Source organism: Sander lucioperca, chromosome 11 (genome assembly GCF_008315115.2).
Source record: "Sander lucioperca isolate FBNREF2018 chromosome 11, SLUC_FBN_1.2, whole genome shotgun sequence".
NCBI classification, from domain to species: domain Eukaryota; kingdom Metazoa; phylum Chordata; class Actinopteri; order Perciformes; family Percidae; genus Sander; species Sander lucioperca.
This window is the reverse complement of record NC_050183.1, coordinates 28,475,793-28,547,881: the sequence shown is the minus strand read 5'-3', so window position 1 is coordinate 28,547,881 and position 72,089 is coordinate 28,475,793. Positions and strand designations below refer to the sequence as shown.

Sequence of the window (72,089 nt, the reverse complement as noted above, 5' to 3'; positions counted from 1 at the left end):
TAGCCATCCAGGTGAAAGATGTTAATAACAACTGCCCCGTCCTGACCGCTGACATCCACACTATGTGCACCACGGATGATTCGGTCATTGTGAACGCTGAAGATAAAGATTCCTACCCAAACGGACCTCCTTTTGACTTTGTCATTATCCCAGAGGGCACTCAGGGCAAATGGCAGGTGAAGCAATTAAATGGTGAGAGGAATACTGCCAATTACATAAAAGTTTTGTAAGGTAAAAGATAGATACAGATACAGAAATAAATTAATACATTAAAAATAGCTCTGTATCGACATTAATTGGTGTCTGCTACACATTTGTTTATTTTTTTTCTTAGACCAGTAGTACCAGAATGTCTGGAACCTTGTTTTGAAATTTCAATTTGTAGTCAACTGCAGAGTAAAGACGATTGACTAAGTACACTTTTCATGACGCAGACACTGCAGCTTCCCTGACTGCCCAGGAGTCCCTGTGGCCTGGATTCTATGAGGTGAAATTTATGGTGAGGAACAAGCAGGGAGAGGCCTGTCCAGACCCACAGAAAGTGACGGTCCAAGTCTGTACCTGTGGGGACGGGATGGTGTGTGGAAAACAAGGCACCAACAAAGGAAAAGAGTTCGGACCTGCAGGCATCGGACTGCTGTTCCTGGGTCTGCTGCTGTTACTACGTAAATATGATGTGCTCATTCTGATGAAGTGGGATCAGACAGGTCGAGTTTAGACGTAGTCCAGTTTAGGCCAAAGACAAGGCCAGAGTAAATGATTCAAAACTAAGACCAAAACTAGGTCGAAGACAGTGCGCACATCTTTTCAAGTGTGAAATAATACCGAAATGAAGACTGGAACCTTTAAACACACTGAACACATAGGATGTCATTGTTATGCCCCTGAAAAAGGGGAGAACTAATCACGAGAGTGAAATGATTATGTTTCCTCACTGAGAACTTTAGCGTAATCCATTTTACAACAGTACCGCATTTTAAAGAACAACAGATCTACAGGAAATAGGTAGTTTTGTAGGGTACAACCATAACTAAATGTATCAAAAATGTCAATAAAGTGCTTGAAACACATTATACAAATAACACCGCAAAATACTGCGTACATGTTAATTCACAATTGACATAAAATGGCGGCTACTCTCAGTACGAAGCTATTCTTCGCTGTAACCGAGCGGGGCTCTGCTCACACACGCACATATTACACTCTGCAAACTTCACTCTAACTTGCTCAAAATGTTACTAAAACACACCTTAAACACTCTTGACATGTTAGCAAGTTGTTAAATTAACTCTGTTTTATATCAATAACATACCTGAAAAAGGGCAATTTCCCCATAGACATATATAAAATGGACCAACAGATCCCGTTGCTCTGGACGGAGACCAGTGAAGGATATTAGAAGCACTTTTCCGGTGAGCGCTGAGCGTTACTGCGCAGCCTCCAACTGAGAGAGACGACGTAAATGTGACGTGAGCAACCTGTCTGAAAGTTGGAAGTCTTCTGGTAGCTGTGCCAAGAGAAATCTCAATCATTCCCAATCTTGCAGAGACGGAGAGCGTAGGTATATGTAAGCAGATAACATGGACACAGGCTAATTATTGCTAACTAAAATGCTAGTTAACATTAGTAATTACACTTAAACAGCTAATGTAAGTCGAAACTGCCTGCGAGCTTCTCCTGTACTATACGGTAATTCTTCTACTATGCGACAGTAAGTCGCAGGGTTATGACACAATCGTTAGCATATTTTTACAAAAAACGTCTGATACAAGGTAATGCCGCCTTTTATACATTGTCGTGTTTCTTTAGAAATAAACAGTGGTCATTATTATTATATAGAGTCTTTAAACGCTTCAGATGTAAAGTTATTTGCTGTCAAAGTGACGTCAAAGCGGCGGGTGAGTGTTTGGTAGCATCAAAATGGCGCCATAGGAGCTATGCGTAGCCGGGAGAGGCTTACCCCCTTGGATTTCCCTGGGAACTTTGTTCTCATAGATTAAGAGCATTTAGTAGATCACAGATTAACACTTTTATCCTTAAAGTAGGCACCACAAAATACAGTAATCAATATAACGTTTACACATTCCTCATACAATTTTCACCCTTTGTACGTGTGATGGATTTGAACTTTTTAACACACACTGTAAACCCGAATGTTCAAAGTAATTAAATAGATTAAGTGGGGTATACTCAAAATTTTAGAAAAAGTTATACTAACTTAATTTTGTCAAGTTGGTGTAACATGTTCTTCATTTTTGAGTATTGTTAACTAATAATTTTTGATTAAATGGAACTATTTTGTGTATAAGTAAGCATAACTTAAAAACATAACTTAAGTGCAACTTAATAGAATTAAGTAATTACATACTAAGAATGATAAAGTCCTGTTATTTCTATTGTTTCAAATAGGGGTGATTTAAAAAAAAAACTTAATTTATATAGCACATGTTAAAATACAATAAAATCTCAAAGTGCTTCACCAAATAAGTAAAATTGATCATAATAAATAAATTGTAATCAGCAAATGGTCTGAAATGCATTAGACATTAGTGGAAGACAACATGTATTTATTTTATTTATTTTTTGTATTTTTAAAACTTTTGATTGAGGCAAATGGTCTGAAATGCATTAGACATTAGTGGAGGACAAAATGTATTTATTTTTTGCATTTTTATTGTCATCAATTTAATGTTGCTTATATATTTTTTATTTTTATTTAAGTGTTGAGCAGCTGCAGGGATCATTTTTTATGCCGAGTTAATCTCTGATTCAACCTGCGAAGCAGAAGGTGGTGCTAATATGCATACTACCTTCCTTACCGCTCTTTGGAAAAAAACAGAAGAAGAAAAGTTTGAACAACGCAGCAAGGCGGGAAGCAACAGACAGTAGGCTTGCAGAAGTTACTACCTAAGCAGCAGCAATCAGCCTCACTGGACTTACTGTAAGTTTTGAATGTTAATATTCATTCACTTTTACTTCTTTTATACATTTTTACATGCGTTTGTCTCAGAGAGTGTAGAACTTCTCCAAGCCCCCGCCCTTCACTGGCTTATCACGGAAGTCTTGTAGGGATTGGCAACTTGTCAGATATAGGTTAGCTGCTAAAGAGCTAGCTAGCTAGCTAGCTAGCTAATTAGCGCGACCACTAACGTTACACACTCCAGCAGCACAGCTAGCGACCCACCACTACCAGACTCACTGAAGAATTTTACGACGGATGAATCTAGTAATCACATGCTCATTCCCCGCTTAAAGGTGGTGTTAGAAAATGAGTTGTTAGTAGAAGCACTAACAGACACCTCATATGCGATAGTTAGTTTTTTGTTGATGGAAACTTTCAATAGTGCACCGCTAAGGTCCAATATCATATTAAAAGAGCATAAACGAGCATAATGAGTCAAACTGAGTTCCTACACTGCAAGTCCGCGCTCCCTGTAGCTTCTAGGGACGCTCGTTTTAAATTCTGTGAGAGCAGACTGTCTGAGACACGGAGATTGCGGTTAACAGAACACGAGTCAACTGCCCGTGCTCGCCCACTTGTGTTGCGTCGGTTTTAAAACAAACGACCCTGCTGGAGGCAAGCTGCTTTTCATGACAAAGATGAATAAAGTAAAAACCCTTAACAGTAAAGCTTTGGTTTGTAGAAATGGCATTATTGTTGATTAAGCATGCAGTAAGGTTCAAGTGCTGCTGCTTTTCTTTACAGTAATGTTAATTTTGCTTGATGGCTTTAGTAACTTCACACTTTAGGGATCAAATGAAAAGATCATTAACAGGGAACATTTATAAGTATTTATAATTCGACACTCTTTGAATGCTTTTACTTGTTCAGTTTCAGATCAGTTTATGCCTTTGCATCTCTCTGTTCCAGTTTCAAAAAGTTAAGGAAGATAACTGGAGATGTGATAAAGATACCAGGTAATCCAATGAATCTCTCTCTCACACACACACACACACACACACACACACACACACACACACACACACACACACCTCTAAATACCAGTAACTTAAATTGTTTTTTTTTTCAGACAATGTTTTAGTGTGGTAACCCTAAATCATACACACTCCCACATACACATATCATTTGTTTATTCTACTTGCCTGTTTGATCAAAATAATGCTTTTTGCCGTATTCAAGTCAACAGTTCATGAATGTCTTCTGTTCACGAATATCATCTTCCTAATTGATATTTAACCTTTGGCACTGAACAGATCATATTTTACTTTGTATTTGCTTGCAAATATTGTTGAAGAAAGATGGTGGAGACCACATTCCCCCTATGCCGACAGACCATAGTGATATCCTGCCCACCAGTGAACGAGCTCATGGACCTCTGGCCTGGTCTCAAAATAGAGTCTGAGGTAATATGGATCAGCTCTCTCTTTTAAAGTGAAAATTGTGATTCTTACTCATTTGGCCGATATTTTTGCTTTATAAATGTGTGCTAGATTCTTCAAATTGGACTGTTTTTTTTAAGTGTTCTCCTCCTGCTGTTATTTCTATGCAGTTGTATGCAGAGTTCCAGCGGATTACAAATCAGAACCTGCCCAACACATGCTATCCTGAGCTTGACCGCCATCTTCCTCAACCGATGACCTTATTCAGACAGAAGGCATCAAAAACTGGGAAGACAGCAGATGCTCTGGCTAAAATTAAAAAAAAATCAATGATGAACAGGTAAATAGATTTTTACACATTTCATAGGTTGACCCAGTGGAACATTGAACAGGTTCAATGATTCAAATGAGCTTTGTGAATTTTGCAATTAGTCCACTTTATGTTTGCCATTTGTCTGATTGCATTAAAGATGTGAACAGGTTAGAAAGTGGTAAACTACCACCAAGGTTGCAGACCCTCAAGAATGGCTTAATGATGTAGAAACTCATCTGAAAAAAGGCTGCAGGGTAAAGCATTATAAAAGGCTAGTTCAAAGTTATCTCCTTTTGTCTAAATAATGCCTCAAAAAGTTACTGCACTACTTTGCAGGTGTTCAGCCAATAGGCCCAAACTACACAATATGCCTTTGTTCTCATTAATATAATGCAAAAGTAACGCTAATGTTTTGTATGTTTTAATGTTTTTCTTAACCATTGTGGGCTGCACAAGATGACCCACATTTCACTGTGCATTTGATACTGGTTATGTAAAACATTTACATTTTAGAGTTTTAAGTGAAAATGTTCTTAAACAGTCTATAGAATTTTTGAAATTTCACCCAAATTGCTGCCCTGTTGCCTTACTCAGGAATTAACCAGGAAGCCAAAAGCAGTGTTTTTTTTTCTTTTATAGCTGTAGCAAACAATAATTTCATTTTGGTATTATTTATTATTGTTTTTGATTACTCCGATTATTTTCCTGACTATCTGATTAGTTGTCTGGTCAATATCAGAAATTTGTGATACATATTTATTTCCTAGGGCCTTAAAGCAACACGCCTACTTATTGGGGCTTATTCCCCGTATCCCCCAGAGTTCGATAAGTCCATACATACCCTTCTCATCTCCTTGCGTGTCGTAACTCTGTCTGATGCACCCACGCCTAGCTTAGCACAGATCCTGGAGGTAACCAGCTCCATCTATGCTCCTAATAAGTGACAAAATAACGCCAACATTTTCCTATTTACATGTTGTGATTTGTATAGTCACAGCGTGTACGAATAACAAGGTCACATGAGACACAGCCATCTTCTAACCGTATACAAACTGGGAACTATATTCTCAGAAGGCAAAGCACTGCTACTTGGGTGGAGTGATTTGCTTGCAGAACTCCAGGCGAACTCTCTGCTCCTCACCACGGGGCTTCTCAGGTGCAAATCACTCTGCCCAAGTAGCAGAAGTATCAGTGCTTCACCCTTTCTGAGAATAGTTGTCAGTATGTATACGGTTAAAAGATGGCTGTTTCTCAGCAGCTAGCAGTGGGTGCGTCAGACACGCACGGAGATGAGAAGGGTATGTATGGACTTATCTAACTCTGGGGGATATGGGGAATAAGCTAAAGTCCCAATAAGTCGGTGTGTTCCTTAAGTGACCAGGAACACATTTGGAAGGCTAGAAGTTTTTCTTCTTAAAAATCTCTCAAATGTATTTATTTATTTATATACAATTTATTTAAGTATATTTTAAAATTATTTTTTTATTCTATTTATTTTAATTTATAAATGTTTATTTATTTTTGTATTTAATTTTAAATTTAACTGTTCAAAAGCGGACTTTCATGACTTTTAGATATATTAAGTTAGGTAAACTTAATGTAAGTGAGGCAATCAGTTGCCACAAAATTTTTAAGTTTTGAGTCACATGTTTTTAAGTAAACAAACTCAACATATTTGACTAATGTGTACTTAAAACAATGACAACACAAACTAATAAACATTGAGTTTGGTTAACATAAACTGGTGTGGTTGTGTACTTATTTTTTTAAAGTTCTGTGAACTTATTCCTGTGGTTTGTAAACTCAAAACTTTTAAGTCATAATAACTGAAAATAATTGAGCTGCCTTAACAGAAAACTGTAAGTCATATTAACTGCAAATATTTGAGTTGAGTTAAATGAGCACTTTTAATTTAACTGTTATCAAAAGGTATATGTAGCAATTCATCCAACCTTTTAAGTTCTGGAAAATTTTGACTTTTAAGTTAATCAACTTAAAAAAATTGTGGCAACTGATTGCCTCACATTTTTTGAGTTCTGGTAACTTATTCGGGTTTACAGTGCAATTATATGAATTTTATCAATCCCTAGAACTAGTACTGCATGATTTTTTTAACTTTAGATATTTAAGATCCTCACATACTATGAACTTACTAATACCTTTTAGTGTATAACAGGTTATGAGTATTTCCTTTAACCTGTCACATCATCAGTTGAAAACTACTACATCCTATACACAACCCCAAGACTAAGTTAGACTGTTGTTGTTGATTTTGCAGTACTTCTTCTGTTGCTGCTCTTCTGCCAATGTGGGGGGGCTGGGGGCTTGCCAGGGGGCTTTACTGAGATGCCTTTCGACACCAAATCACACCTCATTAACTGCCAGGGAGAGAACACGGTAAGATGAACATATTTGCCTTTTCAACACACCAGCCTCACTGATGAGGACAGGAATACTGTCATTCATACTGACCACTTGCTATTGAGATGATGTCTGCTTGAAAGCTGCATTAAGTGATTTAGGCAGCAGAATAACTGTTGACTCTGTACTAACATTGGATCACTGGCCTTTTATAGGAGGTGCCACTACTGAACATGCCAACACAAATGGATGGAAATATGGTCAACGTGAATATGGGCATGACTAACAATACTTCAGCAATGCCGCCCATGGCAGGTCTGGATTTCCAGAGATCCGTTACTTCCATGGATGAGATGAATGGGCCCGGCTGTCAAGAAGGTTTTGCAAGTGGCCCAAGAGAAGGGGCATGGGGGATGATGAACCAGCTGAACGGCAGTGGCTTCTACTCTGAGTTTGAGGGCAGAGAATCAGGAGTAGGTGGAGGAATGTATGACAGCATGGCTCAGCCAGACCCCTTCCTGGCACAGTACTACACTCAGGTGAGGAGTCATTACAGCCCCTGACTAGCGCCACCATGAAGTCAAAGTTTTCCCTTATCCTTTTAAATATTGCAACATCTAACAGATAAATTGGTACAAACATTTGTACAGACCAACAAGTTTAACCCTTGGCGGTGTCAGGGCAAGGGTTAGGTATGTTATTTCAGGTAAAGTGCCTCTGTGGTAATATAACAAAACATCCTCTGCCTATTTGTCCCTCCACCATCAGGGCAGTGTGATACTTAACTGAGATGCATTTCTTGTCCTACAGACAATTACAATTCAGAAATGGTTCAAATGTGTCACTGTACAGAAGATTGATTGATAACATGTTTTTTATACTCATTATGAAAGATCACTTAAAGAGGTTGTAATCAATTTAAAGTATTTTCAAATCACTAGTGTTCACTTGTAGGGCAAAAACTGACTTCTCGTCACTGATGAAACAATTGTGCCAGCTGTTCAGGTTTTTGAAATGTTTCTCTAACGTATAACACAAGCCGATACTACAGGACAACACCGCCTAAACAGCAGACCAACAACCAGAGTAGAAAGCCCAATGCAGCTGATCCACTACGTATTTTAAGAGTCTGGGTTGGAATGCATTGTTGTGATTACATGGGTGAAGATAACCCACTGGAACTGTTCCTAGTCAGCTGACCATGAATTACCTGCTTTCTTGCTCTATACACCTTCGGAGAGATAGATGTTTGCCTAGCTAAGGCTATTATATTTAATAATTCTGTTAAAGCAGAAGCACTTTTAAGCAATAAGATAAAAAAAGTGGGGGTGATCTTAACAAAAATGTGTTTCTGCTCATTTGCACTTGGTTTTCATGTGATCCAGCTTGATCTAAACAAGCTCAATCTGCCTTTACACAGCTCTTATGTTTATGCCATTGGATTGTTGCTCTTGAATGAACTACAGGAAATGTTTTTATGTTGGACAAAAGGTTTTTTTTAACTAGTCACCGTGTTAAGGTCATGGGTTTTGTGTTATGTCATTTTCAGTATAAAATGTAAAATGGCTGATTATGCTATGTTCACACTTTAAAACTCAAATAAATTGAGAATGTGAAATACACAATTGTTTGTGTTGAACTAAACTTTTTTTTTATTGTGTATACATGTTCATACCTATAAATGGTAAAAACTGGTTCATTTGTTACGATGCAGACGGATGCTAATGTAACCCTTATTACGAGATAGTAGTAATAATATACATAGGTTTAGTAGTCAGAAATTAGAGGTTATCCTTAATACGAATTTGGACCAGAATCAGAAAACGCTAAATTGTTAAGAGCCTGAGAATTGAATGCCAATAAAAATGAATACCACACCAAAATGACAGTTTACATAACCTGTATTAATTACACAGGACTGGAACATACATACAAAAAAAACACATTTCTGAAAAAAAAATAACAAACTAAAATAATAAAGTGCGCACGTAACAAAACCCTTTTTTTCCAGTTTCTTTGAGCTCAGGTCGTCCTCAGTCCGACTTGCCTTTGTTGACAAGAGTTCAGTTTTCACCGTTGGGGCCCTTTTTTTCAGTTTGTGTTAGTGTTTGTCCTACCACAATGAAGATGAAGTAGATGATCCGGGTAAGTCGTCTAAAGTCAGAGTCACAAACACGGTTGGCTCGCCACCCAGCCACCCGGACAGGGAAACTATGAATCTCTGGGGAAACGTCTGGAACGTGTGGATCTGTATCACTCCGTGGAAAGGATCTCTGCACGATGTTCCCAACTCTTTACCAAAACCTGACCTATAAATAAGGCCAAATCATTTCTCTCAATTACCATTCAGTGAATAAATGGACTGCTACAGGTTACTACAAAATAAAATGAGATAATATTTCAGTACACCTATAATGCAATACAAAAATCTCTCTCGTTGTACAACAGCTCTTATGTTTCTTCTTAGGTATCAAAACTATATGAATTTCCCTCTAGTATCAAAAGTAAATTTACATCAAAAATTTCATCCTTCATAAAAACACATTTTCCTAATTCAAGTTTTATGAAACCTAGTAACATTAACAATATAAAGAATAAAACTGCATGAATTGCATATAAACATTGATCAACTTGTAGCACTTTAAATTAGAGGCATTTAGGCGTTAGTGTGCTTATTTATCCCCCTCTGCACCGGTAACAGTGGGAAGAATGCACTAAAAATTCACATCTTTAGGCTCTAGTAACCACAATTAAATCCGCAATTTTTAACATCATTGTTTAACAACCTAACTATTTAGCAACAGTATGAAAGGGTAACATTTCTTTTTTTTTATAACCCTCAAACAAAATAATTTGTTGGTTTCACAAGCATTAGCCAGTATTCCGCTAGCCTATTGTGGCTAATTACTCTCTTAACATATGAGCACAGCAGACTTTCCACCTCAGCTTTACACAATCAGCACCTTTGCATTGATTTACCCATTACAGCCGATTAACATAAATGCTAGCGAACTCATAGTAGCCTCAGCAGACTAGGTTAAATACAAATGGGCATCAAAAGCCTGGCCTGTTAGCATAAATGCTAGCGAACTCAGAGGCCTAGCGCCAGATAAACAACTCACCATTTTAGCTGAATTTACTGCCTTTAGCTCTGTGACCACGGTGGATGCAGCCGCAGCTCCCTTTTACACTCTATATTACAACAAGGTGTAGTCAGTATAAGCAATAATGATTACAGAACTTGTTTAACTCATTCCATGTCATATTTTTCTCACCAAGTGAATAACGCAGCCTCCCATGCTCGAGTGCAAGCGCCAAAAGAACGTGCAGAGACGCAAAACTAGAGGCGTAACTGTAACGGAGCCTAGCTGGCAGCTGATTGGTCAGCTCACTGCCTCATAGAGTTCACCCATTTGCTCACTTTCAAGTCCATCCAAGATACGAAAATAAAAGTTAACCCCTTTGTGACTGGGTTAGACAGCTAAATAGTGTTTCTCATTATTAAGCCTGGCTACACTCTCCCCCCTTGAACTCATGTACGTCCCTGTACATGGCAATGGTTGAACGGTTTGTATCTCAGGGTACAGGACAGAAGGCATTGAGTTTTCACCCTCACTTAAAATGTCAGCCACAGCTGTGGTTAACCCATGAAAGAATGATTTAACAACTGTGACAAAGGGGTTTCCAAGTTCAGTGTAGTCAAGTCTCTTTGACGGCTGACGATTTCTCTCTGATCTCCTGACTGTCGCATCCTCTCTTTCCTCTTCTGGTTCATTACTTCCAGTGCGACTCATGTCCTCTTCACTCTCTAACATGTCAGAGAACACTGGAAGCTGCTCATTTTGGATATCATCATCAGGTAAGTTTTGTTCCTCCACAGGGTTTTCATTATCAGGTAAGTTACTTTCTGTCATAACTATTTCATCAACTTGTTCATCAAGCATGACTCTTTCGGTAAGCAGGTCCTCAGTGTCGTAATGGGGGCAGTTAGGATCACTAAGTGTGAGGGGACTGTCTGAGGCACCATTGGACACATCAGGTGGTTTGTTAATTTCAGGAGTGCAATCAACATTTTGAGCATTTACAGGACTCTCGACAGGACAAATGCTTGGAGGTTCAGTATGCTGTGTATCCTGCACAGTAGACATAGTTGGATCAGGCTGCACTAGGCTGTCACGGACTGTGGGAACCTGAGCATTTGGGGGTTCTCTGAACCAGTAAACAGGGATGATTTCATCTTCATCGTCTGAGAAATGATTTTCATCCACAGTAGGATTTGCACGAGTTGCTGGCCTGCGCCTCACGGGCTGCTGGTCAGGCACCTTGTTGACCTCTGTAGGCAAGTAACCACATGGAAGTAGTAAGTCCCTATGTAGTGTTCTTAAAGGACCATCCTGATTTTCAGGTTTGACTGTGTAGACGGGCAGAGTACCTACTCTCCTCACCACCACATGGACAACTGACTCCCACTTGTCTGAAATCTTATGTTTTCCTCGAATACGAACATTTCTGACCAATACTCGGTCTCCAGCTTCCAAATCCGAAGCAGTCACACGCCGGTCATACCTCATTTTGTTCTTGCGTGCTATTTTTGCAGCATTATCAATTGCTATCTTGTAGCTGTCTTCAAGTCGTGACTTGAGGTTTTGCACATACTCTGCGTGTGATGTATGACGATCCCCTTGCACTGGCAATCCAAATGCCAAATCAACCGGCAGACGAGGCTGACGTCCGAACATCAGTTCATATGGTGTGAATCCTGTTACCTCATTCCTGGTGCAATTATAGGCGTGGACCAGGGGTTTTACAAAATCACGCCAACGAGATTTCTCTGGGCTTTGAAGAGTACCTAGCATGTCTAGTAGGGTGCGATTAAATCGCTCAACGGGGTTGCCCCTAGGGTGGTATGGGGTTGTTCTTACTTTATGTATGCCGGCCACTTGACAGAGCTCTTTTATCGTGCGGGACTCAAAATCGGGTCCCTGATCACTGTGTAACTTTTCTGGGATTCCATAGTGCACCATAAAGTTCTCCCACAGACACTTTGCCACTGTGCGGGCCTTTTGGTTAGGTGTTGGCATGGCAACCGCAAACTTGGTAAAGTGATCCGTAATCACCAGTATGTCTTTGGTCCCACTTTTGTCAGGTTCAAGAGAGAGGAAGTCCATACATAGGAGCTCAAGGGGTCTGGTAGTGTTAATGTTTACCAAAGGCGCAGCTCTCTCAGGCAGCGCCTTCCTCCGTACGCACCTGCCACATGTTTTGACTTTTCTCTCAACATCCAAAGCCATCTTTGGCCAAAAGAATCTGGTCCTTACAAGATCCAATGTACGGTCAACCCCCATATGACCCATATGATTGTGTAGGCTTGTCAAAACTGTGTCACGAAGTTCAGCTGGGAGCACAAGCTGATAAAAGGTCTGAGAGCCCACTTGGCGTCTCCGGTACAAGATGTTATTAAGTAGTTCAAGGCGATTTAACTCCCTCAACAACAGTGGAAGCTCAGGGAGTTCATGTCGCAAAGTTGGGGGGGGGTTATCTCCCTGCTCGATCTGAAAAATGACATGCCTTATACTTTGATCAGCTCTTTGTTTACTCACAAGCTCTGTCTCAGTTACATGGGGGATAACTGGCAACCCACCAAGGTGATCTTCTTGCCCATAACTGTCAGGCACAGCAGTAGCTGAGATGGCAAGAGTTTCAACTAAAGCAACACCATCTGTAAAATCTTGGCCATCATAACTGACACTGTAAATTAGCTGTCTCTCACAGATTGCTTGCACAACAGCTTGATCTACTGCATCTATATTTTCTGGATCAGAGAGGTGGCCCTGAGTAAACTGTCTTATGCGCTCTCTCTCTTTTTGAGATTTCAGGTCATCAGCCAGCTTCCCATGAGGCCTGCGGGACAGTCCATCTGCATCGCCATTTTGCTTTCCTGGACGATAGAGAAGTTTGAATGAGAACGTGGACAGTGATGCCAGCCACCTATAGCTTGTTGCGTCAAGTTTTGCTGAGGTCAGTATGTATGTCAGCGGATTGCTATCAGTAATAACAGTGAAGTGGTTGCCGTAGAGATAATCACTGAACTTTTCTGTCACTGACCACTTGAGTGCCAAAAATTCCAACTTGTGTGCTGGATAGCGACTCTCACTCCTTGACAACCCTCTGCTTGCATAGCCTATGACTCGACACTGGCCCTCCTGTTCCTGATACAAAACAGCACCAAGCCCAGTGGTGCTTGCATCGGTGTGGAGTACATAGGGCTTCTGGGGATCAGCGAAGCCTAACACAGGGGCGGAGGTAAGGCTCTCAATAACCAGGTCAAATGCTTGCTGGCAAGCGGGTGTCCAGCGACTCCCAAAGACCTCCTTTGGGTTGCGGTACTGACCTGCTTTCTCATCTGACTTTAATTTCTTGTGAGAAGGTGGATAACCAGAGGTCAGATAGTGGAGGGGCTTCACAATGTTAGAGTAGCCCTTAACAAACCTCCTGTAGTACCCAGCAAACCCAAGAAAAGATCTCAGCTCTCGCAGGTTGTTTGGGACTGGCCAAGTCCTAAGAGCAGTGATCTTCTCCGGATCAGTCTCGACTCCATTCCTGGAAACCACATGCCCAAGGTAACAGACTGACGTCTGGAAGAAGACATTTTTCAGGCGATAATTTCAACCCGAACTCTCTAAGGCGTGTAAGCACCTTCATCAGCCTTGCTTCATGCTCTTCTAGAGTCTTTGAGAACACAATCAAGTCGTCAATAAAGACTAGAACATCCTTTAAATGCATGTCCCCCATGCACTTTTCCATTAGTCTTTGGAATGTACTCGGCGCATTTGTCACTCCCTGAGGCATTCGGTTAAATTCCCAGAACCCAAGAGGACACACAAACGCGGTCTTTGGTTTGTCTGCTTCCTCAACTTCAATTTGATAATAACCAGACTTTAAATCAAGGACGGAGAACCACTGGGAACCGCTGAGCGCTGAGAATGTGTCTTCCAGCTTTGGAAGAGAGTATGCATCTTTTATGGTCTGGAGATTCAGACGCCTGTAGTCTATGCACAACCGGACCTGGCCATTTTTTTTCCTGACCACCACTATCGGTGACGAAAACGGTGACTCTGACTCTCTGATGACTCCTGCATCAAGAAGCTCCTGAATGTGTTTGCGAACAGCTTCAATGTCTTGTGGGTGTATTGGTCTAGCACGCTGTTTAAAAGGAGTTTCATCTGTGAGTTTTATGTTGTGTGCCACTTTATCTGTTCTGCCAAAATCCAAGTCATGTTGTGCAAACACGTCAGCCATGTTGTTGAGCTGCTGCGTGATGCGTTCTTTCCATTCAGATGGAATTGGGGACTCACCGAAATTGAAGTTTTGGCTTTTCGTTTGACTGAGCCTCTGGTGACTTTGAGAGGGGTTCTGATTGGTTTACTACACTGTGCTCTTGTAACCAGATGCTCTGGTAAGCACTTATCTCTGCAATCGCACATTTAGCGGGAATGACTATATCATGGTCAGACTCATTACTGATGACCACTGGTAGCTTATAGGGCCGCTGCTGGGGAATGTCGACTAAGCTAGCTGTTACCAGCAAGCCACCCGGCAAGGATGGTAACGATGGCTGCTCAATGACTACGGACTTCTCACCTTGCAAGCAATAAGCTACAGCAACTCCCTCAACTACTACAGTTTCACCAGCTGGAATGACTTTAGGGCTTCTACCTTGCAATGTCACTACACTGTGGTGACTGTTGTTGGTCTGTTTTTGTCTAAGCTCAAGACATTTAAGAACTGCTCTATAGCCATGTGGGATTGGTTGATGGCGTGTCAATCCGGCTTCGGAGTACATGTCATACAATACATCAAGCGTATTGGTGCCTATGAGCACAAGAGACTGTGAAGTGGCTCGAATGTCAGGAACAACCAAAGCGAGTGTATGTACATCCATTGATGCTCCGATAAACTCTTTTGGAAAAGTTACAGTCATTTCTATGTAACCTAAGTAGGGTACGGATTGTCCATTCGCTCCTTCCACTTCTAAGAGATCATGTAGTGGCTTAATCTCCTGCTCTGAAAAGTGCTGTTCATAAAATGACCGGGGTACCATTGTTACTTGGGAGCCCGTATCAAGTAGGCAGTTGACTTCTTCACCTTTTATGTTGACTTTAGCTGTACTCTTGGTGCCAACCAACCCCTTAGGAAGTTTAAAAGGGTGGTTCTTGCTTGAATGTTTTAGACTAGCACATACTTCAGCGTCTGAGGGACGTTGTTGACTCTCTTCAGCCCCTGTTTGTCCCACAACAGGAACTGCTAGTCGTTTAAAGGTAAGTTGAGACTGTTTTGTGTTTCCCACATGTGCTGCTTCTCCTCTAACTGTTTTCTCTTTTCAGCTACTAAAGTAGGGTTTGCCCTGTCTGTGCAAACTGGGGCAATATGCCCATCCTCCCCACAGTTAAAGCAATACCAAGGCCTGGGTCTGTTAGTCTGCTTTTTCTTGGTCTGTTTTAGCATGTCTGTGTCAGCACTGTCTAGTTTTTGTACTTTACCTGGACCCTTCCCTGCTGCTCCCCTGTTATCAGCCCCCTTTGTCTTTTTCTGTGCCATAAGATAGGTTAATTGGCTTTGTAAACTGGCTACTTGCCTCCCAAGATCCTCAATAACACTGAGACTGACCTCTGACTTCTCTTTTGACTCTGCACAGGCCCACGCACTTTGGAGCTGAAGCTGGCCACGTTGCCTGGTGGTGCCAATGTGTTTTTTCATGCGACTAGCTTTTGCTAACTGTCTATCTTCTTCTGTTCTTAGTAACAGCAAGAGGTCAGCAAATGAAGGGGGGTTGCTTTTCTTCTGTTCAAGTTGCAGGCCAGAAAGCAAAGAATTGTCCCAGCATCCCCTACAGAACTGTTTGAGTAGATGTTTATCTACCTCGGCAGGTGCAGCCCCACCCCTTCTCACAGCTAGGTCTGAAAAAAAAAGGACCAATCTGAGACATCATCTCTTTCAACACCTCCCCATAGTCTTTGCCACTTAGCTTGGCTAAGCCCTTTAACTCAGCTAGATATGTTTTTGTAACATTACTGCCAATCTGCGTAGTGTACACACTGCTTAATGCTTTTATAACATATTTAGCACTTGGGTCACCTTGCACTGTGTATGTGTATGGCAAAAGTGGCTCTAAGTTCACTAAAGCTGAACCGCTTGAAAACTCAATGATCAGGTTTTGGTAAAATTCGGATTTAGAATCATCAACGAGAAGGGCCTTTCCGAGGGAACCATACTTCTTAAGGAAGTCAACAACTTGCTCATCCTGATCTGCTACCTGGGTTACCCCACTAACGATCACTGCATTCGGAATTTTAACACCTGACTTCTGTATGAAGTCCATTTTGCATATTCCTTCAATATTGATATTCAATGTCTCTGGCTCCTGGCTGGCTCGCCAATTATGTAACCCTTATTACGAGATAGTAGTAATAATATACATAGGTTTAGTAGTCAGAAATTAGAGGTTATCCTTAATACGAATTTGGACCAGAATCAGAAAACACTAAATTGTTAAGAGCCTGAGAATTGAATGCCAATAAAAATGAATACCACACCAAAATGACAGTTTACATAACCTGTATTAATTACACAGGACTGGAACATACATACAAAAAAAACACATTTCTGAAAAAAAAAATAACAAACTAAAATAATAAAGTGCGCACGTAACAAAACCCTTTTTTTCCAGTTTCTTTGAGCTCAGGTCGTCCTCAGTCCGACTTGCCTTTGTTGACAAGAGTTCAGTTTTCACCGTTGGGGCCCTTTTTTTTCAGTTTGTGTTAGTGTTTGTCCTACCACAATGAAGATGAAGTAGATGATCCGGGTAAGTCGTCTAAAGTCAGAGTCACAAACACGGTTGGCTCGCCACCCAGCCACCCGGACTGGGAAACTATGAATCTCTGGGGAAACGTCTGGAACGTGTGGATCTGTATCACTCCGTGGAAAGGATCTCTGCACGATGTTCCCAACTCTTTACCAAAACCTGACCTATAAATAAGGCCAAATCATTTCTCTCAATTACCATTCAGTGAATAAATGGACTGCTACAGGTTACTACAAAATAAAATGAGATAATATTTCAGTACACCTATAATGCAATACAAAAATCTCTCTCGTTGTACAACAGCTCTTATGTTTCTTCTTAGGTATCAAAACTATATGAATTTCCCTCTAGTATCAAAAGTAAATTTACATCAAAAATTTCATCCTTCATAAAAACACATTTTCCTAATTCAAGTTTTATGAAACCTAGTAACATTAACAATATAAAGAATAAAACTGCATGAATTGCATATAAACATTGATCAACTTGTAGCACTTTAAATTAGAGGCATTTAGGCGTTAGTGTGCTTATTTATCCCCCTCTGCACCGGTAACAGTGGGAAGAATGCACTAAAAATTCACATCTTTAGGCTCTAGTAACCACAATTAAATCCGCAATTTTTAACATCATTGTTTAACAACCTAACTATTTAGCAACAGTATGAAAGGGTAACATTTCTTTTTTTTTTATAACCCTCAAACAAAATAATTTGTTGGTTTCACAAGCATTAGCCAGTATTCCGCTAGCCTATTGTGGCTAATTACTCTCTTAACATATGAGCACAGCAGACTTTCCACCTCAGCTTTACACAATCAGCACCTTTGCATTGATTTACCCATTACAGCCGATTAACATAAATGCTAGCGAACTCATAGTAGCCTCAGCAGACTAGGTTAAATACAAATGGGCATCAAAAGCCTGGCCTGTTAGCATAAATGCTAGCGAACTCAGAGGCCTAGCGCCAGATAAACAACTCACCATTTTAGCTGAATTTACTGCCTTTAGCTCTGTGACCACGGTGGATGCAGCCGCAGCTCCCTTTTACACTCTATATTACAACAAGGTGTAGTCAGTATAAGCAATAATGATTACAGAACTTGTTTAACTCATTCCATGTCATATTTTTCTCACCAAGTGAATAACGCAGCCTCCCATGCTCGAGTGCAAGCGCCAAAAGAACGTGCAGAGACGCAAAACTAGAGGCATAACTGTAACGGAGCCTAGCTGGCAGCTGATTGGTCAGCTCACTGCCTCATAGAGTTCACCCATTTGCTCACTTTCAAGTCCATCCAAGATACGAAAATAAAAGTTAACCCCTTTGTGACTGGGTTAGACAGCTAAATAGTGTTTCTCATTATTAAGCCTGGCTACACTAATGTCTTGGAAGACATTTTGACAATGTGATAATGACTGTCTCAGGGATGTCCAATGGGAAGCATTTGTCTCACGCTGGCTTACTTTAATAAACTGTTTTGCAACACCTCAGGTCCACAAGCATTTTTTGTGTCTCTGCCTGCATAGCGGCAGGCTCAAACATGATATGACTGTGAATGACAAGCTTTACTTTTTTTTCTGTAATTGGCTTGGCAGAGGGAAAACAGTGTTTGACAGTAAGAAGACACCCAGAAGAAATGAAGACGATCAGGACAGAGCATGCACAGGGCAGCATGTTCTCAAAGAACAATTCATTTCAGAAATAGTATTTGCACATTATCCCAGCCATCTGACGCTGCCTTCAGTTTGTCAAAATTCAGTATGTTAAATCCCTCCATTTTGAACTGTTTTATGATCTTATGTACTTTTGACTGCATTTTGTTCTTGTGTCTTATGATTCCATTTCTTGATTTTACTTGCATTGTGTTTATTTTTGCCCCTTCAGAAAGCACTTTAACTATATTAAGATAAGTGCTTTACTTTATATGACTTACGCACTTTACTTTTCAATTCAATTTTACGTATTCTCTGATATCTTTCTGTATTCAATATGATACATTAAAGAGAGACAGGAAGCGAGGGGAGAGAGAGGGGTAATGACATCCAACAAAGGTCCACAGACAATCAGTGTTCTCACCCCCTGGGCCACCATGACGTCATTAATCATTTCTTGGTGGATTACTGGATAATCATTTTTACCCTTTTCAGGCTTCCAATAAGTATCCAAATATAGCTGAAGTGACATGACTTCCTTTAAAGTGGATTCAAGCCGAAAGCATTGCGAAGCACCAGGCGATAGCATCTCTGTCATAAAGGCCCTGCAGAGACTTTTAGTTTCTCTGGCTGAGCAGCTCAGGTGGAAGTCAGGACACGAATGTCCAGGAGATGATAAAGTCCTAAATGGTAAAGGCAATCTAGTCAGTCAAAGATGGTCTGTGCACACACACACACACACACACACATGCACACACGCAGCAATATAAGATTAAAGATTGACATATGTATAATGTTTTTCCCGCTTCTTTAAGTTTTTGACATTTTTTCATACTTTTTTCGATAAAAAAACTATTTGTATAGGGGCCAGTAAAAATTGACTTTGGGCAAGTAGAATTCTTTTTCACTTGCCGGATCGGACTAGTGAAAAAAAGGCTAATGACTTCCCCAACCATCCCTTCCCACCCTTTCTTTATGAAAATGACTATAACACATCAGAGTTTTGAGGGGAACAATTTCAATTCCCAACTTGCTTCAAACTCACCAATAACAGTCTCCTTTCCTCAGCATATCTCGGACTGTGCATGATGACGTGTTTGACGTACTCCACAGTTTTGACGCCTGCCGTTTGTGATGTATCCACGGCTCCTGAGAGCAGTGCCAGGTGAGCTCATTGACTCAGCTGGTTGCTGGTTGGTCTAATGACACTCTGCCTGTATATGCAGCAGGTGCTGGAGCTTCAGATGACTTCCACACACCACAGACAGAAGGAAGCTGTGCTGTGAGACTCTGTTTCTTTGTTCTGTGTTAAAAGCTGTGAGCAACGGGACTGAGCGCCAGACAGAAGCCAGGCAGCCAGAGACGCACGGTCAGAAAGGTTGTAAATTGTAAAATGTGTGAGCAGTCGTAAAATAAATCCGGTTGTTGGTATGATATAATAGTCTGTCGTGGCTGTGGTTGTGCCGAGGGTGGTAGCAGCGAGACCTTCTGCAGTTAGATTTGACAACGATTCGTATTAAATATGTCAGCTTGGTAGACACATTATGACATGTTTGAGTCCATATTAAAGAATGGGTACATTGTTTTCCACACCAGATCTTAGTCGGGATTTTGGAAAGACAAAAAAGTCCAGGATGCTCAGGAAGTTCAGTCAAACGTTTGAAGGTGTTCTTTGGGGTCGGGAAATCAATTAAGTGTAGAAAAAAAGAAAAATCCAAGGCACTCGTCTTCAAAATTATTTAAAAAGCCTTTATTTTACTGGCTATTTCATAATAGAAAGCTTCTCCCTATGTCTTTTAAAATTTCTATTATGAAATAGCCAGTAAAATAAAGGCTTTTTAAATAATTCTGAAGACGAGTGCCTTGGATTTTCCTTATTCGGGATTTGTTTGCCAAAATAATCTATTGGACAACGCCATTGATCATTTTAGTTTTGAGCAAATCTCAATGCTTCTGCAACTCCTCACTGATATCCAGTGGGGCCTTTTGAATGATTATTTGGGCATCTGTCGTTTTTATTACAGTAGCTAGTGTGGTGCATGGTGGAAGATAGAGAGGGCTGAAATAGGCTGCGATTTAAAATTGTGTAGATCCTGCACTCAAAAAAATGTGTTTTTCTTCTGTTTACGTCCCTTAACATGTCTTTAGTCCAGTTGAGAAGTGCACATTTCTATAGTAATATAGCATGAGGGGATTAAAGAGTCTCACCTTTAGCCCTTCTGCAACAAAGATCCTGCAATTTATTTCAAAGAACAGGGCTTTTAATCTGAAAATCACAGAGGTTGTTAGCGTGCACTGTACGTTGAATTACCTCCTGAACAAGCAGCATGCTTCCATGGTTACTTTAGTGGTTTGTTATTCATTTAAAAGTGTTTGTTATTGTCAGTTAGTCGTGATCAGGACCTGTTGAAACAAAATATAGGTCCGTGGTTCAAGGCCAGATTTATAGGCTCGGACCTTATCGCCAGCTGCACTTTGTCAACTTCTCTTCAAGTTCTCTTCAAAGTATGAAAAAGTCCCAGAACGAGGTCTCAGAAAATTCACGCAGAGTCAGAATCAGATGTGAAAAAGAAGTTTTAATGTGCACAAAAGATAACACAGAAAAACCCAGAGCAAGTACCGGTAAGCTTGCTAAAGGGTCCTTTGTCTAACATCACCTTATATCGTTTTACGATCCTCCTCCTGTGGGACGCTCCAATGATCACCCTCAGAACATGCGTGTAAATCTTCAATTGGCTATTTTTGAAGCTAAGACCACCTCTTTTGGGATTTTTCCACTAGATGAAGTCATTTAGCTGATCTTGCGTTTCGAGTGCCTACGCTTAAGGCGTTTGGGCTTGGTGCTCGCCATAGCTTTTTTTGTGGCTACAGCGGCAGCCATCCTACTGTGGCTGTAACAATGGTAAGCCATCTGTGGCAACAACTGAAGGTGATCCAAGAAGGGAGAAGGTCTCTTCCCTATACAAACTAAAATACATATCATCTTTTATCTAGTATCATACTTGTTGTACATTGTATATTTCCCATAACTCAATTAAAACAGATTTTATCACATTTTGCCACAACAGACCCATCGGCGGTTCAGAGAGCTGCTGCTTTGTGGTGGCTGAGATAAGGTCTCCCAGCATCTGCTGCCAGTTGGTGTTTCTGCCACTGGATGGCAGTACAGAGCTGCTGTTCATCATGACCTGGTGGGGGCCGTGTGTGCAGCACAGTTATTAACTAGTTTTTCCTCTGGTCTTACTGGTTTAGTCATATTTTGCATTGGGTAAGGTATACTCAAACTAAATCAAAGTAAACCATTTTTTTATGTCAGAAACGGCCATAAAGAAATTTGGGGTCCCCTGCTGGAGCTGCTGCCCCCAGGATAAGCGGACGAAGATGGATGGATGGATGGAGAAACGCCCATAAAGAAGTTGCCTCAAACGTATATTTTACCATGTTTACAACAGTATTGCAATAACATTCACAATTGAAATTTTCCTAATTGATTTTTTTTCTATGCCCTTAATATAAAATAACATAAATATTTCTAAATGAAAAGTAAGCACATGCATATTATGTTAAACGTGGCCATTTCTTATATTATATTTAGTTATTGGCTGCAAACAGGAGAGGTTTTAAGCTGTGGGGGCGAGGAGGTCACTGAATAAATTGTTATCTATCATGCCGTGTTGGGGAAGTTACTTTTAAAAAGTATTGTTTGCTCGTTACTCGTTACTTCTTAAAAAGGTAATCCGTTACTTTATTTAGTTAACCCCTGTGGAAAGTAACTTTTTACGTTTTTAAAGTCATTCATACAAAAACTATCTTTGACCTCAAGCCAATCTCTGGTTTATCAATGAAGTGTCTGAACTACACTGCAGACTGGATTCTCTACTCACAGAGTGACAGCTGATTCATTATGAACGAGTCCAGCGCGGGTTGAATGCACATCAGAAGGTCATCAGCGTTACACGGTGTTAGTGTATACTATGTAATGTCTGAATCGACTTGTACCGGTCGCCTAGCCACGATGGTCCGTGCATTGTCACATGCAGCCTCTTTTCTGGATATCCCCATCTCCACCGTATCCATCTGTGAGGTTGTCTTCCTGGTGTCTTCCTGGCTCAGAGCGCCGTCCAGCATAAAGCCACGAAGCTTAAAACGCTCTCAAAAGTTAGCTTTGGCTGCTTCTCGCTTGCCATGATTGCTCTGCTACCAGCCTCTGTCAAGTCCCGTGTGGAGCTTGTGAGAAGGCAGTGTCGCTGTCAAATCTGTCCCTGGGAAAAGTAGCGTTGCGCCGAATTGAAAAAGGAACTGTTAGTTTAACATATTTTAGTTAACCATTTTTCAGTTGTAGCGCGTTACTAGGGGTGTGCAAAAAAATCGATTCAAGCTCTACCAATTGAAAATCGATTCATACAATTCCAAAAATCTTTTCTTTTTCTTTTTTTTTATTGTATGTCTACTGCAATCACATCCATCCATCCATCTTCTTCCGCTTATCCGGTAACGGGTCGCGGGGGTAGCAGCTCCAGCAGGGGACCCCAAACTTCCCTTTCCCGAGCCACATTAACCAGCTCCGACTGGGGGATCCCGAGGCGTTCCCAGGCCAGGTTGGAGATATAATCCCTCCACCTAGTCCTGGGTCTTCCCCGAGGCCTCCTCCCAGCTGGACGTGCCTGGAAAACCTCCCTAGGGAGGCGCCCAGGGGGCATCCTTACCAGATGCCCGAACCACCTCAACTGGCTCCTTTCGACGCGAAGGAGCAGCGGCTCTACTCCGAGCTCCTCACGGATGACTGAGCTTCTCACCCTATCTCTAAGGGAGACGCCAGCCACCCTCCTGAGGAAACCCATTTCGGCCGCTTGTACCCTGGATCTCGTTCTTTCGGTCATGACCCAGCCTTCATGACCATAGGTGAGGGTAGGAACGAAAACTGACCGGTAGATTGAGAGCTTTGCCTTCTGGCTCAGCTCTCTTTTCGTCACAACGGTGCGATAAATTGAGTGTAATACTGCACCCGCTGCGCCGATTCTCCGACCAATCTCCCGCTCCATTGTTCCCTCACTCGCGAACAAGACTCCAAGGTACTTGAACTCCTTCACTTGGGGTAAAGACTCATTCCCTACCTGGAGAAGGCACTCCATCGGTTTCCTGCTGAGAACCATGGCCTCAGATTTAGAGGTGCTGATCCTCATCCCAGCCGCTTCACACTCGGCTGCGAACCGATCCAGTGAGTGCTGAAGGTCCCAGGCCGACGATGCCATCAGGACCACATCATCTGCAAAAAGCAGCGATGAGATCCCCAGCTCACCAAACTGCAACCCCTCTCCACCCCGACTACGCCTTGATATCCTGTCCATAAATACTACAAACAGGATTGGTGACAAAGCGCAGCCCTGGCGGAGGCCAACTCTCACCTGAAACGAGTCCGACTTACTGCCGAGAACCCGGACACAGCTCTCGCTTTGGTCGTACAGAGATTAGATGGCCCTGAGAAGGGACCCCCTCACCCCATACTCCCGCAGCACCTCCCACAGTGTCTCCCGGGGGACCCAGTCATACGCCTTCTCCAGATCCACAAAGCACATGTAGACCGGTTGGGCATACTCCCAGGCTCCCTCCAGGATCCTTGCGAGAGTAAAGATCTGGTCCGTTGTTCCACGACCAGGACGGAATCCGCATTGTTCCTCTTCAACCTGAGGTTCGACTATCGACCGAACCCTCCTTTCCAGCACCTTGGAGTAGACTTTACCGGGGAGGCTGAGAAGTGTGATACCCCTGTAATTGGCACACACCCTCTGGTCCCCCTTTTTGAAAAGGGGAACCACCACCCCGGTCTGCCACTCCTTAGGCACCGTCCCCGACTTCCACGCAATGTTGAAGAGGCGTGTCAACCAAGACAACCCCTCCACACCCAGAGCTTTAAGCATTTCTGGACGGATCTCATCAATCCCTGGGGCTTTGCCACTGTGGAGTTGTTTAACTACCTCAGCAACTTCCACCAGGGAAATTGACGACAATCCCCCATCATCCTCCAGCTCTGCCTCTACCATAGAGGGCGTATTAGTCGGATTTAGGAGTTCCTCAAAGTGCTCCTTCCACCGCCCTATTACCTCCTCAGTTGAGGTCAGCAGCGTCCCATCCTTACTGTACACAGCTTGGATGGTTCCCCGCTTCCCCCTCCTGAGGTGGCGAACGGTTTTCCAGAAGCACCTTGGTGCCGACCAAAAGTCCTTCTCCATGTCTTCTCCGAACTTTTCCCACACCCGCTGCTTTGCCTCTTTCACGGCAGAGGCTGCAGCCCTTCGGGCCCTTCGGTACCTTGCAACTGCCTCCGGAGTCCCCTGGGATAACATATCCCAGAAAGACTCCTTCTTCAGTCGGACGGCTTCCCTGACCACCGGTGTCCACCACAGTGTTCGTGGGTTGCCGCCCCTTGAGGCACCTAAGACCCTAAGACCACAGCTCCCCGCCGCAGCTTCAGCAATGGAAACTTTGAACATTGTCCACTCGGGTTCAATGCCCCCAGCCTCCACAGGGATGCACGAAAAGCTCCGCCGGAGGTGTGAGTTGAAAGTCTGTCGGACAGGGGCCTCCTCCAGACGTTCCCAGTTCACCCGCACTACCCGTTTGGGTTTACCAGGTCTGTCCAGAGTCTTCCCCCACCTTCTGACCCAACTCACCACCAGATGGTGATCAGTTGACAGCTCTGCCCCTCTCTTCACCCGAGTGTCCAAAACATACGGCCTCAGATCAGATGAAACGATTATAAAATCGATCATTGACCTTTGGCCTAGGGTGCTCTGGTACCAAGTACACTAATGAGCATCCCTATGTTCGAACATGGTGTTCGTTATAGACAATCCATGACTAGCACAGAAGTCCAACAACAAACAACCACTCTGGTTTAGATCAGGGAGGCCGTTCCTCCCAATCACGCCTCTCCATGTGTCTCCATCATTGCCCATGTGCGCGTTGAAGTCCCCCAGCAGAACTATGGAGTCCCCTACTGGAGCCCCATACAGGACTCCATTCAAGGTCTCCAAGAAGGCCGAATACTCCGAGCTCTTGTTTGGTGCATACGCACAAACAACAGTCAGAGTTTTCCCCCCCACAACCCGCAGGCGTAGGGAGGTGACCCTCTCGTCCACCGGGGTAAACTCCAACGTAGCGGCGCTCAGCCGGGGGCTTGTGAGTATCCCCACACCCGCCCGGCGACTCACACCCTGGGCAACTCCGGAGAAGAAAAGAGTCCAACCCCTATCCAGGAGTATGGTTCCAGAACCGAGACTGTGCGTAGAGGTAAGCCCCACCAGATCCAACTGGTAGTGCTCCACCTCCCGCACAAGTTCCGGTTCCTTCCCCCACAGAGAGGTGACGTTCCACGTCCCCAGAGCCAGCGTCTGCTGCCCGGGTCTGGTCCGTCGAGGCCCCTGACCTTCACTGCCACCCATGTGGCAGCGCACCCGACCCCAGCGGTTCCTCCCACAGGTGGTGGGCCCATGGGTTGGAGAGAGAGGTGCCACGTAGCTTTTTCGGGCTGTGCCCGGCCGGGCTCCGTGGCAAACCCGGCCATCAGGCGCTCGCTGACGGGCCCTCCATCTGGGCCTGGCTCCAGACGGGGGCCCCTGGCTTCCTCCGGGCAGGGTCACATCATCTCTACCTCTACTGCAATCACATGGGAAAAGTAACTACATTTACATACTGTGAATAATTTTTTTTAAATCAAGAATTGTAACGTGTTACTTTGTACAAAAACAAAAACTTCAAAGCTCATATTACAATAGTGGTATAAATTTGTCTTTTTGCCCGGAGCTTGTTTAAATAGTTTTTAAGTGGCTGTACTGTTATGGTTTTTATTTGTGGCTGATATTTTTGGAGCACAGCAGGCTGGGGGTATACCAGCAAGAACTCACCGTCTCAAACGGTCAACAGCATTCTGTGTGCTTGTTACGTTGGGGTTCATAGGGTTCATCCTTTCAAAAACAACTAGCAAGAATGTTCTCTCCAAAAACACAAGTCCGTTCTTTGAATTCTTGGAATTGAGTAACGCCCTCTGTTCTGTCTGTTTAAATTACAGCTGTGGGATCAGGTGTGCAGGTGTCATCTCCAAATCTTTTCTGACCTAAATACCAGTCTATATATATATATATTCTATATTTTTCATATATGCTATGTATGTATGCTGGTTGTATATTTTTATTCTCTACTTGTATTTATGTTGTGCATTGTTTTTCAAGTTTGAGTAGGTGTTCTTATATGTTTACTTTATTATTTCTTGTTATTTTGTGTGGATGTTACCTGCTATTTCCCAGTTTGCGATTACAGTTTTTTCTGAATGCTTAAACCCTAACCGTGATTGTCATAGCACAATAACAACTATTAATACTTATAGCAAAACCACTCACTGAGTTTGCAAAACTAAAAGCACAAATACTCTTTGCACTCAGTTTGCAATTTTGTAACACACACTTTGCAAAACTGTAGGTGCAATCCACTGCACAGCACTCTTTTTGCGGAATTGTAAACACAACTCACTGCTTTACACTCATTTTCCAAATGATCAACACACTCCTAGCAAAACTATACACATGCATGGGTATTATTTACACTATTTTGCCAACTGTCTGGCACACGGTCACATGTGAAAACTGTTTTAGATAATTAGTTCACTTTGCAATCAGCCTAAGCACTATAAATAAGCCACAGGTGAGCTGTCCGTGTGGAGTACAATGGAGGGAGCAGGAAGAGTGAGAAGAGTGAGAATTAGAGGAGGCCGAGGAAGTGGAGGTGAAGAAGTAGGAGGAAGAGGAGGAGGAAGAGGACGCGGAGGTGAAGAAGTAGGAGGAAGAGGAGGAGGAAGAGGACACGGAGGTGAAGAAGCGAGAGGGAGAGGACGACAAGGACAAGGAGGTGAAGTCAAAGGAAGAGGACAAGGAGGAGCAAGAGGAGGACGAGGAGGGGGAAGAGGAAGGGTAAGAAGAGTATGAAATAGAATTACTGATGACATCAGAGCTACAATAGTGGACCATGTAATCAACCATGGAATGACCCTGAGGGAAGCTGGCCAAAGGGTTCAGCCTAACTTGAGCCGCTACACTGTAGCAAGCATCATAAGGACGTTTTGAAATGAGAATCGGTTAGTACAGTCACTTTGCACTAAGCTTTGTAGCACTGCCATACTCTAATGAGAAACACAACAATACCATACATGTAAAAATACTGAAATTGTTACTTTACAGAATTGCTAGACGTCCAGATGCTGGGGGCAGAGGAAGAATGTTCACTGCAGAACAAGAGACCCATATAGTCAATATGGTGATTGCAAATAATTCCATAAGGCTACGAGAAATACAGCAGCGCATAATTGAGGGTGACACCACCTTCCAAAACATACACAATGTGAGCATTTCTGTATTATGTCGTGTACTTGCCCGAACACACGAGCCTGCTGTGTGTGTGTGTGTGTGTGTGTGTGTGTGTGTGTGTGTGTGTGTGTGTGTGTGTGTGTGTGTGTGTGTGTTCGGCACACCACCAACCAAAAATGTTACAAAATGACACATTGTAGCCTAATAAGAGCAGAATCAGCATTTTTCCTTTTTAAAAATGTATCCATCGCTGTTGCAGGCTTACATCAATGAGCTCAGCCCTACTGCTTACATCCTGTCACTGCCACCAGGTGGCTGTAATTCTGTTGTCTTAAATCATCAAGGTCATTATTGTGCTATACTGCCACCTACTGACACAGAATAGTATTTAATTTCTCTGCCAGTCATCACATTGCAGGCACAAATGTGCAACAATGGCAAATTATTTGCAGTAACTCAATAAAAAAAAAGTGTTGGATAAATTAAGTAAAATCAGATAATTTCCCATGGCACACAGGACGATCTCTCACAGCACACTAGTGTGCCGCGGCACAGTGGTTGAAAATCACTGCCTTAGGCCCATATAACACTGCACACATCATTACATTCCTGGACACCTTACATGACATGCTCACTAATGTTCAGAGACCAGAGCAGACCAGATACGTCATCATATGGGACAATGTTAGTTTCCATAGGGCTGCTTTGGTCCGCAACTGGTTTACAGATCACCCACTCTTCACTGTACTCAACCTCTCCGCATACTCTCCATTCTTGAATCCAATCGATTAGTAGCTCTTGCTACCGCCGGTTCTTGCAGACTCGGGTTTAGACCCCTAAATGTAAATTACTGTGTGTGTGTGTGTGTGTGTGTGTGTGTGTGTGTGTGTGTGTGTGTGTGTGTGTGTTGCCATATAAATTGCAGATTTCCACGCAAAATATGCGGGCTTGCATGATTTCATAATCCCCACATTTTCGTTGCAAAAAAGTCACATATATCTTAGCAGAAAGTTGAAAAATGTTGCGTTTACTTCACACAAGAGCAGTCATTTTCCCCTGTTGCCATGGGAACGTTATGAAGTGACGTAATTACGCGACGTGAACATCATCGAAAAGCTGCAAACCCCCCGATGAAGCCATGATGAAACCGCAGTTTTTGCAAGTTCCCGCAATTTGAACAATTTCAGCAACAATCACAAAAAAACTGCATTTTTCTGGAAGGACTGTTTTGTACGTACACATGTTCCACCAAAACAAGATCCTTCCCGAGGCTCCGCAGGACTGTGACTGTGTTACACACCACCTGTGAGCTGGTGCTAATGTAATGTCAACACTGGTCCCTGCATAGATCTCTGTTTACCGTTAAACATCTTCAACAACCAAGATGTAAAAGTTATACACATGAACATGCCTATAACTTGTGCTCACAAAGACCACAAATATCTTTTGGAAGGAAAACATTTCAGGAGATTCTTTTAAGAACTTGCTGCCAAATGTTTGAATTGGAATGTTAGTCAATTCAATTCAATTCAATTTCAATTCAATTTTATTTATAGTATCAAATCATAACAAGAGTTATCTCAAGACACTTTACAGATAGAGTAGGTCTAGACCACACTCTATAATTTATAAAGCCCCAAACAATTCAAGTAGTTCCCCCAAGAGCAAGCATTCAGTGCGACAGTGGCGAGGAAAAACTCCCTTTTAGGAAGAAACCTCAGTAATGAGAAAAACGTCTTTTAGGGAGCAACCTCGGACAGACCCAGGCTCTTGGTAGGCGGTGTCTGACGATGCCGGTTGGTGGTGTGCTGAACAATGGAAATAATAGTCACAATAAAGATAATGGAACAGTGACTCCAGTCAACATGGAGCACACCCACAGTGTTTATGGGGACAGGAGGAAAAAGACAGCCCACATGTACATGATAGCCTGCTGTTTACAGTTAGGGAATGTGATCATTAAATCTTTGCTTAATACTGGACAGGATTGATCACCCTGGTCTTATGTTTCACAGGTCTATAAACAAAAGGTTGGTTAGGGCCAGGCAGTTTCTCATATAGATGCCAGTCATATTGATTCATATTAATCATAACAATGTCCCAGATCAAATAAATCACAGAGGAGTACTTGACGTGTCTATGTGGTTAAGATTACCTCTGTTAAAAAATAAAGGTAGGACAACATCATGTCAGTTTTCTCCACTCCCCATATGAAATTTAATTGTGTCAAGAGCTATTCGCCTATTTTTATGTGCATTGATAAAACATTTTCAATTGTGCAAAAAGTGTTCCTGCTCTTTGTGGGGGGGGAGGGAAGGGTTGAAACTCAGACTCAAGGCTCAAGAGGAGCTGCTACCCTCAGGACACTCCCCCCCCCCCCACCACTCCGTCCCCACATTCTGCTTTATGATGAATCATGCACAAGTGTATGGGTTTACAGTTCACTGGAATTGTACCTCGTGTGATGTCATGGGACAAATAAATTGTGACCGTAACTGACGTGACTCATAGACTTACTTGAAACATGTACAGGTTTCATTACTGACAGGGTTGGAGGAAAACAGCATAAATGTAGTTTTTTTCTACATTTGAAAGAAGATATGTTACACGAAGGAAAAAGAACAAAATTTGTAATTAATTACACGACACAAAATAAAACAAAGCATCAACATGATGAGTGGCTTCTGTGAAAAGAATAGAAATTAGTATTGAATTGGGAGATTAGCCTGAGGCCTGAGCTATCATACCTGCAGATGTTATCTATGGAGAAGTTATTTTACCGCGCAGGGGTGTTGTTTACAACTGGTTGGCTGATTCAGTTCTGTAGAAAACCGACTTCATCAGATGATAATGTGATGCGTGTCTTTACAGTGTGCTCTACCGGTCTGTCCTCGTCCGCTTGATCAAGTGTTCTGCCCTGAGGCTTTACTGTAACCTTGGATCTGTATGGCAGAACAGACACACCTTTGAGAAACATGCATGCGTGACAGTTAAGAAATCATGCATGAAGTGAGGAGAGGGAGGAGGAGGGGGCTGCTGGCTGTAGGTGTGGAGGGCGGGGGTAAAGAAAATATAGGTGTGTCTCCAACAGGACTTATTCAAGGCTAATCTTTTTTGCTCTGTGCAGACCTCAGTGGGTTTTCGTTTTTCATGTGTGGCGTCCCTTAACTCATGGCTCGGCTCTGCTACACAGAGGGGCAGCTGCTTCTGCTAGTGCTGGCGTTGGTGAGTACTCACCCTGAAGCTACTCCAAACCTCCACCCTGACACAGCAGGGCCCGCTGCAGGCCAGGTTGGGACGTGTTGCTGCAGGACAGGGATTCGCTCTTCAAGTGAATTACATCGTACTTTAAGAAATGCAATTACTGATGATGAGTATAGCTTAGCTTAAGTAGATAAAAAACAATTAAAGTAAAGCTGTCATATGATACATGACATCTTTACTGTAATTGTTTGTTTCAAAGCCACGCCGGGTTGCAGATCATCTTCAGTTACAGCAGACACATACTATAATATGTAAAACAAAAAGCTGGATGACTAAATAATGCATTGGTAAAGAGAGAGTGCACATTTGGTGCATTTTGTTTTTTGATTTTAAAGCTGTTTGATCACTTCATGTCAGCTTGGTTTTGTTTGTTTTTCGGGTTGCCTGAACACCCCACACGCATGTGACATGTAACATGGAGTTGCTATTCTTAGACATGCCGGAACAAATATGTGCTGGAAAGAGTCCGTCCGTCCGTCTGTCTGTCTGTCTGTCTGTCTGTCTGTCTGTCTGTCTGTCCGTCCGTCCGTCTGTCCGTCTGTCTGTCCGTCCGTCTGTGTGTCTGTTAAAAGGTGCTGTATGGTAGAGTTTCCTGCCCTACTCTTTTTTAGTTATTGGTTAGTTATTAGTTATATACAAACAATTTAATTATTCACTTATTTATACATGTCATGTTTCAGTTAAAGGCCCACAGATTTGGAATACCATACCATCTGATATAAAAACATTAGATTAGATTAGATTCGATTAGATTCAACTTTATTGTCATTGTGCAGAGTGGAAGTACAAAGACAAAGAAATGCAGTTTGCGTGCAACCAAAAGTGCAAAAAAAGCAGAAAAGTGCAATGTGATATACAAAGTATAGACAGGTGGAACATAGGCAAGGCAAGGCAAGGCAGCTTTATTTGTATAGCACATTTCAGCAACAGGGTAATTCAAAGTGCTTTACATTAAAACAATTAAAAGAAAATTAAAAACAGATAAAATATGACAATAAAAGTTACAGTGCAGTATAAGAAATTAAACATTGAAGAGCAGTTAAAACAGTTAAACATATAAAAGCAGATAAAATACGAGATTACTTTTACTCTCCTTTTACATTCCACTATTGGTCCCCCTGGGACGTGTGTCTTATTTGCCACCAATTCCGGCGTCGAAAAAAGTACTTTTATTTTAAAATATAGTCGTCACTATAAGTCTTTCTTTCTCTATTTGGAAGGAAAAACTTCCCTTCTGGTTGAATTCACACTTTTTGTAATTAGATTTTGATTAGTGATCTCATGTCAACCAGTTGAAATTCACACTTTGTTGTAATTAGTGATCGTATTTCATTTTAACTTTAAACCCTTTACTATTCGTAAAAGGCTGGTTTCTTAGTAAAACCCACACAATGAAATCTGGAATAATGACAAAAAAAAAAACCTGCAACTTCAATATAAGATTTAAAGAAAGGCAATATCAAAAAGAAAGGTCTTCAGCCTTGATTTAAAAGAATATAATATATATAATATAAAGAATATAATAGGCAGGACAAGAAATATATTGCAGTGTTATAAGAGCAGAATAAATATGGCTGTAATATGAACAATGTATGAACAACATGTACAGATATGTGCAATGTAGTAGCAGTGACATTATACTAGTAGTAATATAGATAATATATATGCAATGTATTAACAGAATATATAATAAGAAAAACAGAATAAATATGGATATTCTGAATGAACCATATAGACAGATCTGTACAGTATGTACAGCTATGTGCAGTGTCATCATTGACATTATAAGAGTAGTAAGAATAAGTGTATGTGCAGGATGAATAGTATGAAGAGCAGTAGAATATGGCTATGTATAGGTGTAATTACAGTATGTTCATTTGTAAATAAATAAATAGAACAGTATGGGTGGGGTAGGATAGTGCAAATTGTCCGTGGGGGGGGCTTAGTAGGTTAAATTGTCACCGGGATGCGAAGCAAAATTAAATGATCAAGTTTAATACTAAGGTAAAACTATGGCTTAAACAGAAGGAAATTTGCAAACACTAAGTCATGTTTGATACAGCACAGTATAATTTACTTACTTATTTACTTTTGTTAATTCTTAGTTGTTATTTTAGTAAATGTCTTTACTCCTTATCCTTAGCTACATACGCGTGCCTGTCTGGGTTTGTTTCCCTGTTGGTTTTTATGTATTTCTGTGACTGTTGGCTTGAATTGTCAGCTAGAATTTGTCTGCTGCATCGCTGGTCTTTATGCATGGACTTGTGTGGCTGCTGCTCCATGTTTGCTTTACTGTTAGTTTTTATGCATCTGAGACTGCCTGTTTGTATGCTTCAATTGTTAGTGTGTATGTCTATTTTATCGTGTTTTACCATGTGTGTCATTTCTAAAAGCCTAACCAGGGACACGGACGGCTAGAAGTCCCATATACAGTACATTATATCGGTTGCACTTTAGATGTATATGTTTCATCTGTCAGTTATATCAAAACGAATAATAACCCATCCAAATTAGATATAATATACAAACCCAAGAACAATACAGTCAGTACAGTCAGTACATACATGCTATATTGCATACGGATATTCTATACAATTGAGTTGCATATTAAACTGGGCCAAATAGATGAAAATAAATGGTTATTATTTATACATCATGTTTTAACATTGCATACCATACATGTACCTTCATGGTTGAATGCACTTAATGGAAGTCACTTTTGGATAAAAGCGTCATTTGGAAGGTACAGTTGATCCTTAAGCTTAACTGTATGGCTACTATAGTGGCTACCTTACCAATAGTATGCTTAGCTTCAATGTGTATTTTTTAGGCCAGTTTATATTTGCTATTAATATGTTGGATTCATATTAATGTATATTTTCAGACCTAATATTTCATTTAAAAAAAAAAAATAATAATTCTAAAAGATTTTTTTAACACAATGTGGCGGCCCCCCTGCACTAACTCTGAGGACCCCCTAGGGGTCACGGACCCCCTGTTGAAGATCCCTGCTCTAAAGCATGGCAAAGAAGACAAGAAGCTTCATTTGTTTATTTTTTGTTGCTGTTCTGGTATCTGGTCCTTTCTTATAAATAATGGTGTCTTACTTACTTTTTTTTCACACTAATAAAATTTGTCATTCATTTATTCATATATGATAAATAATCTTTAGTCTGCTGGTTCCATTTGTGTGTTAGAGCCGGACCTGTTCTGGAAATGATGTAAACCAAATCATATTTATGTATAGTATATAGCACATTTCACAAGACTCAATGTGCTTCAAAAAAAGAAAAGGAAAAAAAATCAAACCTGACAAAAACAGACAAGACTATTATTATAAGACTATATTATCAGATAATAATACTCATTCTGAAATAAAGTTTTACGCGAGGTGTTTCTAATATGTATTTTTCTTCCCCTTTCAGTTATTTACGATTGCTAATAGTTTTTGTATGCTTGTTTTGGGCATCGCTACGCATCACAGTGTGTGTGTCAATTACTTTCTATAATTTCTAACATTAGGGATTACACAGCTGAACTAGCAGTCAGTGACCTGTTCAGCAGCATCCTGCAGTTCTCTTCTATTACAATTATGATTAATGTGAAATCATAACCAGCAACAAATCCATGGAGATTTCAAATCTAAAATCTAAAAACAATGATGAGAAGAACAAATACTATTTTCATTGTAACATCATGTGATTAATTACAGGGAAATTAATCATTTAATCTCTTCCATTCCGTCCAACTCAGTTCATTCAGTTACGTTTCAGGATGAAATGATTTCAGTTTTTTCTCCGCTACCATAGTGTTGTGCCTTCTTTATTACGGATATTTCTGAACCCATTCCACAGCTGTGACTGTATTTGTGGCTCTGTTCTGTTCCTGAGTGATCATTCATGCTATTATTTACTCCTGGGATTTCCCTCCTGCCAACATGTCTGCTGTGAAAAAGACAGTAGTTTACCCACCCTCCAAAATAAATTACACCTTTCATCAATGTTTATATGGGCATACCTTCTATTTCATATCAGATTCTGAAAACATCTTCAGGGCACAAGTTACCTTATTATTTTTGCATTACACTTTATAGTTGTCCGTGTTATTTCCCCTTTAAATCTAGGTAGGTGTGTGACTCTGCAAAAGATTTCAACCGACTCTATTCAGAAATATTTGTAATAAAGGAGGCACAACGCTGTTGTAGTGGAGGAAAAACAGACATAATTTCTTCCAGAAACTGAAAGAACTGAGGTGGAGAGGATGAAATATTATTTTTTCCTCACATTTAATCATATAATAATCAAATGAATCATCCTTTTATTATAAAGATTGCATATGAGGATTTAACTTTTTGGTGCAGTTGATTTTTTTTTTCTGGTGAGGTCAGCATGGGTGACCATCAGCGTGAAACATACAAAATTGTCCTTTGGGGACATAATTTAAAGTTGTAAAAAAGGTAAAAAAAAAAAACTTGCTGTGTCGCAGAAAATCTCAATTATATGGTATCGTGACATAAGTTCCTTAATAATATCCAGCCACCCCGTCCTGGCAAAGAGACATAGTTTTCTCAGTGTGAACAGGTGCTGAATGCCAAACATTATTCACATTTAGTGATCTGTGTTCATGTTCAGGAACTGGACCACACCTCAGCTCACCTGAGCTCTCACACTTTCACACTACTAGTTTCCCTCATTTCAGGAGGGAAGGCCAGCATTTGCTTTCTAAAGTAGACAAAGTACATCCAGCGCTGCACACTGCTCCCTGCAGTCTCCATTAAAAAGTGCTCTGCTGTCTGCTTTCAGGTGCTCAGCGCTGAGGCAAGAGACAGGAGGCCAATGACACTGAGGAGGACGAAGAGGGAGTGGATCCTTCCTCCTACTAAGCTGATGGAGAACACAGACTACACCAACACGGAGTTCATTGCCAAGGTCATTAGGCTTCTGCTTAAAGATGCTCTAAGCGATGTCACGCGTTTTTTAGGCTACAACATTTTTTGTCACATACAGCAAACATCTCCTCACTATCTGTTAGCTGCCTGTCCCCTGAACACACTGTAAAAAAGTGGTTTCTGTAGACAGCCCAGGCTCCACAAATGGCAACAAAAACAAACTACGCCAACCTGCACCACCAAACATAACAAACAGTGTTCCAGCCAATAACTGACTTGGATTTGGATTTGGGAGTGGGGGTTGGGGGGTAAGAACAAGGAAGGGAGGGGGAGGGGACGGGATGAGGAGAAGGGAGGGGCGATCTAGCCTCCCTTTTGTTTGACAATACTTCAAACGTCAACAAGAAGTGACATCACCCAACATCGCTTAGAGCACCTTTAATAAAATCTTATTTCCCACAGTTAGCATATGTTGGCATCATGATGTGTGGATTAACCTGGCAAATTAAAGTGAGCTTCACAAGAAGAAAACGAGGAACAAAGAACTGGTTTCTGTCACGTCATTGGCTGGTTTGCAAAGAAAACCTTCAGTGAATAAATCCTTTTCAACTTGCTGTTGTTACAACAGTGTGAACGTGCCAAACAAAATGCCTTTCAGACTGTTAACAACAGGCGTTAATAAGTTATTTTTTTCACCTGCCAGGGGTAAGAAGTGGAGTAGAGCTGAACACAGTGTACCATGAACGTCCGTTTTGAGTGAAGGCCTGTGTGAGACATTTCAAATGTCAGAGTCAAGAGGCCCCCTATGCAGGAGCCTGTTATTAACATCTCTTACTGGAGTGCACCCCCTAAACCAAGACCAAGTCAACACCAAGACCAGTGTATCGAGACCGAGTCAAGACCAGACCAAAGCGAGTCCCACACTGCGTGACGCGATAACATATGGAAAATATTAACCATATGCACTCCTTAAATTGATCTGAAAGATCCACAATAACAAAACAAAAAACACCCACAGAAAACTAATTAAGATTCTTCTTCATTCACCTCTTTCATTGCCATAAGTGCATCTTGAGAAATGCCTCAATAAAATAATCAAAAAGGATTGCAAAGGTGAATTTTATGTGTACGGATTTCCCCTTTGTTTCTACGAGAAAACAAATACAAACACTAAGGGGATAAAATCAACTTAACTATCTTTATTCAACACTACTTTTCAATGTTGTACCATCCACTAACAAATTTCAAATTAGAAATGAGTCATGTTATTGGTTGCATTTGAAGCAGGACGTTTTACATCGAATCATAGTTATCATGTTAACACACAAATCCGACAATGCACAGGCAATTTAGTGATATCCCTGCAGTTGTGGTCTTGAAATAAAATCCAGAGTCCTCTTTATCTGATACTGAGACAAGGCTGAGTAAAAATGCAATCGATTCCGAGACCGAAACCTTTATAGTGGTCTTGAGACCGATCTTGAGTACTACAACACTGCTGGAGAGTCAAAGAGATTTTGTATAATATTCGTGAAGACAAAATGTCAGTGTGCTGTGGCAGATCTGCCTTTTCAGGTGGAGTTTTCAACCAACAGCAGCATTCCTGGGAACCAGGCCAATCTGCAAGCTCAGGTTTTACTTGCTCTGGCAGGTGAATTTGGTTCGCCCCCACTTTGGACAGATCTGCCGGCCAATCACAACCATTCATCTTATCTGGGGAGTTTTTGAGACGATGAATGTAGGGAGTGTGGTTGACGCAATTTCCAAAACAACATGAATGGGTGCAGCTAATGTGGAACTTTCTATTGTAGCCTGATCACCAGACCAAATCTCAAATGAAACTTGGCTTGTAGATTCGTCTGGTTCCCAGGAAAAGTGAAAACAACTTTTATCTGATGGCAAAACAGCAACACTGGTTCACAAACATGTTGATGCTACACCATTACAGCTCATCTCTGCTCGCTGTAGTCTGTTTCTGTCGCTCTGCGCCACATCACGTTTTGGTTGTAGGTCGATCCAATTGCATCCAAAGGCATTTTGGTCTATGCCTGTTGATAACGGCCCTTGGCATCGAAAATGGACTGAGAGGTTCTAAACTAACCTGCATTTCCAATTTGGTCTGGTGATGTCAGGCTGGCATTCTACAGTAAGGGCTAACACTATTGCTAGCAGCAGCGTGGCTGGGTGAAGGGACCAGTAGGGCCTTTTACATATGTGCCCTGGGGCCCATTATCTTATCTGTTTCTGAATACATGTGTGGCAATGCTCCAACTTAATGTTATAAGTCGAGATGTCCCATCCAGCTAGCTGAGGAGACTGATACCAGCCTCCTGTCTGGGGCATGGTGGGATGATTTTTTCCTGAATGGAGTAATGAAAGAATCTTAATGTGGTGAAGCTCTGGTTTACAGCTCTGGTTGGCGTCTGCTCCAAAGCAATGACTCAAGATGTTTTCATGGTGCCATTCAGCAGTAGCCATAACATATCAAAACGTGTTTTAATTTAGCACTAAAATGGCAACAATCATAACAGCGTTTACAAGTCTCTGAATTCTCTGTGTGTGTTGTGTTGACAGATTCACTCGGATAAACAAACAAATATGGAGGTGAAATATTATCTATCCGGACCAGGAGCTGACAAGCCACCCTTCAACCTATTTGTGGTGGACTATATCACCGGGTTTGTACGCATCACTGCTAAGCTGGACCGGGAGAAAACTCCATTCTTCAATGTAAGTCCCAGGCCTTTGACTGTACTGTATGGACTGAAACTGTTGCAGACGAGTGGGAGCGTGGGACACACAGCTCAGTTTTCATCAGTCACTAAGCTTCCCCTCACACATTCTTGTTTCTCCTCAAGACAAAATGTTGTTTCTGAGTGATGTTTCAGCTCCCAAGTGTTTCAGATTGCTGTCTAAGTTTTGTCTACAGTAATTTGTAAATGTGTAGATTAAATCTCTGTTGATGAAGAAGCTACAAGCCAATGTGATTAGCATGTCAATTACGTTTTAACAAGCAGCAAAGGTGTGCAGAAATGCCAAACCACGTCAAAACCGTCAAGCCTTTCCCATCTCTTCATGTAATTGATGCAGCTATCCGGGAGGGCTATATTCACAGATGGAACAGCAGCAGAGGATGACATCCCACTGAATGTCATAGTCCTGGACATGAACGACAACACTCCTTATTTTGAACTGCATACTGGCAACATCAGTGAGGCAAGCAAAAAAGGTACGCTCCAACTTTAAACACTTATTTCTCCTTCAGCCTGCTCCTGCGGTCCAGCGGTAGCAGCTACTACCACGGAGGCGGTTTTGAGTACTTTGCCAGGTTTTTATATGTGATTATGATTATTATTATTATTATTATGATTTTTGTCATCGCGATAGAGCCACAGCCATGCAAGATGCAGTCATGAAACATCACACATGTGTGCTTAAGATCAGAATGAAGGCTGAGTTTAAAGATGGGTGTGATCCGAGGAAGTAGGAAGTGCCATTGGAAGATTTGGCGTTGTTGCTGGTGTGATCCCATCATAATAATGTTGTAATGAAGGTCAGCATTTGCTGTTCAAACTGTTTTAAAGTAGCCCAGGTTTGTTTATTTTTACAAGATAAGATAAAAACCTTTATTAATCTCTGCAGGGAAATTCAGGTGTCAAAGCAGCAACAGCAAAGACATTGAAACACAGGAGAGGTATAGGCAAGAGTAGCAGTATAGAACTAAACCAGGAAGAACAGCTGGCTCTGCCTCTTCCGGGAGAGGGCCTGGGTGTTGTCCAGGTAATTGTTCATGTGTTCTCCCAGGAATTACACCACCAGCTCCTTGGTGGAGGCATAGGTGCTGATTTATGTTTTCCTCCGTGGGTGCTCACGGGCGCACGCCCTTTAAAAAAAAAAGTAGTCAAAAAATGCTTGTATTTCAGAACTTTAGGAAATGGACAGCGGCCGACACGAACACACACGCCTATTAACTTGATAATAAAGCCGTAAAGTAGGCTATCTTTCAACTCAGGACAGCGCCACTTCTCACAAATACAGATAGGACTGGAGATGAAAAGTTTAACTGACACGTAACCGCGATCAGCTTCATGGGAAATTAAGAATCAATGTCACCTGTCAAGTAGCCTAGGGTTCTGACAGGGCACTGGTGGAACTCTCTGCACTGGTGGTGGATGTCGTCGATCATCGCATCATTAGGTTTTGCTTTTTTAATAACAAATATGTCCATTTTAGTCTCACTCTGATTACATAATGCACATGCACGCACTGTATAGTGGGGGGATGGAGAGGGGTCACTAGAGAGGCGTTTTCATCCGAGAGACGCTGTGATTGATGGATAGGATATGGAGCAGGGGACTGACAGCGACATAACCAATCACACTATGACAGACGCTCCACTGAGCACCAACTGCAACGTTTGATTTTAAATGAATGTAGCCTACTGGCAGTCTGGCACACGTGGGTGATCGAGCTCCGGAGCACCCACAGTATTGGCGCCTATGGGTGGAGGTGGTTGTTGTGACACCAACCTACGAAGCTTTCCATCAGGGCTCTCGACTCCTTCACGTTGTCATTCATGATGACATGATGCAGCAGACAATGTCTCAGTCACAGGCTGCCACTAGATGGTGTTGGAGGAAGTAGCTGGAGAAGTCAAACAACGTGTTTAGGCTCAGTGGATTATGTTGATGATGACGTCCTCCACACCAATGTTTGCCTGGTATGCAAACTGCAGGAGGTCCAGGGAGTCACTCACCAGGGGTTGAGCTGCTGAAAGACCAGACAAGAAGAACCTATTCCCTAATGTCTGTCCAATAGAAATAAAAATGGTCTGTCCTCTCCTGAAAAGAAACCTATTTTTGGACTCAGTAGTAAACCAGGGAGTAGCATGATGATGTGAGTGGGATATGATAAGGGTTGGTAGTTGATGGTTATGTTTGTAATCTAATTCAAATTCATTTGAGATTCATGTATCACACAGCATTTTCATGAATGCTGTCTTATTAAATCTAAACTGGATAACTGGATACAGTGTATGTGTGAACAGCATAAATGTGATGGATTCTACAGAAAAGGTCTTGTATTGTTGGGATCCACTGCAGGGACCTTAGTTATGCAGATCCAGGGGAAAGATGATGACGAAGCTGGAACAGATAATTCAAAGATCTCCTACTCCATCGCCAGCCAGGAGCCACGAGGCACAGGTCACATGTTCACTATAGACGCAGAGACAGGCCAATTGTACGTCAAGGAGGCCACCCTGGACAGAGAGGTGAGGCGACTGCTCACTGCACGCAAAACACTCTGAGCTGGCTGACAGTCTCTCACAACATGAAACCTATAAAAGGATAGTCAACCCTTTCTCTTGAGTCATGATCTCCTGTAGAGTCAGGTTGTCCTCCTGTAGTTCACAATCAATGATCAAGTAATCAAATCACACTTTTACAAGTGGAATTGTGACACGATGGGAAAACTTTAGTTGGAACAAAATGTTCTCTGAAATGTCAAGGTGTCAAATCAAGGTGGATTCTAAGAAATTTTTCAGCAGCAGTATTTTGCCCTGAGCTACTTTCTCACGCTGTAAAGAGCTGTGAGTGGTTGCATGGTATGATCACATTTCATCATGTAACTAAAGCATGCATCTGTTTTTCCTCCGACAGACTTGTGACTTCTACAAACTGGTTGTACATGGGAGTGATCTGGGAGGGGCACCAGGGGGGCGAACTGGGACAGGAACTGTGGAGATCAGAGTCCTGGACATCAATGATAACATCCCCACTCTGGAAAAATCTGAGGTGAGGAATATGGCATATATTATTATAATATTTTTTTTCATTTCCTCTGGTTAGTTTCTACCTTTTGCCCAGGTGGAACTTTACTAACATTAACAATGGTTCTGTTCTGTTATCAATAGCGGCGTAGCACAACATTCTGGGCCCTGTAGAAAGGCATTTTCTATGGGCCCCTCCCCGCATCCACAACTATTCATTCTAGCATCTTTTTGGGCCCTCCTCACATGAGGGCCCTGGATACTCAGTCCCCTTCCCCACGTCAATGACTCCATAGAAAAGAGCAATATAACGTGAATATTTGGTACATTGTAACACATACGCACCTAATGATCATGATCCCTCTTTATTTGACTTCAGTTATACTAATCAAATTAGTAATTAAATATGGTTTGAAGAATAAATGTTTGATTTAGTATTGCACTTCCATAAGCTTGGAGGACTTACAAGAGACAGACAGGTCTGTGCAGCAGAGGTTTAAATATCCTGACTTGTAGTCCCCAGTATCGTTTAATGTCCAAAAGTACTTAATACCACATTTCCCATAATGCAACTTAAAAGCATCATTTGTTAGCGCCTCCCTGCGTGGTAAAGGCCCATGTCAGATCATACTATATCAGGCTATGTGTTACAAATGTGCCTGATGACATCATCAGGGTTATGTATATTTTTCACAGCGGTGATGACCAATAAATTATCTTGGTGTGTAAAATGGGTGGAGTACCCCTTTAAACACTAAGAGCCCTATTTTAATCGCCCAAGTGCATCGACCAGCACAAAGTGTTGGATCCTGGGCGCAGGGACTGTGTGGGCGTCTCCCACCATCTCGCTGAAGGTGGGGGTATAGACCAGAGGGTGTGGTGATTAATAATTACTCTCTCAGCCAGTCACATCACTGGTCGCATCGCCATGAAACAGCTGAGCCAATCACTGACGCATGACGACAACAGCTCAACAAATGAAAAGACGCTTTCTCAGGGAAAGTATTGTAGCACCTTGTCCTACCTTTTGTTTCAAGTCTCCAGCCCGAGCGGAGACGGAGACAGACGCACGTTCCAGTTCAAAAAAACAAACCAATTTCCTTACGGTGTCCTAAATACAACTAAAAGACAGCAATATGCTTCACAGTAGAAGCTGCTGTGTGAGAATCAGTATAGATGTGAGTTCAAAACATCAATGCAATTCTACAAAATAAAGCTTTCTAACAACTTTCTTCTTCCTTTCTTAACTCTTCCCTTTGACCAACATGTTCTTTGTCTAACTGAAAGTTTGCTTGGCAAATGGATCAATCATAGTCAAGAAAGTGTTTGCTGTCATCCTCCTCTCTTATCCAAGCCTCACATCCTTTTATTAGGGGTTCGGTATCCTGAATCTGCATCTACAGAGTAGTCCAGCCAGCAGTGAGCGAAAATGCACATATCAAAACCAATAAACCAAAATGAAATGCTTTTATTCAAGATTCAACTCATATTTTAATGTATGTGTTTTCCTCTAGTGTATGTGTTTTTTCTGACTTGATGTAGAATCAAGAACCTGTCAGCATGAAATGAACTAAAAGAAATATATCTCCATGTGGAACTGCTTCAGATATTTGAGAATGAAAGTTAATAAGTAGTCCTGGCCCATGGCCTTTGATGTCTTCAGGGTGGATGCTGTGGGCGTTTTTTTTTCTGGTGTTCACTGACAGCTAATGTTGTCTGTTCCCAGTGTTTATGAGTTTTATGTACAGAAAAGAATAAAACTGTAAGACTGCATGTTTTTTTTCTGTTTGCAGTACAATGGCAACGTGGATGAAAATGTCGCTGACGTAGTTGTGATGAGAATCAAAGCTCTGGACAATGACCTTGCGCACACAGACAACTGGGTGACTGTCTTCGAGATCGCCAAAGGAAATGAGAATAATCTCTTCTCCATTGAGACAGACAGAAAAACCAATGAGGGCATCCTTAAGCTGATTAAGGTACGTTATGTAACTTTAAATACTGTGGTATTTTGATTATAATTATTTGTGACTTACTGTATCTAGTGTTGGGTGGCTCCCTAACATGTGCTTGCTGCTCTCTGATCTCTTATTGTCCTCTCTCGCAACCTTTTTCATGCTCCATCCCGACCAAACAGGCCGTGGATTTTGAAAAAGTCAAGAAACTTGAGCTCGGCCTGGTCATTAGGAATGTAGCTCCTTTTGTGGAGGGGGAGGCTTTACAGATGGATGTGGACGTTCAGGTTGGAGAGGGTGGTCCTCTGGTTCCCGGAGCCAGTGGCGCAAGTGGAGCAGACCTGGGGTTGGATGCAGGTGGGGATGTAGGTGTCGGCTTGGGCCTAGATCCTGGCCTTGAAGGAGGACTTAAGCCTGGAGTGGGTGTTGGACTTAAGCCAGGTGTCAAACCAGGTGTCAAACCAGGAACAAAGCCTCCGGCAAAAACCTATCCCCTTAAGATAGCAGTGAATAACGTGCCAGAGGGTCCTGCATTCATCCCTGACACCAAGAAGGTTCCTGTATCAGAGGATCCAAAGGAAGCACCCAAGGATGGCGTGATCACAGTGTTCACTGCTGTCGATCCAGACACCGGAAAAACAGCTGAAGATGTCAGGTTAGTCAAGCTGCAGTTAACAGAGCAGAACAGAATAGTGCACAGCCAAGCCAGCAGATCTGTGAGAATGTACTTAGGCACTTTGTAATGTAATGTTTACCATGTTCACCATCTTAGTTTAGCATGTTTTACACCAAAGTATTGGACTGATTAGCATTTTGCCCTGATGATGATGATGTCCTAATAATTTTCAAGTGAGGGGATCAGAAACAAGTGTTTTCCCCCAAACGTTGAACAGTTTACTGTTGCAAATTATTACATTTCTGTGATTTTTTTTTTTTTTTTTTTTTGTGTGTGCTCCAGTTATGCCAAAGCTTATGATCCAGACAAATGGTTTACCATTGATAAAGAAACAGCTGAGATTAAACTCATCAAGGTACCAGATAGAGAGTCGCCGTTCTTGGTGAATGGTACCTACATTGCCAAGATCCTGGCCATAACCAAAGGTAATCCTATTTGTCCTTTAAATTCCTGTAAAATTATTGTCAACGTGAAGGCTTCATTTCTGTCCAAACAGGCTCTGCCTTCCCTGCTGAACATGATTTATCACCTCTGCGTTTATGAGTTCAGTGAGCAGCTCATAAACTGGAGCTGATTTACAAAATAAAGCACACTGATCTCTGACAGAACCTGCCAAACCGCGTGGGGGCTCAAGGTGTGTCAGCCATAGAATGAAGAAATAACGGCGAAATAACATACAGTACATCCACTGTCAGTTTTAATAGACCTTTTAAAAAAACTGACATCGTTACAAAAACACTTTTTAAAATTGTGATTATTCAGATATGACAATGTTGTCCGAAAAAAATTGAAAATCTCCAAGACTTATGTTTGAGTCATTGATTTTGTGTAAAGCTACAGCAGGAAACAGCAGCCTGTTGCAGCAGCTGTGTGTACGTAAGTTCTCTCTTAGGAAAGGGTGTAAAATCCACACTAAACCATACGTTGAAACCAGCTAGTTTGATACTAAAGTTGTATTGATGTTTGGTTGCACCACAGAGACGTATGGTTCCTCTTAGTTACAGTGAGGTTAGTCCAAAGTAACAACAGTGAAATCGGGTGGTGAAACGTCAAACTAACCTTGGGGTAATATAATATAACTTACTGTACAAGGTTATTGTTGGGCGGATGCAATTGTAATGTTATAACAAACATGATGATAGCTATTCTTATTATAAATGAGTAGCTGTTAATTAAAAGGTTATCTAACCTGCCAGCAGGTCGGTAATCCTCAGATCTATCCTCCACGTTATCCCACCTGTCAAAAGGATGCCGCCATGACAACCGCTTTTTAACACCTACTGAGGGCGAGCTGTAAGATTTAGGTTGTAACTTATGCCTACGTCAGAACTATTTCAGCGGGTGCAACCAAATTGTTAGTAGCACGCAAACTCTGACTTAAGTTAGAACTTTTGTTCAAACTAGTCTACGTTTGAACTTCCACACAGCTGGAGCACCTGAGTGCAGGTGTTACTATGACCTGACCTGTACACTACACAGCGGATCAGATGATAGTGTAGATGCAGACTGGAAATGGGGGGCAAGAGAGAGAGGGGACATTGCAGTTATATGTCACTAACCATTGGGCTATAGGTGTGCCAGTCTGTGTGCTGTTTGACTCACTGAACTGTTGTCATTCTCAGACATGCCGTCAAAGACAGCCACGGGAACAATAGCCATTCAAGTGCTCGACCACAATGACCACTGTCCCACCCTGACCACCACCCGCAGCACTCTCTGCTCTGATGTCAAAACTGTTAATGTTACTGGCTTTGATGAGGATGTGAGTCCCAACGCGGCTCCATTTACATTCAGAATCATACCTAAAGGGACACGAGGCAGCTGGGACGTAGAAGTCATCAATGGTAAGAAAATGTGCTATGTGGTTCGGGTCAGAAGACAAAAACAGATACAACCTGCTTTCTTTCCTCTTGCAGTAGTAATCGTATTAATAATTTTCTTTTTAGCAAGAGCTTTTCACAGTGAAATTGATCAAGGTATAAAATGCCTTGACTATTATTCAGTAAAGTGCTAAACAAAACTCAAGTTAGAGACATTTTTAAATTCAGATCATAATTACAAGGACGTTCATCCCTTAAATCAGAGTCTAAGATTTGGTAATAATGATAACACAGAGTGAGTTTGACAGCCCTCTGTGCTTTGTTTTCTCTAGAGACGAGTGCTGCTCTTCACTCCCGTGAGGCGCTGTGGCCCGGCTCATACCAGCTGCAGGTGGAGGTGGTGGACGCTAAGGGTCTGTCTTGCCCGGCCAATGAAATTTTTACTGTGGACGTTTGTACCTGTGTGGACACAGGGGACTGCAGGGTAAAGGCCGCCAGACTAGGAAGTACTTCCTCCAAGTTCTCTGCCTCAGCTATCGGCCTGATGCTAGCGGCAATGTGCTTACTGCTGTGTGAGTGGAGCTTCAACAAACACCCTAGCACACATTACTTTCACATCATAAGGACAGTGTAGCTACTGACCTACTCAAATGTTTCTAAAGGTATATCTTGTAAATTACTTAGACGTCTTTGCATTCGGCAAGCAAACAGGCTGAATACTTTTCCTGAATAAATATTCATGACACTTTTATACTAATTGAATTTATATAGCATTATTCCATTTTCTGCATACTGTTTGAGTGTATTGCTAGTTTTTAGCAAGCCAGTAAGTATATTTACTGAAAATTAAAACACTGTGTATTGCATTACTGCAGTACAGGGAAAAGTAGCTGACATCATGATTTAGACATATGAGGGGGGCACAATGTTTTATTGGACTTAATTATATTCAGAAGTGACTTTTCCGTGCAGAAACTCAAGTGAAGATAATGACCTCTTCCGAAGAGTCCATCATGTTTTTTTAATCCTCCGTGTCCTCCTTGGCAACTAGCAACTGTGTGGAGGAGTGGGGGCGCGTGAGAGATCACGGAAGGCTTTTATCATGTGGACGCGGCAACAGTTTTGTTGTTATTACTTAGAATTGCTCATGGGGTGCGACAGAAACTACGCACTATAGCTTTAAGTCACCACCTGTCTGACTTAACATACATTTGACAACAGATGATTCTCAAAGGTTGGATTTATTCTCGTCACTGTCGGTTAAAATTTTGATTTTGCTTTTTTATCTCTTGAAATTAGAAAATGTTGACGCCAGAGGTAAAAAGCCCCTTTGAGCTTGACTTAAATTCACTTTACATTGATCTGAATGCTGTGCTTCTCTCTGCAGTCATCCCGCTTCTCCTGCTGTTCTTTCAGTGTGGAGGAGCAGGCACCATCTTTCCTGACCAATTTAGTGATCTGCCATTTGATGCCAAAGAACACCTCATGTCCTACCACACTGAAGGCAGAGGCGAGGATAAGGTTAGCAGGCATTTTTACCAATACACAGAATCAAACATAATGCGAGTATTATCGAAAATGAACGTTTGTGTAGAAACCAATCTGCAATGTTAGAGTGCAAAGCATGGTATAAACATGGGCACCGGAGCTATTATATGATAAAATTATTAGTTTTATCATATAATAACACACACACAAACACACACACACACACACACACACACACACACTTTTACCATGTCAATGCATCGGTCTATCCACTCAGCGCTCTTTTGAGAACGCTGTGTCCGAGATCCTCAAGTTTAAATAAACAATGACTGGTCATAATTAAGATGGCTCTGAATTTGTCATCAAATCAATTTCCGTACTTTTATCTTTTTAATATCTTCAAATATGTAATCTGGAGCCACCCACTTCCTCTGGATGAAATTACAAAATATATATTTTTTTTCCAAAAAAAAACTATATATACTATACTTTTATATATACAAATATAAAAGTATCAAACCACCTGTTCCAAGGAACCAGAATCGCCAGGAGATCCACCGTTAGATTGTCCCATCCACATTTTGAATGCTTCCTACTCCCATGGGTCGAAGGCGACTCCTGTCAACGATCATTTCAATTGGGTGCACATATGGACAAATATTCTAAAAACTGATCTTTCAAGCACCTATTCAATAATAATTGGAATCATGTTTAACCTTTGAATAAAATTGCTCCCACTTATAGTTGGGCATGATAAGTAATTATGAAGCATCCACTTTCATTGAGAAGTTAAACTTTTCTTTTTGAAATGTATGACATCCCTGCTTTAAAGTCGCACATTTAAAACACAGCTGATGGTGGTGATTTTATGGTTTAGAGTCTCATAACTTTGAACCTATAGCCTATGCTTTTTTGCACCCACGCCCATATTGCCAAGTCAAAATCAAACTAGTATGTGTTGATAGGTAACATTTTGTTTCTTCTGTTTTTTTTTAGGAAGTGCCACTCCAAAGTGTTCCAATCAAATTGGGTACTCGGGAGAAAGTTTGTGCACCAGTGCCAAACTTCAACACGTTTCCTTCCAAAACAACAGGAAATCAGAAAACTTCAATCTATGATGAATCTGTGTATAACATTCAGGAAATCAGCCAAAGTTTTATAGAGGTTGACAACATCTACCGGTTTTCAAGGGACAACTATGGCAATGGCGGTGCTGCATTCGGCATGCAACAATTTGGTGTCCAACACACCACATCTCTGTTTGATGATATAGCCCTATCTGACGCTTTTCTCAAAGATTACTACTCACAGGTGCAATATCAACTGTTTTTTCACCAGATCTTTCACATACAAACAGGTGCTCAGAGTTTATTGACATCAGTGTTCGTGCTATGTTTTTTGCCCTAAACAGAAAGCGATGTGTGCTGTCCCACTGAACGATGGCCTTTTGGAGTATGGTTTTGAGGGCCAGGGCTCCTCTGCTGGCTCAGTGGGCTGCTGCAGCCTCCTGGAGTCTGACAACGACCTACACTTCCTCGATGACCTCGGGTTTAAATTCAAGACCCTGGCTGAGATCTGTTCGCCTCCTACACCAACACCCACACCCGTCCTGACACACACAATGGCAGGTGCTGTCAAAACCACAGTCAATATTGTTGAACCTGTCGTTAAGCCCAAAATGGAGCGCAGTGTTGAAACAAAGCATATCGATATAAAGACAGAAAAGGTCATGTCATCTACTAACATCTCTAAATCATCCGTCAGAACTGTAAGCACTGCCCTGCCACCCATGACACTTCCTCCCTCCAAGGTTACTAACATCGGTCATTCCTCTAACATCAGTCATTCTGCTTCCCTGCCCCGTCAAACCCAGACAGTCATACTTCAGCAGCAGCCAGTTTACTACACCACCAGCCCTGTACTGCAGCCCATGCACTATGTAGTTCAACCACGCCTTCAGAACACGGTTCTGCTGGCAAGTGGGGCCCCTAGAGCCAATTTACCAGGCATGTATGTAGTGAGTGGGTCCCAGAGTACTTCTTCTGGACTCCTAATCAGGGGACCCCAAGGCTCTCCTTCTGGGCCAGTTATCCAGAGCACTCAGAGCCCAAAAAGCCCTTACAGCCCTGCCAGTCCAGTAAGCCCCTCCCTGTTGCTACCTGGTGGACCAGGTGTGCCTCAGGTCTCAGTCCCTGCGGAGGGCTTGAAAATAGTAGGGCCAAATCCTGATGGTACTTATATGTTAGTTAAAGAAAAGAGTAGTCTGTGTGAGGTAGAGGGGGTGGACCCAGGCTCACCTCAGGGCACTTTGCCCAGAGGTGCTATCCTGGTTAAAGAGGCTGTTCCCCCTCAGGGGGTTTTAGGCCCAGCAGCCCAGGGGAGTGTGTATGGCATTCTGCCAGGACACACTGTTGCTATAAAGGGGGGTGTTGTTGCAGTAAATAGCAATATGGGGCAAACATGGGTTGGGCAGCCAGGGCCGGTGGGGTTAGGGACGGTCCCTGTTTTGGGAGTTGGTGTTGGGAAGCCGGGAATGGGACATGTGGTAACAGTGAAGCCCAAAGTCAGACAGGCTGGAATTTGGCCAGCTGGGATACATCCAGTTGGGATTAGGCAGGTCAGTGTAAACCAGTTCCAAGGAATTCAGCCATTGGAGCAAATACCGGATGCTGGTGAAATTTTAAAAGCATGTAGAATAGATTCACCAAAGGAAGACAAGATCACTAGTGTTGTGAATACCATCATTACTGCTGAAACAGCTAAAACTCATCAGCCTTCAAAGGAAGAAGGTATCATGAATAATCTGTTTATGGATGACAGTGATCTAGCTCAGGACATGCATGATGATACAGTTGAAGAAAAGCAAGATGTGATCACCTACACATCAGAGCATGTCATAACATTACATGAAGAGGAGCCTAGCACAGAAGAAAATGTGGGCAGACAGGAAGCAGCACCTTCGAAAGATGAAGTAGAAGAAGGAAAACAGCTCAGCATAGTTGAAGGTCCAAAGGACAGAAGTCCTGAAGTTGGGTTGGAACCTCAATCAAACAAAGTCACAGATTATCAAAGTGACAGGGACCTGGAGGAAGATGTCAGTCCAGCAGAGAAAGTTGTTTCAGACATAGAAACAAATCAGGTCATTGTCATCACTGATAGTATGCAGGCAGAAGAGAATATGGAGGGAATGACTCCTGTCACCAATGATGAGGAGAAGATTGTGCAGGAGAAACTGTTAGAGTCTGAAGTGTGTCTCAATACTGCAGGTGATGAGTTGTCTGCATCTCCGCCAAATGAGATTTCAACAGACATTGTGAATGTGTGTGAAGAGAGGTCCATCCCTAAACAAGAAGCAACGCCAGAACTAAGAGTGGATCCTAGTGAAGGGAATAAAATAGACCAAGGTCAAGCAAAGACAGATATCTTGACTGCTGAAGCAAGACCATCATTGCAAACTGTGAGCCCTATTTTAACTAACCAACAAGAAGATCTGGATGATTCACATTTGATATCAGAGGAAGTACAGGTAGAGGGCTCTAATGTGCCAACTATTTCAACATTAGAGCAACATCTGCAAACAGACAGTAGCCCTGGCCACAAAGAAGAAGATGATGATCAACCTAATATAACATCAGAATCAGGAGTAGATGATGATCAAGTCAATGCAGATGCAGACAGTATTAGTGATGGAGAGAGAGAAGAGAGTGTTGTGGAGGATGCAGTGTCACAGCAGAGTCTCAGCACCTCTGGTGACCAATCTGAAGACCTTGAAAGACAACATGCTTTGAGTTCTCAAATTGAGAACATCTCAGATGACTGCATTACTGATGAAGAGAAAGATGAAGATGCTGTGGAGGAAATGGTGTTACAGGTACAGCACAATATAGGCTTCTTAGATGACCAAGATGAAGACAGTGCATCATGCACGAGTTCTCAAGTGGATGATACCTTAATGTCAGATGATGACATAAATGTTCCAGAGAAAGAGGAGGAGGAGACTCTGGAGGAAGTGGCGTTATCTATACAGCAAAATGTTAGCATCACAGACAACCAAGCTGAAGAGATTGAAGGTGAAGCTGTATCAGAAAGAAATTCTCCTTTGGAGGATCAGCACATTGCAGATGGCAATATGGATATTGGAGAGAATGAAGAGCACATTGTGGAGGAAGTGACATCACCGTTACAGCCACATCTTAGTATCTCTAATGATGAAGAGGTTAGAAGAGTAGATGCAGGAAGTGTGATTTACCAAGTGGAGGATCAGTTTATCCCAGAAGACAACATAAGAGAGGGAGCAAAAGAGGAGGATATTGTGGAGGATGCAGTGTCACAGCAGAGTCTCAGCACCTTTGGTGACCAATATGAAGACATTGAAAGACAACATGCTTTGAGTTCTCAAATTGAGAACATCTCTGGTGACTATATTACTGATGAAGAGAAAGATGAAGATGCTGTGGAGGAAATGGTGTTACAGGTACAGCACAATATAGGCTTCTTAGATGACCAAGATGAAGACAGTGCAGAAGAAGATGCATCATGCACGAGTTCTCAAGTGGATGATACCTTAATGTCAGATGATGACATAAATGTTCCAGAGAAAGAGGAGGAGGAGACTCTGGAGGAAGTGGCGTTATCTATACAGCAAAATGTTAACATCACAGACAACCAAGCTGAAGAGTTTGAAGGTGAAGCTGTATCAGAAAGAAATTCTCCTTCAGAGGATCAGCACATTGCAGATGGCAATATGGATATTGGAGAGAATGAAGAGCATATTGTGGAGGAACTGACATCACCGTTACAGCCACATCTTAGTATCTCTAATGATGAAGAGGTTAGAAGAGTAGATGCAGGAAGTGTGATTTACCAAGTGGAGGATCAGTTTATCCCAGAAGACAACATAAGAGAGGGAGCAAAAGAGGAGGATATTGTGGAGGATGCAGTGTCACAGCAGAGTCTCAGCACCTTTGATGACCAATATGAAGACATTGAAAGACAACGTGCTTTGAGTTCTCAAATTGAGAACATCTCTGGTGACTGCATTACTGATGAAGAGAAAGATGAAGATGCTGTGGAGGAAATGGTGTTACAGGTACAGCACAATATAGGCTTCTTAGATGACCAAGATGAAGACAGTGCATCATGCACGAGTTCTCAAGTGGATGATACCTTAATGTCAGATGATGACATAAATGTTCCAGAGAAAGAGGAAGATGAGACTCTGGAGGAAGTGGCGTTATCTATACAGCAAAATGTTAGCATCACAAACTACCAAGATGAAGAGATTGAAGGTGAAGCTGTATCAGAAAGAAATTCTCCTTTGGAGGATCAACACACTGCAGATGGCAATATGGATATTGGAGATAATGAAGAGCATATTGTTGAGGAAGTGACATCACCAATACAGCCACATCTTAGCATCTCCAATGATGAAGAGATTGAAGGTATAGCTGTATCAGAAAGAAGTTCCCCATTGCAGGATCAGCTCTTTGCAGATGACAATATGGATATTGGAAAGAAAGAGGGGCATATTGCGAAGGAAGTGACATCACTGATACAGCCACATCTTAGCATCTCCAACGATGAAGAGATTGGAAGAGTAGCTGCAGGAAGTGTGATTTACCAAGTGGAGGATCAGTTTATCCCAGAAGACAACATTAAAGATGGAGCAAAAGAGGAGGATATTGTGGAGAAAGAGGTGTCACCTGAACATCAAACAACTTTCATCTCAGATGAAGACAGTGAAGAAGAAGATGCATCCCACACAGTTTCTCAAGTGGAAGAGCTCATCTCAAATGGCAGTGTAAGTGATGGAGAAAAAGAGGCGCCATATATACAGCAAAATATTAGAATTTCAGATGACCAAGATGAAGAGAGGGAAAGAGAAGATGCAAAAGGCACAAGTTCTCACGTTGAGGAAGAAGGAATTAAGTCTTTCCAGCAGTTAGAAGAGGATTCTCAGTCTTTAGAGCCTGAATGTTTATCAGGGTTTATCAGTCAACATGCAGAGATGATTCAGGTTGCAGCAACGTCAACAGTGATTGAATCCCAAGAAATGCCTTGGGAAGGTACTACACATCAAGTAAGGCAAGGGATAGACTCTTCCCAGAGAGGAGACATAACTCTGGAAATTCTTGAGAGACAAGACACTGTTGGTCAAGTGTTAGTGAGTGGTGCTAACATGGATGATGCGGTCACATCTTCAGAGGAACTGAGACCATCCAGGGTGGCCACAGGACAGGTTTATATGTCCAGTGAAGATAAAGGGGCCAGTAGTAGAATATTGGCATCTGGACAAGTAGCTGAGGGAGAAACGACTCAGTCTGATTTCCAGAACACCGATGTAATTCAAATTCAACAGAGTGAAGGTGGAGATCTCACTTTGGAAAAAGGCAAAGCAGAGGTCACTTCTGACCTAGGAATTAGAGAGGGATTAGATAACAGAGCAACTAATGCATCTGGTCAGGTATCACCAACATCTAATTTAGAGATTAGAGTGGTGGACCAGGCCATATCTTCAGTGTTGGAAACGGATCCAGGCTCAGCAGGGGCAGAAACTGCATGTTTTACTGCAACGAGTGAGGTAGCTGGAGAGGCTGGTTACCTTGTTCACAATGAGAGAGTGTGCATGACTGGAGAAGCAGCAGGGGTAGGCCCAAATACTGGGGGGAAAGCTGGTTCGATAGAGGTTGTCTCAGAAGCTCCCAATTACATGCATGGGGCTGAGGCAAGTGGTGGTGAAGTGAGTCCTGTACAGATTCAGACAGTCATCAGCCAAACTCCTCGCAGCAAATCCAGAAAGAGTAAAAAGGACTCTAACAAGGATCCTCAAAGTCCAAAACGCCCCTCTGGAAAGTGTAAACAACAGTGACTGCTTTCAGTTTGAAGCTGCATTTACAACTGCACAGTAACCCATGGCGTTAAATGTGGAAGTAGTATGCCCTAGTTGAATTGGCAACTTTATGTCATAATTAAAGTAATGTCATCATTACTGGGATTTTATGATATTAAATGTTGCATAAAGGATGGCTGTTTTACCCGGCAAATATTATACACTCAATATGTGAGGCTTCTGTTTAGACATCTTGTAAAGTGATCACCAAAACTGAAGTGCTCGATGTGTTGAAACAGCTCAGCTGATGACAGTGATTGACCAGTCAGGCCTTCACGTCAGCTGTTTGCTTTGTGTGGCAGTGTTGAGGCTGTGTGGGGCAGCTGTGTAGGCCCAGGCACCACCAGTGGTGTCGGGACATCTTGACCTAGACAGATTGAACCGCACCAACCGGCAATGGTTTAAGTCAATGCATCCGGGTACTACTCTGTTGTAATTCCCAGTGTTGATATGTGTGTTATAGTTGTGTCACATTATCACCTTGGATTGGCACATCCCAGCTATATTAACCACTACAGCCCCCTACGACACTACACATTATAACTACTAAATACGTTTTAATGGTGACAATTTAACTCAGTCAATACTGATTGTGTATTTTGACAGTATCGTCACAGTTTAAAGGTATTTATTAGTCATAATGTGTAGTGTCGTAGGGGGCTGTATTGTAGTGGTCAATACAGCCGCGAGGAAAGAAACGTGATAAATATTTCTTACATAAGCCCAGGTAACCAGCTGTTTCAAATAAAGCCATCAAAATGTTACCTGGCTACTGACGTAGTTCATTAATACCTTACTGGGAGCAGAAGGAACATTAGAGTTTGAGTAGCTCGCAGCGTCGAGCTGTGGATGCAAAGTGTATGTGTTTTTGCTCCAGAGAGATCAAAACCAGCTCGATGCATCTTGCAATCATATTTTCTCAATTTCTTTTTGTCATAGGTGGCTGTGATGTGGTAGCTTACTCATACAATCACATTCGCCGCAGTAGATATGAGATGCGACCTGAAAATCACCAGTAATACAGTATGTTTGTGACTGTGTGGCGAATCTGTTGACAGGCAGGCCACAGCTGCTGCTGTTGAGTAAACATAACATATGGAAACCAGATTCTTTGGTCAAAATAATTTAAACTGAAAAGAGGATTGCATTGTCACTTTGCATATTAATTGTCACTTGCAAAATATATATTCAAGTTGAATGACAAAAGACGCAAATTAAATTATCAGTTGCAAAAGGTTTTCCCATTTCAATAAAGAGGCCAAGACACAGGTCAATTACACAGCAATCTTTATCTAAGGCTTGCTGCCGTTAGCTAACTTAAGCCATCATAACTCACTGGTCACACCAGACCAAGAAAGGATATAATGGCCAAATCCCTGAGTGTATTCAATTGGGCATTAATGGTGGATGTAATTATTGCTAACGAAGAATGTCTTATTCTTGCTTTCAAAATGTACATGGCCTGCACTTCAAAGGCCAAATCAGAAATTATGGACTACACACATTTGAGGTAGATTCTCATTTCATTGAAGACTTTGATTTACAATAAAAAAAAAAAGTTTGTCAGTTTATCGTGATTGAAAATATAATTGTTTACAGCTTTGATTGCAAACTTTCCTGATGAAAACATAGCTTTAACATAATCAGGAAACATTCACAAATTCATTAGAGCTGTTGTCTGTAATAAAAGACCTGTCAAGTCCCAATATCCCAATATATTACAATACAATGCATCTTTAAAATCTTTACCATATAACCATGTTTTTGTTAAAGGCATCTCTTGTTTGCTTTGAGCTGAAATGTAAATTTTATAGAGAAAGTCTCGCACACTGGCCATTACACAAGCAATAATTTATTTAGAAAAATACAACGTTTCGGTTTTAGAACTTCATCAGGTAAACATCTTCATTTATCTGATGAAGGTCTAAGACCGAAACGTTGTATTTTTCTAAATCAATTATTGCTTGCGTAATGGCCAGTGTGCGAGACTTTCTCTAAGCTTTTGATCTGCTACTTTTGATCATATTCTATGCACCTGCCCAACAAAAGAGGTGTGCAAAAAAGCTTTCCTAAGCTGAAATGTAAATGAAACGACTACTAGACAGAACATGTTTGAGTGGTTGGAACACGGGGCAAAGAAACTATGTTGGATTTTTGAACATATCTGTCTGTACCTGCATGTGGGCGGGAGTGGGCTAAAGAAGTAGTTTGGTTTTTTTGTCTTCTTGTCAGGGTAAACAATTACCATTACTCATAAAATATGATTATTTTTATTAAAATACGATGTGGGAACGCTGAATACTGTCATCATTTCATTGAAGTCATCAGTTTGACATGCAGTTTAATGTGTGTTGTGTACAGTTTAGTTTAGTCTAGTACAGGACTGTTGCAGAGTGAATGCTTATCTTGGATGTGAACCAGTTACATTGTTGTTACGATAATTATCAGCAGGGCCTTGATGAAAGAGATCCCCGAACGCAGCAAGACCAGATCAACTGGAGGCAGGAGGCACAAACATTACGATTCTGCCTTTAGCCCCAAACGAAATATGAGTTCTTGTTATTAGATGATTATCCGCAAAAGCAGTGCTCACTTGACAGATGAGTGGTTGTTCTGGGCAGCTTCCAGCTGTGAATGTGTGGCTTTTAGTACACCTTCCCTTAATAAATAAGAGCTAAACATAAAACACCTGTCCATTTAAAATCTGGCTGAACTTTAACATCACATATCTAAAGTGGAATACAAGAAAACTAGTATCCAGGGTGTTAAAACCTTGAATCTCGATATCGTGAACCACTCAGATCACAGATAGAACTTCATAATTCCAAGGTCACAATACACATTTCTGTCCTCATGTTTTCTGTAAACAAATATAACTATAAGTATAAGATGAATCTTAAAAAAAAAAAGTGTATTATAAGCATGTTTGAGCCTCTTCTTTGCTTCTAATATAGAAATAAAGTGCACAATGCATTTGTGTGAGCATGAATTCCCACGTTGGAAACTAATGAACGAGTGAATGTTGCATGCCGCAGCGTGTGTGTGTGTGTGTGTGTGTGTGTGTGTATGTGTGTGTGTGTGTGTGTGTGTGTGTGTGTGTGTGTGTGCGTGTACGTATGCGTGTGCGTGTGCGAACGCATGTGCATGCGTGTGTTTCCATTCTTTCTTTCATATGGGTTTGTTTGGATTGAATGTGGGACAGTGTAAGGCGTGTTGTTCTCATGTCACCAGGAGTCTGATCTCTTTGGCCCTAAAGGCTGCCAGATGTGATTGCTTTCACTGTCACTGCAGTGTCAAGCTAACACCTGCATTGGCACAGACGCATTAAAAACACATTAGCGTGATAGCAAGAAACATCAGAACAAAGAATACGTCTGTCAAAGCTGTCGAAAAGCTCATCACTGAATCACTAACACTCCCCTGGACAGGACTGCAGACAGCCATCAAACATCACTGATGGGTGTGGTTGGGTAGGGTCAGGTATCCACACCCACACCTGTCACACCTGTACATCAGTGCAGCCAGGAGAGAAGTTAAACCACTGGAGGTTAGCAAAAACAAGAGTTTGGGGGGGGTCTTAAATTACTTGTTATGGAAATAATTCCTCTGTTTAATGAACGGTATACTGTTATTACTTATTACCCATACTGTAAACTAATACTACCCATACCTTAAAAAAAATAAAGTTTACATTCTAATTTCTTTGCTATTACAATCAAATATTTTACAACATAACTTTTGAATTTGAAATGGAATAGTTCCAGTGGTGACTAGAATTTCAGAATATATGGTTATGGTTAATATATGGTTGAAATGACAATAAAACCCACTTGACTTGACTGCACTCTGTTACCGGTAGGCGTGGCTTGGGAGTGACCTCGTAGGGAAGCGAAGCAAGTGCATTCTGGGAGTTGTTGTCTTTCATCCACATGAGCCAAAAACACATTTTCTGGCTTTTCTCGGTCTAGAAGGCACCAATTTCTAAATAAAAATCACATTTCTACTACACAAATGACCCAATTTAAATACATATTCATCTTTACAGCGGTGAAATATCCCTTTAAGATAATGATTTTCGAATTTATAGTTTTACATCTGTTTTTTAGTGGACCAGGATCCACTGGTTGTGATGGTAAGATTGTAACGCCCCTTCCAGGCAAAGTGTGACTGAGTTGTGATTTGTGATATTAGACCACATGAATAAAGAAAAACTTTACTTGAATTGACTTGATCAGTGAGTTCTCCTAACCACTAGCATATTAATACATACGGTGGGCAGCTGTATTAGAGGCCTGTAATGTTTAAATTCATCTTAAAGCTTTCACACAGAGAATATGCTGTTCACTGGACTTTCAAGCCTCAACAGCAACCATCTAATCATTGTAATGTATCTCACACCAGAGAGCACCATCTTTTCTGTAAAATACAATCAAGCAAATGGTTCAAAAAACAGCACGAGATAAAGAAAACTGTGAAGTAAATCACTGAAAGTGAGGATTGTTTCCAAATTGACGCTGCCAAATTTATTTTTTATAAAACATCAATTTCCACTTTTAAAGGTGAAGACAGGGCTCCTCTGCACTGACGCCATCCAAACACTAAATATTCAAGTAATACTACTAATACTACAGGGGCTTACACACCATAATAACACTAGCTTGGTAATGCATTTGATCTTTGACCATGCGCTGCAGTTTGAAGGCTCATCACAGGGCAGATTACAGTCCTCGGAGGCCAAAGTGTACATTCTGTGAAGTGAATGACAGCAGTCAGACAGTAACTCCAATTTCCATTTAAAGCAACACTATGTAACTTTTCCCGCTTCAGTCCCCCCTACAGGTTGTCTCATTGGAACTACAGCTGCAGCTAAAAGTTACATAGTGTTGCTTTAAGAGCAGCGAGTTACGTTAGCTCAGTGCTACAGAGTACATGGCAGGCTATTCTACCTGGTATGTACTCTCATAAAGTTTGCACATTACCTCATAGTGCATCATGGGACATCTAGAGTCAATACAAACTATTTTGAACAAATGGAAGAAAAAAAACACAGAATTCTTCCTGTGTGTAACGTAGGAGTCAGTGATCCAGCTCCAGCTTCTGCTCCACCGTTTAGCTACTTCAATCATTGAAAAGACAAAGCTGTGTCCCAACTCCAAACTATAGGACAGTTAACTGTTCAGAACACACACAAATACTCTCATGGTGGATTTCTACTCTGAATGCACTCATAAATCATTTGCGACCAAAAGAAATGATTAATTCCAATAGACATAGAATCTGAACACCAAAAGCCAGCTAATATTTAAAATGACAATAAATAGTCTTAAGAGACCTTTTTTAACAACAAAAACACAAGTTTATTTATGACAGGTTATAGGTTAATAAAGTTGTCATAACAAAGACATCTCATACAATGCTAACTTAGCATCAAAGTTTTGACCGAATGAGCCTCAAAGAGCAGATTGTGGAGGACTCAGTGATGGGAGGACTGGGAGCTGCAGCATCTACACTGGTTTGGTCCAGAGCGGAGTTATACATTGTCCAGGTGTTGACGTGGTCCACAGAGTGAGGGGGTGGGGGTTGCTCAGCTGCTCTTATAAGAGGCCCGAGACAGTGAAGGTCCTGTTTGAGCATCAGTCTGTCCGTCAGCCGACCATGATTCAACCAGTGCACTGTCTGCTTCTAGCCTCGGCTGTGCTGCTCTGCAACTCCACCCCCACCCCCACGGTCAGTGTCTGTGTACTACTGTGTGTCAGGAATGAGAAGATTGTGTTGTCGAGGTGCATACTGTACAGTCTGGAGCTACAGGTTTCAATATTTGTTGACACACGTGAGGTTCAGGAAAAACAAAGTTCTTCCAGCAATATTTGCGTGTTTAAATGTGTGATTGTTGTAAACTGAGCTTATCAGAGATTCTCGACACATTTAAGTCCTGATTTGACATGATCCTCTTTGATGCCAGAGGGTCACTGTGAAGTCCTTTCAAACATCAATGATTGATACGGGTCAATGATTGGATGTGTTGATCAAAATACATATGATGGAATGTAACACAGAGATTAGACTGTACAGCTGAAGGACCCCAAACACTAATCAACAGAGGTGGAAAAAAGTACTAAAATATTGTACTCAAGTAAAAGTACCAATACTTTGATGAAATATTACAAGTGAAATTACCTATCTGAAAAATTACTCAAGTAAAAGTAAAAAGTAGTTTATTTAAAATGTACTTTAAGTAAAAGTTACTTAGTTACATTAAAACACATGTCACACATGACATTAAATGTATGTGAATTCATTTAGTCAGTGTCCTACATACATTGTCCTAGGGGTTGCTAGTGCTAGACAAAAATTAGCATGAAACATGTTGTTTTGCTAATTGGCAATTAGTCTGGTAGTTAGGTACTTTGGTAGGCACATCTGACATTGCATGATATTGGCCCTCTTGAATTTAAATGAAAAACAGTCTTTCAAACGTAGCCAAGGATTTTCGTTGTTTTGGGCAGCAGCATTCGATGTTTCAGCTAGCATTTCTACTGAAACAGTCTCTGAACCGTCGTCGCTCGCCTGATCCACCTCCATCTCCTTCTCAATCTCCTACAGAAAGACTTGGCACCTGGTAGGCAGCTTAGATGCTTATCATTCGTCACTGTAGTGGTTCCGGGCTTTCTGTGTTCATTAGTCAAAGTTTTTTTTTTTTTTTTTACTCGGTAATGGATGGGATTTCCCTGGGGAAACCATTGTTACCATATGTTCCCGGTGCCCAAAATAGCTATCCATTAAAAAAAAAAAGCAGCTCCATCCCCTGGCTTTTTTTTTTTTAAAGATTCTTTTTTGGGCATTTCTGCCTTTAATCACTGGGGCAGCTTAGATATGAAAGGGGAGAGAGAGAGGGGGAAGACATCCAGGTAATTGCAGCAGGTCGGAATCGAACCCTGGCTCTCTGTGTCGAGGAATTAACCTCTTCATGTGGGCGTGCACACAAGTCAGCAGGCAACAACAGCTTTATATAAAATAAACACAGCGGCGTTCCAGCATTTCACTGAGGAAACCAATGTTACTGTATGTCCCCCCCTGTCCAAAATAGCTATCCATTAAAACAACAGTCAGCTGCAGGTACTGTAAACCAGCCTCCCCTGGCTTTTATCTGTACATACTCTGTTTGTTCATTCATGTTAAACTATTGAGTCAGCATAAAACAAATGCGAGCTCTTTTTATTCTGCGAGTCAGGAGTTCAAAGAGCAGTGACCGATGAGTCATCTTTGTTTTGTTTAGTACGTTTTCAGATGAATCTAAACTTAAGAACATTCAGTAGCCAATGAGCTCTTCGGCTTTGTGCAAGAAAAACAACGCACAAATACCACAGGAAAGTCATTCAAAATACATAATTACAGGCATGATATTGCTTAGCTCTACCTCCTTGTTGTAAACATGAGGCAAACATGATGTGCCTGAACACACCTCGGTTAACTAATGCAGCCTTTTTTTTAACACTGATACAGCGACTGTTACTGACTAAACGGAAACTTTGAAGAGGCAGCAGAGCAGATGCGTTTGTGGGTTCAGTGACCTACGTGATACATGCTCTGTGTCCTGTAAACACAGAGATAACAGCTGCTAGAACTCACTGAGCTGGATACACAGTGCTGAATAAATGATATGGTACAATATGAAGCTGTGACGAATGATTTGGCTTGGAATTGAATGTTGATTGAGTATTGATGAACCAAAGAGGCTGATGTATTGAAATCATAGTTAAATATCTTATTTATTAATAATCATGGTTTAGCCTGTTTAGTTCCAGTTAGAGCTTATTCCCTATGTATCTCTGTCCCTGGCTTTACAAGGTAAATATTACTCATTCATTCATTCATTCATTCATCTTCTTAGTGTGGATCACCACAACTCACCAACTAACTAACAACTAAAACATGATCCTTTCTCTACAAAAATCCTCACCAATCTAATCATAAGATCAACTGTAACAAGGCATCTCACAATGTTTGGAAATTATTTTCAGCAACTTTAATTATTTTATTCTCATCTTTAAAGCCGTATTGGCATCTATGTTATTATATTTCACTATTATTCTTGTCTTGTCGTCTGTTACTGTAATTATGTATTTTGAATGACTTTCCTGTGGTATTTGTGCATTGTTTTTCTTGCACAAAGCCGAAGAGCTCATTGGCTACTGAATGTTCTTAAGTTTAGATTCATCTGAAAACGTACTAAACAAAACAAAGATGACTCATCGGTCACTGCTCTTTGAACTCCTGACTCGCAGAATAAAAAGAGCTCGCATTTGTTTTATGCTGACTCAATAGTTTAACATGAATGAACAAACAGAGTATGTACAGATAAAAGCCAGGGGAGGCTGGTTTACAGTACCTGCAGCTGACTGTTGTTTTAATGGATAGCTATTTTGGACAGGGGGGGACATACAGTAACATTGGTTTCCTCAGTGAAATGCTGGAACGCCGCTGTGTTTATTTTATATAAAGCTGTTGTTGCCTGCTGACTTGTGTGCACGCCCACATGAAGAGGTTAATTCCTCGACACAGAGGCCCAGGGTTCGATTCCTACCTGTCAATTAAGCCAGACAAAAGCGGTCAGTTAGCTAAACTTCAAGCGTGCATAAAGGATATAAAATCCTGGATGACCCACAATTTTCTGATGTTAAACTCAAACAAAACTGAAGTTATTGTGCTGGGACACAAGCACCTCTGAACTTCACTATCTAAAGATATAGCTACCCTAGATGGCATTGCCCTGGCCTCCAGCACTACTGTTAGAAATCTAGGAGTTATTTTTGATCAGGATTTATCCTTTAACGCCCACTTAAAACAAACCTCAAGAACAGTTTTTTTCCATCTTCGTAACATTGCCAAAATCAGGAACATCCTATCTCAAAACGATGCTGGAAAACTAGTCCATGCATTCGTTACTTCCCGGCTGGACTACTGTAATTCTTTACTATCAGGCTGCTCAAATAAGTCCCTCAAGACTCTCCAGCTGATCCAGAATGCTGCAGCACGTGTTCTGACAAGAACTAACAAAAGAGATCACATTTCTCCTGTATTAGCTTCTCTGCATTGGCTTCCTATAAAATCCAGGATTGAATTTAAAATCCTTCTCCTGACCTACAAAGCACTAAATGGTCAAGCACCATCATACATAGAAGAGCTCTTAGTACCTTATTGTCCCACTAGAGCACTGCGCTCCCAGAACTCAGAGCTACTTTTGGTTCCTAGAGTCTCTAAAAGTAGAATGGGAGCCAGAGCCTTCAGCTACCAGGCTCCTCTCCTGTGGAACCAGCTCCCAACTTGGGTTCGGGGGGCAGACACCATCACCACATTTAAGAATAAACTGAAAACCATCATCTTTGATAAAGCTTATAGTTAGAGAGTGAGGAGTTGCAGCGTAGTAGAGTAGAGGGAGGCAGGATGTAAAGCCCGTTCCGGCAGGGGAGAGTACGAGCCCGGTCCGGCCCCTCTCTTTAGCCTGCCTCTCTTAGTTATGCTATTATAACTCCAGACTGCTGCTGGGGAAGTTCCTTCCTTCCAAGGACACAATGAGCTGCTCTCTCTTCTCTCTTTTCACTTGTCTCCTTTTGTGTGCATCTTAGTCACAGAAATGCTTGTTACTAACCTAGCTCTGGGGAGTTTTTCTCTCCGGAGTCCCTATGTTTCTTCTTCTTCACCCAGAATATCGCCTTGGAATAGGGTGGCACCTAGACCTGGGTCTTGGGTGCAGCTGACGCTATGGACCTACTACACCCTGCTACGCTCTGCGATTCCCTGCAGTGTCCAACTGCGTCCTGCTGCGTCCAACCGCGTCCACCCAGGCTGCTGTGCCAAACTACACCCCATAACGCCATGCTGTACCCTACTATGACATGAACTACTACAACTACCATTGTAGTCACTGTTCCATTATCTTTATGACTATTATTGCCACTGTTCATCACACCCCCAACCGGTGCCGTCAGACACCGCCTACCAAGAGTCTGGGTCTGTCTGAGGTTTCTTCCTAACAAAAAAGGGAGTTTCTCCTTGCCACTGTCGCAATAGCTACTGCTAATGCTTGCTCTTGAGGCAACCACTGTAATAGTTGGGGCTTCGTAAACTACAGAGTGTGGTCTAGACCTACTCTATCTGTAAAGTGTCTCGAGATAACTCTTATGATTTGAATTGATTCCGACCTGCTGCAATTACCTGCATGTCTTCCCCTTCTCTCTCTCCCCTTTCATATCTAAGCTGCCCCAGTGATTAAAGGCAGAAATGCCCAAAAAATAATCTTTAAAAAAAAAAAAAAAAAAAAGCCAGGGGATTGAGCTGACTGTGTTACGGGGAGGCGGAGGAAAGAGGACCCAAACGCAGAGAGAGGCAGGCAGGCAGGCAGGCGATGGTTAAACACAGGTTTAATGAACAAAAAATGAGGAGAGCAAACAACGAAGGAAGTCCTGAAGACACAGGCAAAAAGGTCAAAAATACAAAAACCAGAATAGGGAATCCAAAAACAAGGGCACAGGCTACGACACGCTGACAGGACAGGAACACAAACTGACACAAAGATACAAAACGATCTGACAAGAGACAAAGGGAACACAGGGGTTAAATACATGAGGTAATGAACAAATGAGGGACAGGTGACACGACAGGTGAAACACATCAGGGCGGGGCAGGACAATCAACAAAGGCGGGAACAAAAAGGTAAAACTAGACATGACGGGACAGAAAACAGACTATAAAAATAAAACAGGAACCACTAACAAAAACCTGAAATCAACTAAACACAGTAACTTGACAACACAGAACACAGAACACAGGAATTAACCAAAAATACACTATAAACCAGGAGATAACTAAACAGAAATATACAGAATATACAAACACAGGAAACATGCACAAATAAACAATAAAGACAACAGAAATGAACAAACTGGAACAGAAATATCCCTAAACCGTGACAGGGGCCCCCCCCTCAAGGGCGGATACCAGACGTCCATAACAAAAAACAGCCCAAAAAGGGCGACTAGAGTCCGGGGGAGGCAGAGTGTCACTGGGGCACAGGGAGCAGAGTGTCACTGTGGCACAGGGAACAGAGAGTCACTAGGGCACAAGGAATAAGCGCCCTGGGGCCCGGGGAACGGAGAGTCACTGGGGCACAGGGAGGAAACAGGGCCGGAGAGGCCTGGGGGAAAAAGAGTCACTGGGGAAAACAGAGCGGGGCCACTCGGGGGGAACACAGAGCGGGGCCACTCGGGGGGAACACAGAGCGAGGCCACTCGGGACGGGGAACAGAGAGTCACTGGGGAAAACAGAACAGAGGGCCGGTGAGGCCTGGGGGAACAGAGGGCCGGTGAGGCCTCGGCGACAGGGGGCAGAGAGGCCTCGGCAACAGGGGGCAGAGAGGCCTCGGCAACAGGGGGCAGAGAGGCCTCGGCAACAGGGGGCAGAGAGGCCTCGGCAACAGGGGATTGAGAGCAGCCACGAAGGCAGAAGCCTTCAGGCGGCCTGCGACGAAGGCAGAAACCCTCTGGCCACCGGCGACGAAGGCAGAATCCCTCTGGCCACCGGCGACGAAGGCAGAATCCCTCTGGCCACCGGCGACGAAGGCAGAAACCCTCTGGCCACCGGCGACGAAGGCAGAATCCCTCTGGCGGCCTGCGACGGAGGCAGAAACCTTCTGGCCACTGGCGACGAAGGCAGAATCTCTCAGGTGGCCGTACTGGACTTCGAGGGCAGCGCCCCTCCGGGGGCCTTGCAGGTCGGCCAAGGCGGAGCCCCTTGGGAGGCTGCGCAGGTGAAGGGGCAGCTGGGCCGGGACCAGGTGACGGGTCAGCTGGGCCGGGGCCTGGCGACGGGTCAGCTGGGCCGGAGTCAGGCGGCGGGTCAGCTGGGCCGGAGTCAGGTGGCCAGGCAACCAGGGCAGAGGTTGACTGGGGTGCCAACAGGGCACGAGGGGCAGGAGTGGGCCTGACCGCCGACAGGGCACGTGGGGCAGGAGTCGGCCTGACCGCCGACAGGGCACGAGGGGCAGGAGTCGGCCTGACCGCCGACAGGGCACGAGGGGCAGGAGTCGGCCTGACCACCACAGGCAAAGTCTCAGGGGGGCAGGACAAAGGCAAAATCCTAGGGGTGGTCTCAAGGGCGGTCACAGGGGTGCCGGGGACCGGCAAAGTCTCAGGGGCGGTCTCAGGGGCGGCTATAGCCAGTTCAGAGGGACTGGACACCAGCCAGGATTCAGGGATCAGGAGAGCTACTAGTCAGCCGGGGATCAAGGATCAAGGACAGCCTTGGGACACTAGGGAACTTGGGAACTCTAAGAAACTTGGGAACTCTAGGAAACTCCGGAACTCTAGGAAACTCTACGAAAAGCTCAGGGCCACTAGGGAGCTCGGGGACACTAGGAAGCTCGGGGACACTAGGGAGCTCGGGGACACTAGGGAGCTCGGGGAAGCTGGGCAGTGCTGGGACACTGGGCAGTGCTGGGACACTGGGCAGCTTGGGGACCCTAGGGAGCTCGGGGACACTAGGAAGCTTGGGGACACTAGGAAGCTCGGGGAAGCTGGGCAGTGCTGGGACACTGGGCAGCTTGGGGACACTGGGCAGCTTGGGGACACTGGGCAGCTTGGGGACAGTAAGGAGCTCAAGGACACTAGGGAGTTCGGGGACACTAGGAAGCTCGGGGACACTAGGAAAGCTGCTAGCAAGCCTGGAGTCAGGGGGGTTACTAGGTGGCCAGGATTCGGGGAGGTTGCTAGCTAGCTGGGGCTCTGAGAGGCTGCTAGCCAGCCTAAATTCAGGGGGGCTGCTAGCTAGCCTGGGATCTGGGAGAGTGCTAGCTAGCCTGGACTCAAGGGGGTTGCTAACTAGCCTGGGCTCAGGAAGGCTACTAGCTAGCCGGGGCTCAGAGAGGCTGCTAGCCAGCCGGGGATCAAGAAGGCTGCTAGCAAGCCTGGATTCAGGGGAGATGCTAGCTAGCAGGGAATCAGGGGGGTTGCTAGCTAGCTGGGGCTCAGGGAAGTTGCTAGCTAGCCGGGGCTCAGGAAGGCTGCTAGCTAGCCTGGATTCAGGGGAGATGCTAGCTAGCAGGGAATCAGGGGGGTTGCTAGCTAGCTGGGGCTCAGGGAAGTTGCTAGCTAGCCGGGGCTCAGGAAGGCTGCTAGCTAGCCTGGATTCAGGGGAGATGCTAGCTAGCAGGGAATCAGGGGTGTTGCTAGCTAGCTGGGGCTCAGGGAAGTTGCTAGCTAGCCGGGGATCAGGAAGGCTGCTAGCTAGCCTGGATTCAGGGGAGATGCTAGCTAGCAGGGAATCAGGGAAGTTGCTAGCTAGCTGTGGCTCAGGGAGGTTGCTAGCTAGCCGGGGCTCAGGGAGGCTGCTAGCTAGCCTGGATTCAGGAGGGCTGCTAGCTAGCTGGGGCTCAAGGGGGCTGCTAGCTAGCCTGGATTCAGAGGGGCTGCTAACTAGCCTGGGCTCAGGAAGGCTACTAGCTAGCAGGGGCTCAGAGAGGCTGCTAGCCAGCCGGGGATCAAGAAAGCTGCTAGCTAGCCTGGATTCAGGGGGTTTGCTAGCTAGCCTGGATTTAGGGAGGTTGCTAGCTAGCCCGGACTCGGGGAGGTTGCTAGCTAGCGGGGAAGTTGCAAGGCTGCTAGCTAGCCAGGAATCAGGAAGGCTGCTAGCTAGCCTGGATTCTGGGGAGATGCTAGCTAGCGGGGAATCAGGGGGATCACTAGCTAGCAGGGGCTCAGGGGGATCGCTAGCTAGCTTGGATTCAGGGGGGCTGCTAGCTAGCCGGGGATTAGGGAGGCTGCACGCCAGCTCGGAGTCAGGAGAGCTGCACGCCAGCTCGGAGCTGCACGCCAGCTCGGAGTCAGGAGAGCTGCACACCAGCTCGAAGTCAGGAGAGCTGCACGCCAGCCCGGAGTCAGGAGAGCTGCACGCCAGCCCGGGAACAGGAGAGCTGCACGCCAGCCCGGGAACAGAAGGGTTGCACATCAGCTCCGGAACAGAAGGGTTGCACGTCAGCTCGGGAACAGAAGGGTTGACAAAACATGCACCGATGGCCTCGGTGTTAGCCGACTGGGAAGGAGGCAGGCTGGTGGGCGAGTCACTGGAGGTGGCTCGGGAAAAATAATCTAGCCAGTGCTTAATATCCTCCAGCTGGGGAACAAAGTGGCTCACCCATGGCCTCTCCGACAACCACTGCCGCTGAATGTCGAGCTTCTTCAGGAGGGGAGGGTGCCGGTCAGGCTCAGTGCAAAGCAGACACTGCACAGTCCAGCCAAACTCCAGCACCTTCTTCTTAAAAAAAAACCTTCTCCGCTGGGTCCATACTGGTCAGATCGTTCTGTTACGGGGAGGCGGAGGAAAGAGGACCCAAACGCAGAGAGAGGCAGGCAGGCAGGCAGGCGATGGTTAAACACAGGTTTAATGAACAAAAAATGAGGAGAGCAAACAACGAAGGAAGTCCTGAAGACACAGGCAAAAAGGTCAAAAATACAAAAACCAGAATAGGGAATCCAAAAACAAGGGCACAGGCTACGACACGCTGACAGGACAGGAACACAAACTGACACAAAGATACAAAACGATCTGACAAGAGACAAAGGGAACACAGGGGTTAAATACATGAGGTAATGAACAAATGAGGGACAGGTGACACGACAGGTGAAACACATCAGGGCGGGGCAGGACAATCAACAAAGGCGGGAACAAAAAGGTAAAACTAGACATGACGGGACAGAAAACAGACTATAAAAATAAAACAGGAAACAGGAACCACTAACAAAAACCTGAAATCAACTAAACACAGTAACTTGACAACACAGAACACAGAACACAGGAATTAACCAAAAATACACTATAAACCAGGAGATAACTAAACAGAAATATACAGAATATACAAACACAGGAAACATGCACAAATAAACAATAAAGACAACAGAAATGAACAAACTGGAACAGAAATATCCCTAAACCGTGACAGACTGTTTTTTTAATGGATAGCTATTTTGGGCACGGGGTACATATGGTAACAATGGTTTCCCCAGGGAAATGTCTGTACGCTGCTATGTTCTTTTTAAGAACATCGGGCTCCCAATGTCTCCAGAGTTATCATCCAGTATCACTATTTAATTCAATTTTATGTATAGTATCAAATCATAAAAAGAGTTATCTCAAAACACTTTACAGATAGAGTAGGTCTAGACCAAACTTTAATTTACAAAGACCCAACAATTCCAGTTTTAGGGAGAAATCTCAGACAGACTCAGGCTCTTGGTAGGCGGTGTCTGACTGTGCCGGTTGGGGGTGTGATGAACAGTGGAAATAATAGTCACAATAAAGATAATGGAACAATGACCAGAAATAGTAGTTGTAGTAGTTCATGGCATAGCAGGGCACTGCAGGGCGTTACAGGACATAGCAGGACATAGCAGGGCGTAGCAGGATGTAGCAGGGAACTGCAGAGCATAGCAGGGTGTAACAGGGAATAGAAAGGCCCAGAGCAGGACCACCGGGACAGCTGCAACCATGATTTAAGTGCCACCCTAATCCAAGGAAACATGCTGGGCGAAAAGAACATAAGTACTACTACCAATGAGAATAACATAGAGCATTGGTAATAGTTTAGTTCCCTCTCACTTTACCTAATACACAATGTACAAGATGCACTCACTATCCATGTGCATGGTGCTTTGAACACTGAACCCTGAAGCAGTCTGGGTAATACCATGTGGCTGTGCGAGGATGGGTGCTGTAAGTGTGACAGGCCTGGCTTGTGTCTGTGCTGCAGGAGAAACATGGCGGCTCAGACACCAAGTGTCCTCTGACGGTGAAAATCCTGGATGCGGTGAAAGGGACTCCAGCTGGATCTGTGGCCCTCAGGGTGTTTCAGAAGGCTGCCGATGGGGCGTGGACACAGATCGCTAATGGGTATGTACAGTAATAAAGAAATGTTATGTCTCTTCTCATTGTCTGTTCAATACTTACAAGGCATGCAGACAGGTTTCACTGTTCCTCACTGCAGAGTGACGGACGACACTGGAGAGAGCCACAATCTGATCACGGAGCAGCAGTTCTCAGCAGGAGTGTATCGGGTTGAGTTTGATACCAAAAGTTACTGGAAGAATGAGGGTAGCACGCCATTCCATGAAGCAGCTGATGTGAGTACAAACCATTGTACTGTCTGTCATTACAATTCCATGTCACTCACCACTATGTGAAGATTTCATGTTCATGATGCACCTTTTCAGTGTGCACCCTACATCTTTAATCTGAACTTCACATTCAGCTTCAGCTGTTTTAAAGTGCTCATATTATGCTTTTTGGCTTTTTCCCTTTCCTTTATTGTGTTCTATATCTTTTTTTATTGCACCATATAGGTTTACAAAGTGAAAAAGCCCAAAGTCCACCCCAAAGGGACTTACCACCCCCAACAGAAAACACTGTTCACAAACTGCTCCAAACAGCTCTGTTGTAGTTCAGCCTTCACTTCCGTGACGGACGTGCGTCACTTTGTAACACACGTTATAATGCTCATCTAGCTGCTAGCATGGCACGCCCTCATACTCTGCTTCTGACTGGCTAGTTGTCCTTACCTAGTGTTGAGATATTTCTATTATTGTAGACATGATTATAGAATATCAGCAGTTAAAGTAATATTTGTCCACGTTGCAAAAGAAGCTGTCTGCAGTCAATTGAGGAAGTGGTTCAATGGAATGTCACTGACGCATAGAAGGTTAAGCTTGCTAGAGGTCACCCCCCTGTGAGGTTAAGATAAAAGTTTGAGGGAGAGAAGAGGGGGTGATGCCATATAGGATGTTAAAGTTAAAGTTTACCATGATGATTGTGTGTTTATGTGTGAGAGGTTTTATGGCAGGAAATAGTCAAGTAGGGATGTGTGTTTAGGCGCTTGGTCAAAAAGGTCACGACGAGGAGAGAGGGGTTTCTGTTAACCCCCATTCGGAGAATGAACAGACTTCTGCCATCCTGGGGTGCATGAAGCATCCCCCACATGCTGAGGACACAGAGGAAGGACTACACCTAGAGAGAATAAAAAGGAGTGGAACTTTGTAACTATTGCGCATAACTGGGAGGCACAAGGAGTTGTCAGTTGTGTAGCCTGCATGTAGGCCTGCATGTGTATTTGTATATATTTTAAAATGCTGTTACTAAAGAAGTGTTGACTTTATTCTATCGTCTCAGTAATTTATTTCAGTCCACTGGTTAAGTGATCATCAAAATGAATACGCTTAAGAGGGATGGTTTAGAGTTTAGAGTGTTAAGAGTGTTAGGCAATTGGAATCAGAATCTGGGGCCTAAGTGCCTGGGGATTCCAGATCTTATTTTATCCCTCTTCACTAGCTATTGCGCATGTGTGACTCCCAACAAAAATGGAACAGAAGTGAGAGGTCTCACTCTGTAGCTAAAACAGAGAGCTCAACACACAGGGT

General features: G+C 42.7%; 3 protein-coding genes across 4 annotated transcripts in view; all 3 read left to right on the top strand.

Annotated features, from left to right (window-relative positions):
- The window catches only part of LOC118496343 (desmoglein-2-like), a 19,929-nt gene extending 11,997 nt beyond the window's left edge, over window positions 1–7,932 (top strand). Inside the window, exons 9-12 of the mRNA XM_036007697.1 lie at window positions 1–192; window positions 435–665; window positions 6,933–7,051; window positions 7,231–7,932. The exon at window positions 1–192 is cut by the window's left edge and continues 30 nt beyond it. Of these exons, the coding sequence (XP_035863590.1) occupies window positions 1–192; window positions 435–665; window positions 6,933–7,051; window positions 7,231–7,578 (890 nt within the window). The 3' untranslated portion in view covers window positions 7,579–7,932. The remainder of the gene's footprint in view (window positions 193–434; window positions 666–6,932; window positions 7,052–7,230) is intronic.
- A 23,001-nt stretch (window positions 7,933–30,933) lies between these two features.
- LOC116058882 lies at window positions 30,934–55,889 on the top strand. 2 transcript variants are annotated; one of them, XM_036006830.1, is made up of 15 exons: window positions 30,934–31,105; window positions 35,947–36,072; window positions 38,607–38,762; window positions 39,123–39,261; window positions 41,135–41,304; window positions 41,693–41,827; window positions 43,596–43,781; window positions 43,940–44,412; window positions 44,716–44,858; window positions 46,056–46,277; window positions 46,586–46,825; window positions 47,641–47,774; window positions 48,738–49,052; window positions 49,153–55,184; window positions 55,771–55,889. In XM_036006830.1, exons 1-14 carry the CDS (start codon window positions 31,052–31,054, stop codon window positions 54,607–54,609), a joined length of 7,950 nt encoding a protein of 2,649 aa, XP_035862723.1. In that variant the 5' UTR covers window positions 30,934–31,051; the 3' UTR covers window positions 54,610–55,184; window positions 55,771–55,889. The 2 variants fall into 2 exon arrangements, with proteins under 2 accessions (XP_035862723.1, XP_035862724.1); XM_036006831.1 differs by lacking the exon at window positions 55,771–55,889 and having other exon boundaries at window positions 49,153–53,182; window positions 53,337–53,419.
- A 4,322-nt stretch (window positions 55,890–60,211) lies between these two features.
- Window positions 60,212–72,089, top strand: part of ttr (transthyretin (prealbumin, amyloidosis type I)) — a 14,404-nt gene continuing 2,526 nt past the window's right edge. The window contains exons 1-3 of the mRNA XM_031311826.1: window positions 60,212–60,357; window positions 70,430–70,569; window positions 70,664–70,799. Coding sequence (XP_031167686.1) covers window positions 60,286–60,357; window positions 70,430–70,569; window positions 70,664–70,799 — 348 coding nt within the window. The 5' untranslated portion in view covers window positions 60,212–60,285. The remainder of the gene's footprint in view (window positions 60,358–70,429; window positions 70,570–70,663; window positions 70,800–72,089) is intronic.

What these genes read in the sequence shown, in the direction of transcription:
- LOC116058882 (XM_036006830.1), top strand. Translation starts at nt 31,052, where the DNA reads ATGGCTCGGCTCTGCTACACAGAGGGGCAGCTGCTTCTGCTAGTGCTG. An exon ending in CCACTCTGGAAAAATCTGAG is followed by an intron (nt 41,828 to 43,595) that starts GTGAGGAATATG and finishes TTCTGTTTGCAG; the next exon opens with TACAATGGCAACGTGGATGA. An exon ending in TCAAAGATTACTACTCACAG is followed by an intron (nt 49,053 to 49,152) that starts GTGCAATATCAA and finishes TGCCCTAAACAG; the next exon opens with AAAGCGATGTGTGCTGTCCC.